This window comes from Papaver somniferum, chromosome 6, assembly GCF_003573695.1.
Source record: "Papaver somniferum cultivar HN1 chromosome 6, ASM357369v1, whole genome shotgun sequence".
Classification (NCBI taxonomy): domain Eukaryota; kingdom Viridiplantae; phylum Streptophyta; class Magnoliopsida; order Ranunculales; family Papaveraceae; genus Papaver; species Papaver somniferum.
In genome coordinates this window covers 162379205-162451293 of record NC_039363.1, presented here as the reverse complement: position 1 = coordinate 162451293, position 72089 = coordinate 162379205, and the positions used below count along the sequence as shown (strand labels likewise).

Genomic DNA, 72089 nt, shown 5'->3' with positions numbered 1-72089 from the left:
ACCAAACTTAGAGGTTGTTTCTAGACCCCTGGACTTCCAAAAATTACCTAATTTAGGATTAGAGTTGTGTGCTTCAAAATTTTTATTGGAGTACTTTGCATCTAAATACCCATAAGACTTTCTTATTCCTGATACAGTGCATAAGCCTATTGATAATTCCCTAGTCTTAATAGAATCCCCATATTTTGTTCTTTACGCACTTCCTTGTGCAGTAAAAACTTGGTTTAGGGGTAAATCTTGGTTTTTGATAGTTTCAGCGTCTCCGCGTTTTCATGACATAAGTGTGAAGCTGTCGTTTGTAAATATTGTATTTTGGGTCGATCCCCAAGTTTTCAGGTTATTAGTTTATGGGGATCCTTTTTGTACATCAGTAGGTGTATTTTTATTTAACTTTTATATTTTCGTTTACTTTTTTTTTGCATCTTATGGATTTTCCATCTTAAGTTTTGCATTGGATGACTCAATTACATTGAGGACAATGTAATGTTTAAGTGTGGGGGAGTGGTTAACGTTTGATGTTTCTTTTTCAGGAATTTCTTGCATATTATGACCAGTTGTGTAGCGGGTCTACAAAAAAAAATTATTATAGTTGTTAGGTTTATGACCAGCTGTGTAGCAGGTCTATTTTCATGTATTTTCTTATTATGACCAGTTATGTAGCGGGTCTACAAAATAAAAATAAAAATGAATGATCAGCTGTGTAGAGGGTCTATAAAAAATATATATATATTATGATTGTTACGGTTATGACCAGCTGTGTAGCGGGTCTTTTCTTTTTTTTTTCTTGCATGTTATGACCAGCTGTGTAGCGGGTCAGAAAAAAAAAGGAAAAAAAAAATATATGAACAGCTGTGTAGCGGGTCTCTCTCATATTATATGACCAGCTGTGTAGCGGGTCTTCTTCTGTTTTGCTCGAGGACTAGCAAAATGTAAGTGTGGGGGAATTTGATGAGCACGCAAGTGTGACACATTTTCACTCATAAATGCATTAGCTGGGAGTCTGGGACTCATTTTATCACTAATAAACTTGTTTGTATGTGTTTTTGGGCAATAAATACTTTTAGAAAAATCAGCTCGAAAAGTTGTTAAAGGCACCTCCGGAGGGAATTTGTTATTCGGACTCTCATTGTTGGTTAAGGGGCACCTCAATTATTAAGGGCACCTGCTTTACTATTCAGCACCCACTGCTATTCACACACCGGGTTTGGTTAAGGGTTGTCCATCTTCTTTCTCGTTTGAAACTGAAAAAGGCGGGAAACTTGGTTCATCGGAAAAAAAGATTTTAGGGTTTGCATTTGGAGACGATTCAAGAAGACTCAATGGCTGAATTTGTTTGGGAAGTTTTGACTGAGCTTAACAGGCCTGGTAACGAGTTTTGATTCGATTAGAATTGATTGGAATCACCGCTGGAAGAAAATATGGACTGTTATTCTCGGGTTTATCCCGGAAAAGTTTTGCTTGGATTTGTGTGGAGTTTAAGTCAGACTAAAGCACAAAAACCGGTTGGATTGGGCCTGTTAAACTCAAACAGGTCTGGTAAGTCCTTTAGATTCGAGAAAAGACGGGTTGAATACGTGGATTTCGTTATAACAGAAAATAGAAGACATTCACGGGTTTTCCAGCATTTACTGAGATTGGCGTGTGCGAGAATCAATATTTCAAGAGTTTTAAACGTCTTAGGAGGGTGTTTGGATGCTGCACAGTCGTGATGAAGTAAAACAGGGAAGTACTTGGTGTGATATTTTGGGAAGCAACGAGATATTCTGTTTTGAATTTGGAGAGCTTTTCTCGTGATTTTATTCAACAGATTGATTGGAAATGAGATATGTGATTTAACAGGGATGGTAAGTCTCCCAGATTCGCAAAAAGAGGGATAATTCACCAAGCTAGGAAAAACAAGGCATTCACGTACGGGAGAGATATTCGGGATTCTGTGGTAATATTTTGGAAAGATTGCGTATCTCTACAGCTGTTAACTCAATATTATGCGTGTTCCGGAATGTTTAGAGTGTGTCTGAAGCAATTGAACGCATGAAGGAGGAAAGAAAGGAAAGAAAATATCTCGAGGATATATTCTTTTACTGCCGAGTAATGGAAGAATTTTTGGAGTGATTGAGCAAGATTTCTTGTTGCTGCTGGATATATAAAGGGTGATGGTGTTTCTTAGAAAGGCATCAAGAGTTGGGGAGAAGAACAGAAGGTTGCAGAGCAGATTTCTCTGCTGCTGCAGAGAAGAAGAAAAAGAAGAACATTTGACGCCTACAGACTGTCGCAGAGAACTGTCGTTTATAAACAATACTCGTAACAGTCAGTTTGGCACACTTGTTTTAAATTTGAAACATCTCTTGTAACGATGACTTCTGTAACGCCAATACAGCGTTGCAGTTTCATTGTAATATTAGTTTTCTTTAATAAAAACACCATTTGAGCAATGAATTATCTTTTTGAGTGTGTTTTTATCATGAGAAGCTAAAACCCAACACTGGGTCGACGGAGGAAGCCGAAATTCACACATGGGTGAATTTGTATTATTTTCTATATGACTTTTGCACTTATTTTGAATTGATTTATGATTCGAATTAATTAGTTATTATTTTATTAGATGGGTCATGCTTGCTTAAATGTTTGATCTCCCATGCTTACGATTTATAACTAATGTCTTGAGGATCTACTTTGGCAAAACAAGAGTCGATGTTTTATTTATTTATTGAGCGATAATTGTTGAGAATAAATAATTGATCCCTATGATATGAATGCGGTGGAATCCCAGTCCCAGTAACTCTCTCTTTTATTACTTTTATTAAACCTTTAAATTAATCTTCACAAGTCTTAAAGTTCGAATCTTAATTACTACGACAACAAATCAAAAATTGTATCAGTAAGCATCTACCATAACTAAAGCATACTTCTTACCAGCAACAATGGGTTGTTGAATTGGTCCGAAGAGGTCCATATGAATTAAATCAAGTGGAGCTTTAGTGAGAATATCTCGAGATGATTTGTGGTGAACTTTCGTTTGCTTACCCTTTTGACAGGCACCACATACACCTTCAATCTTTTCATTGATTTTGGGAATTCCTCTAACAAGTTCTTTGTTAATGATCTTATTTAGAAGGCGATAATTGATGTGACCAAAACGCTCATGCCAAAGATATGTAGATTCCACCTTAGTCAAATTGCAAAGGTTGCTAAACTACGTATCAAGAAGATAACAGTTGTTTTTACCACGAGTTCTTTGAAAAATCACTTTCCCAGATTTGTCAACAATGTCACATCCATTCGCATTGAAGACAACTCGATGGCCCTTGTCGCAAATTTGACTAATAGAAAGAAGATTAGCAGTCATACCTTTAACGTATACCACATCATGGATTTCTGGAACACTGTATAGCTTGATCGTTCACTTTTTGCTGATGTGGCAACAACTTTCATCTCCGAATGTTACATGACCTCCTTCATAGTCAACAGACGAAACAAACCAAGTGAGATCACCTGTCATATGTCGACTGCATCCACTATCAAGAAACCATTGAAAGGGAGATGTGGATCTTAAAGCAAAGGCACCCATACTACTAGTACTTCTCAATTTAGAGTTTCCTGGTAGTGTTGTATGAACTTTTACAGAATCATACATTTGTTTAGCTTTCTTACAAAGATTACTTGCAACGTTAATACTCTTTTGAAAGGACATACAAGCTTGATGTATATGATCGGATGGATCACAACATGAGCCTATGCTTTGAAGATTGTCTGACTAGTTCCTTGTCATATCAGTTTTCTCAACATTCTGTCGTTGATTACTATCTGATTTATGACTTTTCTTGAAAGAGGGACAACTAAGATTTTTCAACTTCTCAAAGGGAGTATTTACAAATATCAAATCCTTAAGAATTAAAATTTCTACAACAAGACCATAGTTGATCCGGATTTTTTCATCCAACCCTTTTTAAAGAGACACCAGTTTGTCAGACCTTTTCTTGCGGTTGTTTTTTAAACCTGGTGAAGCGTCTATTGAGGTCTTTAATGCGTTTGCCTGCTCTGACTACCAATTGAAAAAGCGGGGGTCTAACAACACCACCCAATAATTCGATTAGCAATTTGTATGGACAAACTCCGAAATACTTTGCTAGAGAATCAACTAGACAGTCAGACTCAATCTAGGTCAAAGTATCTCAAGGAGTCAATATCTCTCACTTGTTTTGATTTACTCAAGCTAAAACAATAGCGAGTCTTTAATCAAACACAAGGAATAACTTGGACGGTACCAAAGACCAATATCCAAGGATCAATCAATATCAATTAACAACCAAAGGTTAGATTTCCAATTGATGATCTTAATGCACAACCAGTATTATTTCAATTATATAAAATATAATGCGGGAAAGAAATAACACATACACTAGAAGTTTTGTTAACGAGGAAACCGCAAATGCAGAAATACCCCGGGACCTAGTCCAGATTGAATACACATTGTATTAAGCCACTACAGACACTATCCTACTACAAGATAACTTCGGACTGGACTATAGTTGAACCCCAATCAGTCTCCCACTGATACAAGGTACAGTTGTACTCCTACGCCTCTGATCCCAGCAGGACACTGCGCACTTGATTCCCTTAGCTGAACTCACCCACAACTAAGAGTTGCTGCAACCCAAAATCGCAGACTTGATAATAAACAAATCTGTCTCACACAGAAAAGTCTATCAAAGGATAAATCTGTCTCCCACAAAAAATCCCTAGGTTTTGTTCCGTCTTAAGATATAAAATCAAGGTGAACAAGAACCAATTGATAATCCGGTCTTATATTCCCGAAGAACAGCCTAGATTAATCAATCACCTCTCAACAATCCTTCTTGACTACAAGCGGTTTGTCGAGGAATCACAAACAGTGAGACGAAGATGTTTGTGACTTCTTTATCTTGCCTATCGGAGTACTCTCACGATCTCAAGCCAATCAAAGATTGTACTCGTACGATAGAAGATGCAAGATCAGATCACAAAACTACGATAAAAGTAGTATCGGTGTGGCTTCGCAATCCCAATGAAGTCTTTAAGTCGTTAACCTGGTTTTAGAGAAGAAAACCAAAGGTTAAAGGAGAATCGACTCTAGCGAGCGCACTAGTATCACACAGACGTGTGGGGATTAGTTTTTCACAATGCTGGATGTCTTCTTTATATATCCTTCAAATCAGGGTTTTTCCTTAGTTACAAAGCAATCCATATTCACCGTTAGATGAAAACCTGATTTAGATTCAAGCTAATATTTCTCAACCGTTAGATCGAAAACTTAACTTATCACACACACTTGGGTAGACGTTTACTGGGTTTGTGAAAACCATGCCCAAACGTGTACATGTATGTTGGTTCAACATAGTAACCCAAAAGGTTAACCATACGAGCAATTCATATTAACCTAATTCTTCTTCACCATAACTAGTTCAATTACCTCAAATGAACTAGTTAGAGAGTTGTTCAATTGCTATGAGATCTTATGTAACTATACAAGACACAATTGAAACAAAGATGATTCGATTCGATGAATCGGATCATGAACTTTATAACCACGGTTTGCATAAAGCATTCCTTAGTAATTTAAGTTTCATGTTCAGAGCACATCTTTAGATCATAACCACTTAAGCTCACAAAAAAGTTCGCGGACTTAAGGCAACCGACAGAGTTTTCCAAACTCAGCAGAAAATCTCGGCAAAGAGACTTCCGCCAGTTCGTGGACTAGGTTCGCGGACTAAACACGCAAACGAGTTTTTGGAAAATCCCAGCAAAAACTCTCGGTAAGAGAACTTCCCTCAGTTCGCGGACTGAGTTCGTGGACTGGGTTCGCGGACTTGGTAAAGCCAATTCCTCCGGTTTCTCTCAATCAACAAAGTTCAAAAACTTCGGATTAAGGAATACATGGTTATGTAATCTAAACTCTCATTCCAATCATTGAGACATTCTCAGAGGACGTTATATATCCGTTATTCACAGACCGTTTCACGTCAGAGCAATTCTCAAAGTAATTGAAACTTTTCATCACTTTCGTCACTAGGTGAAGATAAACTTGATCAAAGCGAAACGCTTTACCAACACACGATTTCGAGAAAAAGATAAGTAGTGAATACTCAGCTCGAAATGTCAAATGTGTATGATCCAGTCTATATAGCATACAACTTTTTGTCTCATAAGAAGTAGGAGATAGAATAGATAGACTTTTGATTGATAGATAAGTTCAAGTCTCCACATACCTTTTTGTTGATGAAGTTCCACGGTTCCTTGTGTAGATCTTCGACGTTGTATGATGAATCTCCATGAAGTCCTTGAGCTCAACTACATTATTCTATCCTAGTCCGAGACTTAGCTATAATAGACTAGAAATCAAGACTCATAGTTTTGATCACTAACATTAACAAACATGCTTGATATAGCAACGCATGCGAGGTCGACCGAGCTATACTCGAACAGTCACTGCGACCACTAGCGCATTTATTGGATCAATCAGCATGCCTACTCAAGAATTACCAGGGTACCATTTTTTATATATACGTGTGTCATGTTCCACGGCAGAACCCTTAGTATTGACCGACATCACCTTCGTATATGCCAAACCCTAATTCTCACGCCACTGTTCCAATGGCAAACCATGCCAGCCACGTCTCCGCTCCAAGGCATGCCATCCATGCCAGCCGCACCAACGAGCCAATGGCAAGCCATGCCAGCCACGTCTCCGCGCCAAGCCATGCCAGCAGCACCACCGTGCCAATGGAAAACCATGCCAGCCACGTCTCCACGCCAATGCATGCCAACCATGCCAGCCGCACCACCGTCCAAGTTGCCACCGAACGCATGGCAACTTGCGGCCCAAAGCAAAACATCACGGTTTTACTAAAACCCTAATTTTGGCCGCGCCTACACTATGTCAAAGCCATGCCGGCCCTAAACCATGCCGCTGGCTGCCAAACGAGGGGTTGCAACAATCAACAACCACCCTTCCATCTGAGATGCATATCTCAGTCGTCCAAGTTCTCCACTGAACGCATGGCAACTTGCGGCCCAAATCCAAACATCACGGTTTGCACCAAACCCTAATTTTGGCCGCGCCTACACTATGCCAAAGCCATGCCGACCCTAAACCATGTCGATGGCTTCCAAACTAAGGGTTGCAACAATCAATGGCCACCCTTCCATCTGAGATGCAGATCTCAACCGTCCAAGTTCGCCGTCGATCGCATGGCAACTTGCGTCCCAAATCCAAACATCACGGTTTTACCAAAACCCTAATTTTGGCCGCGCCTACACTATGCCAAAGCCATGCCGGCCCTAAACCATGCTGCTGGCTGCCAAACGAGGGGTTTCAACAATCAACGGCCACCCTTCCATCTGAGATGCAGATCTCAGCCGTCCAATTCTCCACTGAACACATGGCAACTTGCGACCCAAAGCCAAACATCACGGTTTGCACCAAACCTTAATTTTGGTCGCGCCTACACTATGCCAAAGCCATGCCAGCCCTAAACCATGCCGCTGGCAAATGAAGGGTTACAATAATCAACGACCACCCTTCCATATAAGATGCAGATCTCATCCACCCAAGTTCGCCAATGAACGCATGGCAACTTGCGGCCCAAATCCAAACATCACGGTTTGCACCAAACCCTAATATTGGCCGCGCCTATACTATGCCGAAGCCATGTCGACCCTAAACCATGTCGCTGGCTGCCAAACGAAGGGTTGCAACAATCAACGACCCCCCTTCCATCTGAGATGCAGATCTCAGCCGTCCAAGTTGCCACCGAACGCATGGCAACTTGCGTCCCAAAGCCAAACATCACGTTTTTACCAAAACCCTAATTTTGGCCGCGCCTACACTATGCCAAAGCCATGCAGGCCCTAAATCATGCCGCTGGCTGCCAAACGAGGGGTTGCAATAATCAACGGCCACCCTTCCATCTTAGATGCGGATCTCAGCCGTCCAAGTTCGCCACCCAAGGCAAGCCAACCATGCCAGCCACACCATATGTGCCAATGGCATGCCGTGCAACCTTCCACGCCAAGGCATGCCAACCATGCCACATGTGCCAATGGAATGCCGTGCCAGCCACATCTCCGCGCCAATGGCATGTCGTTCCAGCCACATCTCCGCGTCAAAGCATGTTAACCATGCCGCATGTGCCAATGGCATGCCGTTCCAGCCACATCTCTGCACCTAGGCATGCCAACCATGCCGCATGTGCCAATGGCATGCTGTGCCAGCCACATATCCGCGTCAAGGCATGCCAACCATGCCACATGTTCCAATGGCATGCCGTTCAAGCCACATCTCCGCGCCAAGGCATGCCAACCATGCCAGTCGCACCATTGTGCCAAAACCATGACAGCCTTTCCTTCGTGCCGCTGGCTGCCAAAATGAAGGGTTGCAACAATCAACGACCATCCTTCCGCCTGAGATACAGATCTCATCCGTCCAAGGTCAGCAACTAACGCGTGGACACCTTTGCCCCAATGCCAAGCCCTAATTTTGGTCGCGCCCAAACTATGCCAAACCCCTAGTTCTTGGCCGCGCCTAAACTATGCCAAAATCCTAGCTTTGCCACGCCTAACCATGTCAAAGCTATGCCGTCCATGATTTCATGCCGCTGGCTACCAAACGAAGGGTTGCAATAATCAACGGCTACCCTTCCTCTCAAGATGCAAAATCTCGACCGTCGAAAGTCACCACCGAGCTGGAAAGTCTCCCAAGATCAACTTGCCAAACAGAAGCAACATGCTACATGTTTTCCACAGAAACACTCGAGACATCAACACATGTCACAAACTGAGGGATGCTCATTAGGGTATTGGTTTGGCGGTTTACAGCGTGCGGCGTACACTACGCCCGTTACAAGACAATGTCATAAGAATGAGGCTGTTAGTAAATACAGGAGAATGGTAAAACGCTTTCCTTCATTATGGAATATCAATTCCAGGAGTTACCGGTTACCACCTCCTCCCATTTACTCATCCGTTTCTATTTCTTATGAGACCAGATTACGTTTCACTTCGACTTGTATAAATAGGTCTTACCTATTTCCACCGAACAACAAGTTTTGGTCATGAGCATACAACACTCAGAAATCACTTGTTAGCTTTCCCATCTGTTAGCTTTCACTTTCTGATACAAGTCAAATAACTACTCGTCTAGAATCAACTATTCAGGTCTCAACACTCTCTTCGCTTCCCTCCCCAAAACCAACCCTTCACCTTCACTTTGTTACCGAAGAAAGCCTGGAACGGCCATTTCTTGGTTTAGGCCGGATTTGTACAGATTGATCTCTCAAATCTAAAGTACTCCCTTGCAGTACATTGTTTAGTGTTTAAGCTCGTTTCTCACCCACAACACATGAAATTGCCGAAACCAGCAGAAACTGTTTTCACCCTAATTGGTGACCACAGTGGAAGATTAATATCTCGATTACAATATCAATTTCCAATTCCCGATCTCATACTTCGACCCGTACATCAAGGCGGTAAAAGCAAACGATCCACTCAGGGATCGACGACTCAGTTACCGGATGGCCCGATTACCAGTCATGACACGGAAAGGGATGACTGGGGACTTCCCAGAGGTTATAAGCAAACGATTCGACCAGGGACCGACGACTCGGTTATCATGTGGCTCAGGGACGACTGAGGACTTTCCACGGTCACGGCGGCGTTTCCCACAAAACTCGGACTTGCACCCGGAAGATTCATTTTTCGTTAGGAGATCCGAAAAACCGAGTAAGTCTTGCCTAGATAAAATACATGGTCTACTACTTCAAATCTTCACGGAGATGATAAAAACCGATAGCCATACTGTTCCCATGTTTCATTTCGTGCTTTCTACTGTCGCACAACATTCACAATTCCATGGATTTCTTGGGGTACTTATACTACTTATAATCATAACCAAAACAACATTATTCTAAAAAAAATTCATTCCAAAGGAATAATCTAAAGCCCTCATAGATAACAGTTATCTATCAATTCAAATCAAACCATAAACCAGGCGCTTTGTTTGCTTTTCGAAAAAAAAGAAGAAGAGGAAAGCCAACCCCTTTAATAGGAATAACACTTTTGGAATTTGAATAAGGAAAGGATTTCGTATTTGAGATACGTATGGAAAGAGGCAACTGGGCCCGCAAGAACAAGCCTCACGGTGCCCAACGGTCCGCGCCACGCCAGGCCAACAGTCAGCGCCCACGCCAAGCCAGCGCCCGCACCAATCCAGCACCCACGCCAAGCCAGCGCCCATTCCAAGCCGATCCAGCGCTAACAACTTGCATCTTTCCGGCGCCAGCAGCTTGCATCCTTTCCAGCGCTAGCAGCTTGCGTACTTCCAGCGCCAGCAACTTGCATCTTTCCAGCGCTAACAGCTTGCATCCTTTCGGCGGTAACAGCTTGCACCCTTCCAGCGCAATCTTCTCTGCTCCACAACCATCCAAAGCAGAGCCATCCTCACCCTTTGAAACAGCGCCATGGATCCATCACGCCGTGATCAAAACCATGCCATCTCTGCACGATGCACCTACGATCACCAGAACCAGAGCCGCTTCCGCCACCCCAACGTTTCTTCAAGTATGACAGCTCCAACCGTCACCAGAGACGCTGCTACTCCATCATCAGGGAAATATACTGTAAGATCCAGAAGAAGCCGACCTCCTTTTACCACTGTTGATTTGATGAAAAGGCAAAAGGTTCTCGTAAGGCTCAAATAGACGTGTTTATAACTCAGGAAGAGATACCTATTTCCTCAATACACTGACGGAGCGGCCACCATAAGAGTCACGTCAACCCAAGAGGGAGCTGACAAAGAATACTTTTAATATCCGGCGCAGACACTTCAACAGGACGTGCGTTTATAGATGAAGAGGCTCGCGTTGCTCTTGAACGCCCAGTAGAAGGGAATCAACAACCCAATTTCATCACACGTAAAGATCAGGAACGACTTCTCCAAAATCAAAGCAAAGGGAATCATCAACCCTCCTGAGTTCACAGAGACCCTCTTCCCGTCAGGAGCTGCACGATTTTTGGGGACTTCTGTTACAGCATAGCTCGATCGAACTCGCATGCGTCGCTATATCAAGCATGTTTCTCAATGTTAGTGATCAAAACTATGAGTCTTGATTTCTAGCCTACATAGCTAAGTCTCGGACTAGGATTAGTGTAGTTGAGCCCAAGGACTTCATGGCGATTCATCATACAACGACGAAGATCTACTCAAGGAATCGTGGAACTTCATCAACAAAAAGGTATGTGGATACTTGAACTTATCTATCACTCAAAAGTCTATCTATTCTATCTCCTACTTCTTATGAGACAAAAAGTCGTATGTTATATAGACTGGATCATACACATTTGACATTTCGAGCTGAGTATTCACTACATATCTTTTTCTCGAAATCGTGTGTTGGTAAAGCGTTTCGCTTTGATCAAGTTTATCTTCACCTAGTGACGAAAGTCATAAAAAGTTTCAATTACTTTGAGAATTGCTCTGACGCAAAACGGTCTGTGAATAATGGCTATATAACGTCCTCTGAGAATGTCTCAATGAATGAAATGAGAGTTTAGATTACATAACCATGTATTCCTTAATCTGAAGTTTTCGAACTTTGTTGATTGAGAGAAACCGGAGGAATTGGCTTTGCCAAGTCCGCGAACTGACGAAAGTTCTCGACCGAGAATTTATGCTGGGATTTTCCAACAACTCGTTTGCATGTAAGTCCGCGAACCTAGTCCGCGAACTGGCGAAAGTCTCCTTGCCGATATTTTCTGCTGAGTTTGGAAAACTCCTCCGGTTGTATTAAGTACGCGAACTTGTTTGTGAGCTTAAGTGGTTATGATCTAAAGATGTGCTCTGAACATGAAACTTAAATTACTAAGGAATGTCTTATGCAAACCGTGGCTATAAAGTTCATGAGCCGATTCAATTGAATCGAATCATCTTTGTTTCAATTGTGTCTTGTGTAGTTACATAAGATCTCATAACAATTGAACAACTCTCCAACTAGTTATTTTGAGTCAATTGAACTAGTTATAGTGAAGAAGAACTAGGTTAATATGAATTGCTCATATGGTTAACCTTTTGGGTTACTATGTTGAACCAACATACACGTACACGTTTGGGCATGGTTTTCACAAACCCAGAAACGTCTACCCAAGTGTGTGTGACAAGCTAAGTTTTCGATCTAACGGTTGAGAAATATTATCTTGAATCTAAATCAGGTTTTCATCTAATGGTGAATATGGATTGCTTTGTAACTAAGGAAAAACCCTGATTTGAAGGATATATAAAGGAGACATCCAGCATTGTGAAAAACTAATCCCCACACGTCTGTGTGATACTAGTGCGCTCACTAGAGTCGATTCTCCTTTAACCTTTGGTTTTCTTCTCTAAAACCAGGTTAACTACTTAAAGACTTCATTGGGATTGCGAAGCCAGACCGATACTACTTTTATCGTAGTTGTGTGATATGATCTTGCATCTTATATCGTACGAGTACAATCTTTGATTGGCTTGAGATCGTGAGAGTTCTCTGATAGGAAATATAAAGAAGTCACAAACATCTTCGTCTCACTGTTTGTGATTCCTCGACAAACCACTTGTGTAGTCAAGAAGGATTGTTGAGAGGTGATTGATTAATCTAGGCTGTTCTTCGGGAATATAAGACCGGATTATCAATTGGTTCCTGTTCACCTTGATTTCATATCTTAAGATGGAACAAAACCTAGGGTTTATCTGTGGGATACATATTTATCCTTTGATAGACTTTTCTGTGTGAGACAGATTTGTTTATTATGAAGTCTGCGATTTTGGGTTGCAACAAATCTTGGTTGTGGGTGAGATCATCTAAGGGAATCAAGTGCGCAATATCCTGCTGGGATCAGAGGCGTAAGAGTACAATTATACCTTGGATCGGTGGGAGACTGATTTGGGTTCAACTATAGTCCAGTCCGAAATTAGCTTGGAGTAGCCTAGTGTCTGTAGCGGCTTAATACAATGTGTAACAACCTATGGTGGAAAGTTGCTATGCGCACATTTCTTCAGTCGCGTGACTTCCAATCATGGATCTATGTTGTGAATGGCTATGAAACTCCCGTTGTTATGGAAAGAGATGCATTTGTACCTAAAGAACTTTTTATGTATGATGCCACCGAGTTAATTGCTGCAAGGCAAAACTCCGACGGGCTGAACGCCATCTTAGATGCTATTACCCCAAATCATCGACATCATATGGTCTCATGCACTACATATAAAGAAGCTTGGGATACTTTGGAAAGCGTATTTGAAGGTAATCCCAGTGAAAAGGAAGCTAGGCTTCAAAACCTTAATTCCGAATGGGAAGACCTTTATATGGCAGAAGAAGAATCGTTTGACAATTTTTATCACAAACTGTCTGAAATTGTTAATGCATCATATGCATTGGGTGAGACCATTCCTGAAAAGGAAATTGTGATGAAAATCCTCCGATCGCTGCCATCCAGATACGAATCTAAAAGACATGCCATCGTTGAGGGAAATAACCTTAATACTCTTTCGCGAAACACACTTGTCGGAAAACTTAGGATTTTCGATCGCGAATACATGTCAAGAGATGACCATCAATTTTCTAGCAATCATGTCACTTCTCCTGATTGTAAGACATGTCGTCCTAAATTGACAAACGGGGAAAGTGAGAATTGCTTTATTTCTACGTTGTCTCTGTTTATACAGAAACTTAAGAAAATACTTAGACGTAGCAAAAGAAAGTATCATAAAGAAACTCTGGTAGTCAATGAAAAGGATAAGAATATCCAGAAAATCCGTGCTAAGGAAACTGGTCTTACGTGCTTTAAAAGTGTTCAAGTCACTTCGAAAGATCCAGAAACGGAGATAAGAGAGATAACTAAAGCATGGATGAATACTCTTGATTATTTTCCTGAGGAAATCTATGATTTCTCTCACAGTCTTTTTGCTGAAAATCATTCTCATGATTCCTTCATGACATGTCCATCTGTGTCTCATGAGTTGGGTCAACAAACCTCTCCCGATTTTGTGTTGAACTCCAGGAGTTTCTCGCAAAAGGATCTAACAAATCTCTCTGTTCATTTGAGTTTATCTAAGGATCATCTTAGCATGATAAATCAAAAACAGTCCTGCCTGGCTAACCGTTGTATGCTGAAAAAGAAAAGGAAGTCTACCTTTCATCAAAAGGTGTTTTCAAAAACGGTGCAGGATTTGCAAAGATCAGTAGTCAAATTTTTTAAAACTGTGATTAGAATGGATAGGAAAGTTCTTCATAAATCTCCTTTTCAAAAGAATAAGCAAAAACCTAGTGGAATGGATGGTTTCTCTCTTTGCGAAGATTATCCCAGTCCAACCTTGGATTGAAGACCTTATGCTCAGTAATCTTGTTGAAAAATGATTCTTGTGTTCTCTTCCTCTTATATAAGAATCATGTTATACAAGAGGACTGTAATATAATCTTGTTATTTTCTGTTTGTGCTTTTACCAGGTCTTGTTCGTGAACGGCTTCAGCTTTTTGGATAACCAACTTCTGTTAGGGTTTGGTAAAAAGGGTGTTTCTGGGAATTCTACATCTATATTCCTCTTTAAAGCTCTACCTCTTCAGCACTCTCATTTCATCTTCTCTATCATGTCCTCCTCTAGTCTTTCAAGTAAAGAAAGTGATGTACGGACAATTCTATTTCCTTCGAAGAAGATTGGTTTCGATTCTTCTGACAATGAGATGTGCTATGACAAACATGTCTCTTCTTCTGATGAGAACCCTACTATCTCTCAGTTTGATAAGATCTCTTCAACCATGAATCTCGTCTTGGAGCAAGTTCGTGCTCTGAAAAATGAACTTGAAGTTTCTTCCAAAAGACTTGAGGAGAAAATGTATAGTCTTGAATCAAGGATTGACCTAATCGAAGATGAGCTTGAAGAATATAGAGAATACGAGAAGAATATTCAAGGTAAGTGAAATGATGTTTAAGAGGTATAAATACCTAGTATGTCTTTCTTTTGGATTAGTTGGAAGAATAACTAGCATTTTCAATAGTGATGATTGTGACTACACATAGCTATTTTTGTTTTCATATTCTTATGTTATATTTTAGGTTTATTGGTATTAAATTATAAAAATATTTGGAGGATGATGTTATTGCAGTATTGATCGTTATGATTTTTGATATTGCAATTTGATTATGGGATATGTATTGTTTGCGTCCGTGAACTTGAAGGTCCAATATGCTGTCAAAAGTAAAGTCGTTCATGAATTGATATTCGTATTGATGAAAGGACGAATGGAATTTTGGCAATTACAAAAGTTATGCCTATGCAGTCATGTATTTGATGGAAAATAGGATAAAATCTTTTGTTTGACAAGGATAAAGTCTATTATGTCATTATGATGGAAAATAGAATAGATCCTTGTATGTTATCCACGGTATTGATCTTCATTGATCCATTTTGTTATGTTTTACCGTGAAGGCTCCATTGTGTGTCTTATGTTGAGCACCTTACAACTATGTCGAATAATATTGTCCTTCTTGGTTGTTCCATAAGATGCTATATGTTGAGCATTCTTGAACTAAATCAATCATCTTGATTGGTTATTTAGTTTTCTCCGGAAGTCTTCTTTTGTCGAGCAAATCTTATGACAATTAAATTGATTACTTTTGTGATTAGTTTGGTTGTTTATATTCCAATTAGATTAATTATGGGTTCTCTTATAATTAGTCTAGTTTATTTTTCATATATTCCACAATTTCTTGTGTTGAGTATATGAACGCTATACAAATCATGTTCTATTGGTTAATGTAGTCGTATATTCCGTAAGGTTTTCCTTATGTTGAGTATGTGAACGATTAAGTTAGTCATCTCCGTATGATTAATTTAATCGTAGCTCCGTAAGTTTATTTATGTTGAGCACTTTCAATTAAATTGATCACTTTTGTGGTTTGATTTAGTTGCGTATTCCAATTAAATTAATCATGGGTTTTCTTGTGATTAATTTGGTTGAGTTTTGGATATAGAAAATCATTTCTATGGTTTTTGGTGTCAATTAAAAAATCCTTCTTTTCTTTCGAAATTAAGGTCGCTCTTGTTGTTCTTTCGGGAATGACATCAAATGGGGGAGAGTTCTTTTGAACTTGTGCTTAAAGGTAATATCTTGCAGGGCGTGTGGCTGTGGAATTTTATAGGGGTTATCTTGTATCTTAAAACTCCTTGATGAATGCATTTAGCTTCGGCTTTATGATTGCATCTAAATTAAGTTGGTATGTATTTTTATTTTAGTCTATGAAAAGTCTCTTGTGGAAATTTCATTATGATCCCGTTCTTGTACCTTTGCCAATTTTATTGACAAAAAGGGGGAGAAGCATTGTAGTTCACACTACAAATACATATGGTTTTCGGATCATTGTGTAAGGGGGAGTGGTTTCCATGATCTAGATGTAGTATTGACTAAGGGGGAGTGATACATATCACCGTAGTATTATTGTTAAAGTCGTGATACAATTGGACTTTGATGTTACATAATAATACTATGACACTGAATAATAATGATCGAGAATCTCGATTTCTCTCATTGTTATAGCTACGGATCTTCAACAACGGTGATGCTAAACTTACAACCTTTCTGTGTGAGAAAGATTTGTTTATTATCAAGTTCGCGATTTTGGGTTGCAACAACTCTTGGTTGTGGGTGGGATCATCTAAGGGAATCAAGTGCGCAACATCCTGCTGGGATCAGGGCGTAGGAGTACAACTGTACCTTGGATCGGTAGGAGACTAATTGGGGTTCAACTATAGTCCAGTCCGAAGTTAGCTTGGAGTAGGCTAGTGTCTGTAGCGGCTTAATACAGTGTGTATTCAATCTGGACTAGGTCCCGGGGTTTTTCTGCATTTGCGGTTTCCTCGTTAACAAAACTTCTGGTGTTTGTGTTATTTCTTTTCGTCATTATATTTTATATAATTGAAATAATACAGGTTGTGCGTTCGTGATAATCAATTGGAAATCCAACCTTTGGTTTTTGATTGATATTGATTGATCCTTGGACATTGGTCTTTGGTACCGTCCAAGTTATTCCTTGTATTTGATAAAGACTCGTTATTGTTTTTAGCTTGAGTAAAAATAAAATCAAGAGAGAGATATTAACTCCTTGAGATACTTTTATCTAGATTGAGTCTGACTGTCTAGTTGATTCTCTAGCAAAGTATTTCGGAGTTAGTCCATACAGATTGCTAAGTGAAATATTGGGTGGTGTTGTTAGAACCCCTCTTTTTCAACTTCGCCCACAAAGTCGTGCAGTCTATGATGAAACAGTTATGTGAGATTCTATATTTCTCCAAGGCGTAGCGTCAAGACATATTTTCATCCCTCAACCGCATTGCATCAGAAAAGTAGGTGTTTCCATCCAGGGAAGCCGTTCCCAAACCCCAACCTCTCCTGGAGAGCACGATCGATAGATGGAACTGGGGACTCCTAGCCTCTGTTCACTTGAGGGATGTCGAGTTTGATACAACGCGGTCTCCGACTTCAACATGGTAATCGTCAAGGCTCTGATATTTGCAAGGCGCCGTTTTAACGTTCTCCAGCAGTGGCTCCGCTTCAACGTTCGCTTCAACAGTCGATCCGCTTCAACGTTCGCTCCAGTAGCCGCTCCGCTTCAGCGTTCTCTCTATAAGCTTATCCAGGATCCGAAGCTGAAGCTTCAGCGCTTGGATCCTTGAGTTTCAACGTCCTCTCCAAGAGCCGAAGCCGATTCAACACCACTCCTTCCTGCAAAGGGTCGTGCCACCACACTCCCCATGTCAAGGATCATGATCGTAGCCAACCAATATTCATAGTCATGTCCACCTTTTGATCCATCCCGCCAAGACTCGTGACCATGGTCAGTTTCCTCGCTTACGCATCCAGCCAATCCTTTTACTTCTGTGGATGCCCATACAATTCTATCCAACCTTTATTGTTCCCACGACAATATAGTCTCTTCTGATTACATCTGCTACCAAGAACTGTTGCCGCTCATTTGTTGATACCATCCAGAGCTTTACCGTAGCAGCAATCACTACAAAGATCTACACGGAATCCCTTCACTGTCAAATCTCAGAAGACACAGTCAACCAAAAGGCCATAGCCACAACAAGGTCATCTACTCTTCAAGGGTATAGCGCAAGAATATCATCACATATATGTCTAGAAGACGCCTTCAACACTTTATGAGGCCGCGGCGGATCCCAGGCCTGCTCATAGGAAAAAAACTTCAGAAACTAAAGAAAAATGCGACCTCCCGACGACCATCAAAGACTCATGAGATGACTCTAGAGACGCGGCTGAAACATTTTCTTGAAGAAACAGAGGGAGCCATGACAAACAACATAACTCTCTCATTCCTACCTCTTCGCTATCCAGAATATTTCGTCCATGTGCATCCCAGCAACACATCCAGAAGAGTACAATAAGCTTGTATCAAATCCCGTGGACATAGATTCAAGGCGATGCAATGAAAGTATGCTACACAAGGGGACTATCAGCACGGGACGCTTTCACTCCCCTCAACCTGGTTATTTCTGATTTCAACATCATCACTGTCGAAGTTTTACGAGCCGCATGAATTTCTCAACATGAAGCCGTACATGTGCATCGAAGACTCCAAAAGCACGTCGCAAAGATACATTCACGTATTCATCCATGCCATCAGATCTAACAGAAATATAACTGGGGAATGCTCAACGCATCACATTCCGTACTATAGTCCAAGATTCAGAAGCTGGTTCGAAGGGTGTCTCCTGGGGAAAAGTCCTTGAAGACTTGATAGCAGCACATCGGCAGTAGAATGTCTCCCAACTCATCTATTTCATCCTGTGGATTCGGAAGACTTCTACCATGCAATCATCCACGACATATCATCATCGCGACCAGAAGGCCCAGGCACTGAACAACCTAAAATCAAGGATGGACCGACAACGCAACCGCAATCTCCAAGATTAGCCCTGACATGATCATTGTCGAGCATATATTTCATCCATCCATCCATCCAAGAATGCAGGAGTTTTGGTAAATTTTAGAATCCACTGGAGAGACACTGCAGACGAAAGCACAGATCTAGACGAGCAACATAAGAGGGTCGATACCTCTTTTCATGCGGACGGAGTTTCTAGAGTTTGAACAGAGTGAAGATTCCTTCTTGATCCATGAATAGATGACTGGGCGCGACTATGCCACCTCGGGCCCGTAACATCCCACCTGAATTATTCCTAAATTTTACTTTCGGGTTGTGGAAATTCTTTTCCGATAGAAATGGAGGGGTGGACCGTCAAAATCCGAGTTCGTACCAGAATTCTACAACGATTCTAGTAAAGGGCGCTAATTAGGGTTTCAGCATGCCAAACCCTAATTAGACAAAGTTTCCATCATTCCACGGAACTGAAGCCGGTCGTCATCCTTCCAAGGAACTCAAGCTAGCTCCACTCCAAGCCGCGCAACGCCTGCTGCTCCACTCCAATCCGCGCAACGCCTGCTGTTCCACTCCAAGCCGCGCAACGCCTGCTGCTCCACTCCAAGCCGCGCAAGCGCCTCCATTCCAAGCCGACCAATGCTGACGGCTCCATTCCAAGCCGACTAATGCTAACGTCTCCAAGTTCAAGCCGACCAATGCTGACGGCTCGTTCCAAACCAATCCAATACTAGCGGCTTCCCTTCACGCCAAGCTTACGCTAACGGCTCCATTGCAAGCCGAACAACACTAACGGCTTCATTCCAAGACGATCCGATGCTAACAACTCCATTCCAAGACGCACAATGCCTACGAATCCTAGTCCAAGCCGACCAACGTCAACAAATCGCTAAGCCAACACCTCCGCGTTCCCTAGCCCAGCCAAGATGACGCGTGACCAAGCCAAGCCAAAAGTCTACATCACACCACTTCACGGTCTAGCCTGCAACAACACAAGAAGAATCTATCCAAGGCCACCAACACGAGAATCACGAACTCTCCTTACCTCTCGAAAAAGGTTAGTCGGGTCTTCTTGACCATATTTTCACGACTTGTCATTTTGATTTTGTCCTCGCCTGTCACCATCTTATGCTTACCTCGCAACAATGCTCCTGTTCCGAGCTAAGCAGGGGACTTAATGTTGATGGTGGTTTTTAGCTTAGGGTTAAAATCCTAAAACCATACATCTGACATGACGTCACTACGACCACTAGCGCATTTATTGAATCAATCAGCATGCCTACGTAAGAATTACCAGGGTACCTTTTTTTATATATACGTGTGTCATGTTCCACGGCAGAACCCTTAGTATTGACCGACATCACCTTCGTATATGCCAAACCCTAATTCTCACGCCACCGTGCCAATGGCAAACCATGCCAGCCACGTCTTCGCGCCAAGGCATGCCAGCCGCACCACCGTGCCAATGGAAAACCATGCCAACCACGTCTCCGCGCCAAGGCATGCCAGCCATGCCAGCCGCTCCACCGCGCCAATGGAAAACCATGTCAGCCACGTCTCCGCGCCAAGGCATGCCACCCATGCCAGCCGCACCATCGTTCCAATGGAAAACCATGCCAGCCACGTCTCCGCGTAAAGGCATGCCAACCATGCCAGCCTCACCACCGTGCCAATGGATAACCATGCCAGCTACGCCTCCATGATAAAGCCATGCCGACCCTAAACCATGCCGCTGGATGCCAAACGAAGGGTTGCAACAATCAACGACCACCCTTCCATCTGAGATGCATATCTCAGCCGTCTAAGTTCGCCACCGAACGCATGGCAACTTGCATCCCAAATACAAACATCACGGTTTTACCAAAACCCTAATTTTGACCTCGCCTACACTATGCCAAAGCCATGTCGGCCCTAAACAATGCCGCTGGATGCCAAACGAGGGGTTGCAACAATCAACGGCCACCCTTCCATCTGAGATGCAGATCTCAACCGTCCAAGTTCTCCACTGAACGTATGGAAACTTGCGTCCCAAAGCCAAACATCACGGTTTGCACCAAACCCTAATTTTGGTCGCGCCTATACTATGTCAAAGCCATGCCGGACCTAAACCATGCCACTGGCTGCCAAACGAAGGGTTGCAACTATCAACGGCCACCCTTCCATCTGAGATGCAGATCTCAGCCATCCAAGTTCGCCACCGAACACATGAAAACTTGCGTCCCAAAGCCAAACATCACGGTTTTACCAAAACCCTAATTTTGGTCGCGCCTACACTATGGCAAAGCCATGCCGACCCTAAACCATGCCCATGGCTGCCAAACGAGGGGTTGCAACAATAAACGGCCATCCTTCCATCTGAGATACATATCTCAACCGTCCAAGTTCGCCACTGAACGCATGGCAACTTGCGGCCCAAAGCCAAACATCACGGTTTGCACCAAACCCTAATTTTGGTCCCTCCTATACTATGCCAAAGCCATGCCGGCCCTAAACCATGTCGCTGGCTGCCAAACGAAGGGTTGCAACAATCAACAGCCACCCTTCCATCTGAGGTGCAGATCTCAGCCGTCCAAGTTCGCCACCGAACGCATGGCAACTTGCGTCCCAAAGCCAAACATCACGGTTTTACCAAAACCCTAATTTTGGTCGCGTCTACACTATGCCAAAGCCATGTCGTCCCTAAACCATGTCGTTAGATGCCAAACGAGGGGTTGCAACAATCAACGACCACCCTTCCATCTGAGATGCAGATCTCAGCCGTCCAAGTTCGCCACTGAACGCATGGAAACTTGCGGCCCAAAGCCAAACATCACGATTTGCACCAAACCCTAATTTTGGTCGCGCCTACACTATGCCAAATCCATGTCGGCCCTAAACCATGCTGCTGGCTGCCAAACGAAGGGTTGCAACAATCAACGGCCACCCTTCCATCTGAGATGCAGATCTCAGCCGTCCAAGTTCGCCACTGAACGCATGGCAACTTGCGGCCCAAACCCAAACATCACGGTTTGCACCAAGCCCTAATTTTGGCCGCGCCTACACTATGCCAAAGCCATGTCGCTGGCTGCCAAACGAAGGGTTGCAACAATCAACAGCCACCCTTCCATCTGAGGTGCAGATCTCAGCCGTCCAAGTTCGCCACCGAACTTATGGCAACTTGCGTCCCAAAGCCAAACATCACGGTTTTACCAAAACCCTAATTTTGGTTGCGCCTACACTATGTCAAAGCCATGCCGGCCCTAAACCATGTCGCTGGCTGCCAAACGAGGGGTTGCAAAAATCAACGACCACCCTTCCATCTGAGATGCAGATCTCAGCCGTCCAAGTTCTCCACTAAACGAATGGCCACTTGAGGCCCAAAGCCAAACATCACAGTTTGCACCAAACCCTAATTTTGGTCGCGCCTACACTTTGCCAAAGCCATGCTGGCCCTAAACCATGTCGCTGGATACCAAACGAAGGGTTGCAACAATCAACGGCCACCCTTCCATCTGAGATGCAGATCTCAGCCGTCCAAGTTCGCCACTGAACGCATGGCAACTTGCGGCCCAAAGCCAAACATCACGGTTTGCACCAAACCCTAATTTTGGCCGCACCTACACTATGCCAAAGCCATGCCGGCCCTAAACCATGTCGCTGGATGCCAAATGAAAGGTTGCAACAATCAACGGCCACCCTTCCATCTGAGGTGCAGATCTCAGCCGTCCAAGTTCGCCACCGAACGCATGGAAACTTGCGGCCCAAAGCCAAACATCGCAGTTTTACTAAAACCTTAATTTTGGCCGCGCCTACACTATGCCAAAGCCATGCCGGCCCTAAATCATGCCGCTGGCTGTAGGGATGTACATGGTTCGATTTTCATCGATTTTTGGCAAAACCAAAACCGAAACCGAAGTACTCGGTTTTCCAATATTAAAAACCAATGAAACCATATAGCTTATTCGGTTTCACTCGGTTGGGTTTCTACTCGGTTTCGTTAAAAACCAGACGGTTTTTGGTTAACCGAATGATTTATAAACAATCTTTTACTTTGGTCAGTTTCTCATATCCGACAAGCTAAATTTTCAATAATAAGTGTCAGCAAGACAAACTTCGACCTGCTACAAACATAGTTTTTAAGGCATGAGATTTAATATTAATACAAAGAACCGATGAAGTGAAGAGAGAAAACTGAGGGCGAGAACTGAGGAGAGAAGATGGAGGTAGGAAGATACATCCTTAGGGTAAAATATCTACTAACAAGTCTAAATCCACCGCTAATATTATTTCAATCCTACGGCCAGTAATAATCGGTTAACCATTGGGTTTTCGGTTCAGTTTTGGAATGAAACCTAAACCGAAACCGATTGTGTCGGTTATCTGGAACTGACAACCATGAATGGACCATTGGTATATGGTTTCGGTTCGGTTCATTTTAAATTCTTCGGTTTCGGTTCGGCTTCATAGTTCCGGTTCGGTTTTGTGCAGCCCTAGCTGGCTGCCAAACGAGGGGTTGCAACAATCAACGGCCACCCTTCCATTTGAGATGCGGATCTCAGCCGTCCAAGTTCGCCACCCAACCATGCCAGCCGCACCACATGTGCCAATGGCATGCCGTGCAACCTTCCACGCCAAGGCATGTTAACCATGCCACACATGCCAATGGCATGTCGTGCCAGCCACATCTTCGCGCCAAGGCATGCCAACCATGCCTTATGTGCCAATGGTATGCCGTGCCAGCCACATCTCTGTGTCAAGGCATGTCAACCATGCCGCATGTGCCAATGGCATGATGTGCCAGCCACATCTCCGCGTCAAGGCATGCCAACTATGCCACATGTGCCAATGGCATGTCGTGCTATCCACATCTCCGCGCCAAGGCATGCCAACCATGCCAGCCGCACTGTTGTTCCAAAACCATGCCAGCCTTTCCTTCGTGCCGTTGGCTTCCAAAAAAAAAGGTTGCAACAATCAACGACCATCCTTCCGTCTGAGATACAGATCTTAGCCGTCCAAGGTCACCAGCTAGCGCGTGGCAACCTTTGGCCCAACGCCAAGCCCTAATTTTGGCCGCGCCCAAACTATGCCAAAACCCTAGTTCTTGGTCGCGCCTAAACTATGCCAAAATCCTAGCTTGGCCACACCTAACCATGTCAAAGCCATGCCGTCCATGCTTTCATGCCGATGGATACCAAACGAAGGGTTGCAATAATCAACGGCTACCCTTCCTCTCAAGATGCAACATCTCGACCTTCGAGGGTCACCACCAAGCTGGCAAGTCTTCCAATCTCAACTTGCCAAACAGAAGCAACATGCTACATGTTTTCCACGAAAACACTCGAGACATCAAGCATGTCACAAACTGGGGTATGCTCATTAGTGTATTGGTTTGGAGGTTTACAGCGTGCGGCATACACTACGCCCGTTACAAGACAATGTCATAAGAATGAGGTGGTTATTAAATACAGGGAGTAATGGTGAAACGCTTTCCTTCATTTTGGAACATCAATTCCAGGCGTTATCGGCTACCACATCCTCCCATTTACTCATCTGTTTCTATTTCTTACGAGACCAGAGTACGTTTCACTTCGACTTGTATAAATAGGTCTTACCTATTTCCACTGAACAACAAGTTTTGGTCAGGAGCATACAACACTCAGAAATCACTTGTTAGCTTTCCCATATGTTAGCTTTCACTTTATGATACAAGTCAAATAACTACTCTTCCATAATCAACTATTCTGGTCTCAACACTCTCTTCGCTTCCCTCCCCAAAACCAACCCTTCTCCTTCACTTTGTGACCGAAGCAAGCTTGGAACGACCATTTCTTGGTTTAGGACGTATTTGTACATATTGATCTCTCGAATCTAAAGTACTCCCTTGCAGTACATCGTTTTGGGTTTAAGCTCGTTTCTCACCCACAACACACGAAATTACCGAAACCAGCAGAAACTGTTTTCACCCTCAAACACTATTGTATGGGGGGTACACAGTGGTTGGATCATATATGCATTTGGTTGTCAATTCTAATGTGGCGGATAAAATCATATATCTGGATGGGCCAATCATTAGTTCAAGTCACACACTCCCATAATCTATTTTCTCTTCGTAGAATCCACTTCAACTGTTCATATCAAATAAATAATAAAATATTATAGAGTTGAAGGTAAATATCCAAAAATAGGAGTTAGAGCACTGCTCAGTCGAACTCACAAGTGTTGCTATCTCAATATCGTTTGTCAAGTTTAGTTGATCAAAACACATATACTTGATTTCTAGGCTACTAATAGTTATGTCTCGGATTAGGATAGAAGTGTGTAGTTGAGCATTAGACTTCACGGCGTTCACCAATTGAAGAAGAAGATCTACTGAAGATCTTGGAGGAACTTCATCAACAAAAGGTACGTGGAGACTAAAACTTATCTATCACTCAGAAGTCTATTCTATTTTATCTTCTAAAGAGACTAAGTCGTATAGCTATATATACTTTTACATGATACACATTTCAAATTTCGATCCAAGTTTATCTCGTTTATATATTTCTCGAAATACGTGTTGGAAGCCTTTTAGCTTTAGCTAAACTTCATCATCTACTTGACAAGTTTAGTTGTAGACAATTTATTTGTTGGAAACTAAATATTAATTCAAGATGATCATGTGAAAATTACCTTGAACATCTTACATTATTTGTGTGAGACAATCATTTGATGTTAACTTGGGAAGTTTCGTATCGATCGATTAAATACTTGAAGCTAGTGGTATGTGTAAGATTACCATTGTTTTCTTCTAAGGATATGTTTCTTCATGCTCCTATAGCCGGTGATATTTACGTAGCACTCTCGAAAGGTATCATCTCCAAACTATTCTTTGTCACAAACTTTAATAGTTAAGTGAAAAGGCGGGGGTATAACAACCACATCCAATAATTCGTTCGGCAATCTGTATGGACTAAACTTCAATTTAATTCCGAGAGCACCAACTTAAAAGTGAGACTCAATCAAGAATTATTTCAAAGAGTTTTTTTATCTCTTTCTCAATACAATCAGCAAATCAAACAGATAGAAATCTGCGAGCCTGACTGATAAGAGAAATTACTTGGACGGTACCAAAGACCAATGCCCAAGTGTCAATCAAGTTCTATCCAATAATCAAGGTCGGATTTATCAATTGATCGAACTATGCACAACCTGTGATATTTCAATTATATAAACAAATATAATGCGAAAAAAAATACATACACCAGAAATTTTGTTAACGAGGAAACCGCAAATGAAGAAAAACCCAGGACCTAGTCCAGATTTGAACACCACACTGTATTAAGCCGCGACAAACTCTATCCTACTACAAGTTAACTTCGGACTGGAATGTAGTTGAGCTCTAACCAAGTCTCACACCAATTAAGGTACAGTCACGTTCCTTACGCCTCTAGAACCACGTCGGATTCTGCGCACTTGATTCCCTTAACTGATCTCACCTACAAGTAAGAGTTGCTATGACACAAAGTCGAAGACTTATAAATAAATCGGTCTCCCACAGATAAGCCTATTCTGGTTGATGTTTCCGTCTTAAGATAAATATCAAGGTGTATAGGAAACTCAACTAATAATACAGTCTTATACTCCCGAAGAGCCTCCTAGAAATATTAGTCACCTCACAATAACCTAACTGGTTAACAAAAGAAGTTATTTCGGAATCAAGAGAGTCTGAGACGAATAACTTTTGTGATTACTTTTTATATCTTACCTATGGGAGATAAATCTCGAGTATATCTAAGAGAAGATAAAACTCAATACGATAGAATAAGTAAGATAAGAATATGCAACGACAGAGAAAATAGTTGGATCTGGCTTCACAAATCCCAAATGAATTCTTCAAGTCGTTAACCTAATAATGGTTTTGGAAAACCTAGGTTAAAGGAGAATCGACTCTAGTTTGCAACTAGGACACAAGAAAGGGTCGGGATAAGGTTTTCCAGTTGCTAGAGTTCTCCATTATATAGTCTTTCAAATCAGGGTTGCTTACAATCAAACCTAAGATAGCTTAGTAACAAAGCGTTCAATATTCACCGTTAGATGAACTCCTGATTTAAGTTTCAAGCTAAGTATGCTTAGAAATTAAGCAATCAATCTCCACCGTTAGATGGTCTTAGCTTGTTACACATAAATGAAATATACTTATATTTAGATATGGGTTACCGTACCTAAACGTGTATATTGAGTTGGCTCAATAACAGTTATCCGAAGTTAGCCATGTGAATACTTTTGTCGTAGGCGTATTCATCTAACACTTCTAGATCAAAAATGAAGATCAATCAATCATGATAGATAATGAAATGAATCTAAATGTGTTTCAAATAGAGTTGTTCAATTGTTCACTATCTCATTTAAATTTATACGAACAAATCGAATAGAAATCGGTTTGATTCGTAATAGTATAAAGTACTTATACAAGAATCAATTCATGAACATTAAGCCATGGTTTGCAAAGTTAATTTGGATTCTCTAAATCATAAATGTTTTAGTTCATGAGTATGAGAAACACACATAACCGATTTTAGAACTTCACCACTATGTTCGCAAACTAGATACGCGAACAGCACCTCCGTACCTTCGCCTAATCAAGCCGTTCGCAAACCCAGTTAGCGAACAACTGTTCCGGACCCATCTCAGGTAAACCCGTTTGCATACTAGTACGTAAACAAGAGTTCCGGACCTTCTCAGGTAAACCTCTTCGCATACTAGGTACGCAAACAAGAGTTCCGGACCTGAATCATCACAATATAGTTCGTATACTAGGTATGCATACCGTGTTGTATCCAGACATGGGTAATTGTTCTAAACTACCATTTCAATTTTTGAAACATGCTTGGAAGGCGAAAATGGTAATCTCACACATACCATTAGCTTCAAGTACTTTTCTAGTGATCGAATGATCAATACGAAACTTTCCGAGCTAACATCAAATGACTGTCTCACATGAATCATATAAGATGTTCAAGGCAATTTTCACATGATCATCTTTTGACTTAATATTTAGTTTCCAACAAATAGATTTGTATCCAACTAAACTCGTCAAGAATGCGATGAACATAGCTAAAGCAAAAAGCTTCCAACACATATTTCGAGAAATAGATAAGCGAGATAAACTCGGCTCGAGATAGCAAATGTGTATGATGTAAAAGTCTATATAGCTATACGACTTAGTCTAATTAGAAGATAGAATAGACTTCTGAGTGATAGATAAGTTTTAGTCTCCACATACCTTTTGTTGATGAAGTTCCTCCAAGCTCCTCAATAGATTTTCTTCTTCAATTGGTGAACGCCGTGAAGTCTAAAGCTCAATTACACATTAATTCAATCCTAATCCGAAACATAGCTAAGTAGACTAAAAATCAAATATATAGTTCTGATCAACTAAACTTGAAAACAAGTTTGAGATAGCAACGCTTGCGAGTTCGACCGAGCAGAGCTCTAACATTAAGACATCTGTGTTAACTTCATCGAACCTAGTGTAGCACGGGTAATACACCAATTTTCATTATAGTTTTGTTTCGTGGAAAATTGCAAATGCTATGAGAAGTTAAATATGCCCAGTGAGTAGCAGGATACACACCAAATCAATAATCCTAAGAATGCATCGGGACAGACGGGACAAGGCCAAGCGAGCCACACCAAATCAAAAATCCTACGCATGTATTGGATGGGACGAGGCGAAGCTGAGTCACACCAAATTAAAAATCCTAAACGTGCATCGGGAGTCGGGACTGGACGAGGCGAAGCCGATCCAAACATACATTGAGACGAGGCGAGGCGAGGCGAAGCCGAACTAATCATGCATTGACACGGGGCGGGATAAGCCTCTCCACACCAAATAAAAATGCACGATCACGCGAGGCGAAGCCACATCACACCAAATCAAAAATATAAAAGTAAAAAAAACGATGGTACTATGGTAGATGGTTTTCGGGTCAGTAGTGCGTGCACAAAATCTAATTGTTTTAAATTCATAAATGAAATTAATGATTGCATCACAGTTGATGTAGTTTACATTAGTTTCTTGGAATTTTCATGCAATTGGATAATAAGCGTCCATTGCGATGCCACAGAGACCTTGTTTAGCATTAACATCTCTTTGTATCCTTACATATCCATTCTCACCCCAACTAGTACCCCAAGAATTCTTCACCAGCCAATACTTGATCTTTGTTCCACCGTGTGTACTTCCCCCGTATCCTACGGCCGTAACACCATGATCTAAGTGGGTTCCGCACTTGCCAGTAAAAACTCCACTCGAGTAAAATTGAAAGTCGAATCCGCCTGCATTAACGGTAACGGATACAGGTTGGTTTGCCACAGCATGAAGTAGAGCTTGCTCATTATTTGCTGGAACAGCTCTATAACTGGTGATTTTAGCTGCAATGGTAGTTGATTTCTTGAGGTTGCATGTACCATCAACTCCCTTGTACGGGTAATTAGCTTCAGTTGTTAGGCCTTTGTTTTTCACTATGAACTTGAACGCGCCATCCATCAGACCACCATTGCAGCCTTCATTTTCACTCCTGTCGCAATCAACAAGCTGTTGTTCTGATAGAGAAATCAAGCTTCCGTTTTGAGTTTATATATCCCTTCCATGGCTGCCACTGCTGAGAATGCCCAACAACAACCTGCATTTTGATAACATTAATCCATCAATATTATAGTTATATGCATAAGTACTTAATCACTTGATTCACTTACCACATTCTCCTTGGTCCTTGACACGGGTTACAGCACCTTTTGTCCTCCAATCCATACTAGGAGGAATAACAGTCAAGCTCTCATATTTGAATGATGATGATGGTAAGGATGTATTTCTTGATGAATATGACAACCTCTTATAACCATTACGAGAAGCTCGAAACTCTTGGTTTGTTAGATCTGCAAACCCATTCACGCTTAAATTGTAAGGTTTTGCATTTATTGCTGCGTACTTGTTAAACAAATTAATCCGTTTAACATTGTTCTTAAAAATCTTAAAACGTTTCTCCTTTTCATCTGCATTTGGATTTACGCGTCCATGACTAGCCATCCACTGCTCGTGTTTCTCCATCATGTATAAATCACGAAGAGTTCTAAATGCTGTGGTTTCGAACACCCCAACTCCCAAAATCATCAAAACAACGAAAGAAGTAGTATATTTGAATTTCATTATGGAACCCATGATCAAATTAAACAAGCTAGCTAGAAATATTGATGTTTGTTGCAAAACACTTGTGCGAGTAAATATAGTACGTCTTGAAATATTCAGCTATTTCGATGAAGAAATGTGGTCCTAAACGTACACGGGAAAGTACGTTGATTAGGACTAGTTCTTTTCAAGTGGTTTTGGTCTTGGTCTTCCAAGGAAATAGGAGTAACAAACAACTATCAGCGTTTAATCTTAAGGTTAGAAATTAAGTTGAGCTGATTCGCTTATTTTGGTAGTTTTTTATTTATTTAAACTGAAGCTTATTTTGGTAGGTTTTTTTTTTTTGGTAGTTAAACATGAATCACTAGAATTAGAATTTGATATTAGCAAGTTAAAGCAGTGGTGTAGCAGTAGCTAACTACCAATTGACTGATCACCGGAAAATACTTGAAATGTATAGCCTTCGGGGCATCAGGTATACTCCCTCTGTCCACCATAGATGAACTATTCGTTTTAAAATTTTGTTCCACCAATACAAGTCCCACTCCTTTTTGATTGATTATTATTAAACGGGTGAATATTTTTCTAAAAATTATCTTTTTAATTGATTATTGCTAGTATAATAAATATGTGTAGTTTCGATTTTTATATTTGTTCGGTAGGTGTTTTAAAATGTTTTTTGATGGAACAAAGTTTACGAATATTTGTAGTATAGTTTGAGAGATAATTCTAAATTTTACTAATTATTATTCATAAGAGTGTATACATATCTAATTGTAAAAAATAGTTAAAAATACTCTTCTCTTTTCATTTACTTAAGAATTGTGCAAACTTGAAATAGCTCACCTATTGTGTGGGACAGAAGGAGTATATGTATTTCAAAAACAAACTTATCACGACAAGTTATGCGAAGGTGATAAATTGTGGCAACCATTCTAGTGATCCGATTACAGTCATCTGCTAATATTTGATAACAAGCCTAGCTCTCCTTGTTGAGAATCCCAAATTGGGTTGCACTGGCGCGGATGTGGACACGAACAAATTCTCAAAAAGCTCGGACGTGGATATGTAGAAATTAGTGATATTTTCCACTAAAATGTATACATAATGATCATAATTTCTCAACAGTATATATGCAAAAAACAAATTTGTGTAACAACAAGCATATATGCCAATAAAATAGTACATATGCAAGAAAAATCAGGCATTTTTAGTAGACAATATCTAGTTTCCCCAACAACCATTTCATCATCTTGTAAAGAGCTGAACTTTCCATTTGTATAAGAACATCATTATCTGATTGAGGATTGCCAATATTAGGCACCGTTGGAGGAGGACAAATATCAAAAGGTTCTTGAATTTTAGTCACCTGAGACTTATCAATTGGTTTCTCAAAACTCCCAGCTGAAGAATCAGTGGGGTGTTCCATAGAAGAATTCTTCTTAAATCTACATTCAGATAATAAATGACCAACAAGCTTGCATTGAGAGCAAAATTTTGGGAGTTTATTAAGAACAATACTTTGTGAGAAACTACCATATTTAGTAATAATCCATAGCTTGTTTGGAATTGGTTTTGAAAGGTCTAATTCAACTAAAACATTTGCAGCATATCCACTTGAATACTTGATAGTATCGTCATCCACTTTAACAGGATTTCCAATTGCATCACAAATTGTGAATAATGTTTTTTCATCCCAGTATTCTAAACTCAAACCTGGTAAAGAAACCCAAACCAATGCATGAGAAGTTCTTTAATTTTCAGGCCTAAAGTTAGGAATCCAATTTCGAGTTCTTAATACCTGATCTTGAACATCCCACCTATAATTTCTGATGTAATTTTGATCTACTTCATTAGATAGCTTGATTATGAAAAAACCTTTACCCAACGGAATTAAATGGCAATCACCTGTTAACTTCCAATGATTTCTCAAAATACCCATTGCATCAACAAATTTAATTCGAAGAAAATCCAATCTACCTATCAATGAAATTTTCCAAGAATCATACTTGTTGTCATCCTTATCATCAATTAAAGTAATCGAAGGACATTTTTCAGATGGTTCTGAGATATTTACTACCTAGAACCACTTGCAGAAACTTCATGAGCCATTTCACTTTCCATTACTACTAGTAAAGACCCATTATTACCAGATAATTACTTTGAAGAAAGAACCAGATTCACCAGATAAATTTGAAGAAAAAACCTGATCACCTGATCCACCTGAAACTAACGAGAAATTAATGAAGAAAGATGAAGATCGAGAATTTTTTTGGAACTGAGTTAGTCGCCGATTTGCAGAGATCAACTCAGTCCCTATAACTATTAAAAAGAAGAAAAAAATGTGTTAGGGAGGTTGAAAAGTAACTCAACATTTTTTAGGACTTCAACTACCTTCTAGGTACATTTGTACATCTTCTCTTATACGATTTAGCTTCTTAATTAAGAAAATATCGTCTAAATGAATAAATATTCGTTTATCGATAAATGAATAAAATATTCGTTTATCGATAAATGAATAAAATATTCGTTTATCGATAAATAAATAACCCCGCTAAACGAATATTTTTTCTTGGTCCAAAGAGCATTCATTTATCGAGGTTAGACTGTAGTTGGAATAATTGTAACAGGGTAAAAGATCATATTGGGGGTATAAACAGTTCTCACAATAGCTTACAAAAGCGGTCAGGATTTGTTGAACCAAAGTCAACACCTTGAGAGAGTTCTTGCAAGACAATCTAATGGAGAAAAAACCGGTACCGTTTGCATCTGCATTCATCACTTAAAATCATAAGGTTTCTTCTACGCCGAGGATTATCTTTTCGTGGGCCCCTTGTAGAGATCTTTATTTAAGGGATCGGTCCTAGAATATCATTTCAACTATGAAACAAGTTTCGCAAGTCCATTCCCTTAAACTCATGTAGTTAAACACAGTTTTCTAAGCATGGAATCAAACCCGTAAGTTCAACACATTAACTGATAATGAATTACAAAATCATGTTATGTCGATTCTACGAAGTTCAAAAGATAAACGTTATACTTTGTAATCCAATATACCAAAGTTGTGTAAGTATATGCTTCTTGACACGTTGAACATAATAAAATGATCAAGTCACTTGTACTAGATATATATGAATATACTTTTTATGTTATATTTTTACTCTAAAAGACTTGAAAGAACTATAGATAGAAATAGAACAGGTCAAATTTGAATTACTAACCTCGATCAGAAGGATGATGTCTTCGTTGATGCTGATACGTCTTCAAGTTCTTCATAGTAACACGAGCAAGTTCCCATATTTCTATTGAGAGGAAGGCTAACCTAACAAAGTTGACTCTAATAATCTAATCAAGAATCTTCGAGTTTTGAAGCTAAAATATGACAACCGAACTTGACATACCAACGCTTGGTGGGTTCAACCAAGCAATGCTCATTAGAAGTAAAATTAGGGATTATTTTAGTTACAATCCTTATTTTACAGAACAAAATGATTTCCTTAGGTTTATATATGAATAGAGAAAGACTAATCAGTTTGCGTCTACATCGGTTCCCTTTCCAAATTAGGGTTTTTATTCTTAAAGCACTTAATTTTTTCACTTTTACTCTTCAATTACTTAATTATGTATCGTTTTTTACTTATTGATAAATTATCAAGATGGTGGGATGTTGGTTTTAAAAAAGCGGTATAACCCAATATTACGTTCGACAATCTGTATGGACTAACTCCAATACAATTCCGAGAGCACCAGCTTATCAAACGAGCTCAACCAAGAAATATATCAAAGAGTTATATCTCAATTTCTCAATACAATCTGCAATCGAACAGACCGAAATATGTGATCCCGATTGATATGAGAAATAACTTGGATGGTACCAAAGACCAATGCCCAAGTGTCAATCAATTACACTCCAACAAACAAGGTCGGATTTACCAATTGATTGATCTACGCACAACCTGTGATATTTCAATTATATAAACAAATATAATGCGGAAAAGAAATAACACAGACACCGGAAGTTTTGTTAACGAGGAAACCGCAAATGCAGAAAAACCCCTGGACCTAGTCCAGATTTGAACACCACGTTCTATCAAGCCGCTACAGACACTAGCCTACTACAAGTTAACTTTGGACTAGAATATAGTTGATCCCTAACCAAGTCTCACACCGATTAAGGTACAGTCGCGTTCCTTATGCCTATTGAACCACGCCGGGTTCTGCGCACTTGATTCCCTTAGCTGATCTCACCCACAACTAAGAGTTGCTACGACCCAAAGTCGAAGACTTATATGCAAATCTGTCTCCCACAGATAAGTCTATTCTGATAGATAAATTTGTCTCCTACATAAGTACCTATGAAGTTTTTGTTCAGTCTTTTGATAAATCAAGGTGAACAGGAACCAATTGATAATCCGGTCTTATATTCCCGAAAAACAGCCTAGAAATATCAGTCACCTCATAATAACTTAATTATATGGTAGTAGAAGAAGTTATTGTGGAATCACAAAGAATGAGACGAAGATCTTTGTGATTACTTTTTATATCTTACCTATCGAAGATAAATCTCGAGTAAATATTAGTGAAGATAGTACTCAATATGATAGAACAAGTAAGATCAGATCATGCAACTACAGATAAAATAGTTGGGTCTGGCTTCACGAATCCCAAATGAAGTCTTCAAGTCGTTAACCTATAATGGTTTTGTAAAAACCTAGGTCAAAGGAGAATCGACTCTAGTCGCAACAAGGACAAAGGAAAGTGCCTGGATTAGGTTTTCCAGTTGCTAGAGTTCTCCCTTATATAGTTTTTCAAATCAGGGTTTGCTTTCAATCAAAGCTAAGATATCTTAGTAACAAAGCATTCAATATTCACCGTTAGATGAAAACCTGATTTAAGATTCAAGCTAAGTCTGCTTAAAACCAAAGAAATATCTCTTTACCGTTAGATGGTCTTAGCTTGTTATACACAAACGAAATATATTGTCATTTAGATATGGGTAACCGTACCTACACGTGTAAATTGAGTTGGCTCAATAATAGTTAATCGAAGTTAGCCATATGAACACTTTTGTCTTAACCACATTCATCTAACACTTCTAGATCAACTATGATGATCAATCAACCATGAAATACAATCAAACGAATCTAATTGTGTTTCAAATAGAGTTGTTCAATTGTTCACTATTTCACAGAAATATATATATATATATGAGCCAATTGAATCAAAATCGGATTGATTCATGAGAATCAATTCATGAACATTAAGCCACGGTTTGTAAAGATTGCATTCCTTAATTCATAAATGTATTTATTTATGAGTATAAAAACATACTTAACCGATTTTAGAACTTTAACCACTAAGTTTGCAAACGGGTACGCAAATTATAGCTTCCGGACTTTTGTCTTGTCCAGCAGTTTGCAAACCGGTATACATACTGTTGTCCCGGACCTCAACTCAGGTAGAACCGTTCGCATACTGGTATCCAAACAAGGTTTCTGAACCCGAATCATACCACAACAGTTTGCATACTGGTATGCATATTGTGTTGTATCCAAATAAAGGTTAATTGTTCTAAACTCCCATTTCAATCATTGAAACATCCTTAGAAGACGACAATAGCTGTCTCACAAAAACTATTAGCTTATAAGTAATTTTCAAGTGATCGAATGATCAATACGAAACTTTCTGAGTCGACGATTGTCTCACACAAATCATGTAAGATGTTTCGAGGAAATTTTCACATGATTGTATTTTGACTTATTATTTAGTTTCCAACAAATAAACTGTTTCCAACTAAACTCGTCAAGAATATGATGACCGTAGTTAACGCAAAAAGCTTCCAACACATATTTCAAGAAATAGATAACCGAGTTCAACTCAGCTCGAAATATCAAATGTGTATAATATAAAAGTCTATATAGCTATATGACTTAGTCTCATTAGGAGATAGAATAGACTTCTAAGTGATAGATAAGCTTTGAAAAAGCGAGGGTCTAAAAACCACACCCAATATTCAATCTGTATGGACTAACTCCAATATATTTCCAAGAGAACCAACTAGACAGTCAGACTCAATCAAGGAAAATACATCCAAGAGTTATATCTCAATTTCTCAAATCAATCTGCAATCGAACAGATAGAAATTTGTGAGTCGGATTAATATGAGAAATAACTTGGATGGTACCAAAGACAAATTTCCAAGCGTCAATCAACAGCCAAAGGTTGGATTCACCAATTGACTGAACTACGCAAAACCTGTGATATTTCAATTATATAGAAAATATAATGCGGAAAAGAAATAACACAGACACCAGAAATTTGTTAACGAGGAAACCGCAAATGCAGAAAAACCCCGGGACCTAGTCCATATTTGAACACCACATTGTATTAAGCCGCTACAGACTCTAGCCTACTACAAGTTAACTTAGGACTGGAATGTAGTTGATCCCTAACCAAGTCTCACACCGATTAAGGTACAGTCGCGTTCCTTACGCCTCTGAATCCCAGCAGGACTCTACGCACTTGATTCCCTTATCTGATCTCATCCACAACTAAGATTTGCTACGACCCAAAGTCGAAGACTTGATAAACAAATCTGTCTCACACAGAAAAGTCTATTGAATAGATAAATATGTCTCCCACAGAATTATCTACGAGTTTTTGTTCCGTCTTTTGATAAATCAAGATGAACAGGAACCAATTGATACACCAGACTTATATTCCCGAAGAACAACCTAGTAGTATCAATCACCTCACAATGATCTTAACCTTATGGTAGCGGAACAAGATATTGTGGAATCACAAAAGATGAGATGAAGATGTTTGTGACTACTTTTTATCTTACTTATCGGAGATTAAATATCGAGAAAATATTAGAGAAGATAGTACTCAATTCGACAGAACAAAGTAAGATCAGAACACACAACTACAGAGAAAATTGTTGAATCTGGCTTCAGAATCCCAATGAAGTCTTTAAGTCGTTAACCTATAATGGATTTAGAAAAACCTAGGTTAAAGGAGAATCGAATCTAGTCGCAACTAGTATCACACATGAGGTGTGGGGATTAGGCTTCCCAGTTGCTAGAGTTCTCCCGTATATAGTCTTCAAATCAAGGTTTGCAATCAATCCTACCTTGGTCACAAAGCATTCAATATTCACCGTTAGATGAAAACTTGATTAGATTCAAGCTAATATCCTTCAACCGTTAGATTGAACTTAGCTTGTTATACACAAACGAAATGTGCCTTCATTTAGATATGGGTAACGTACCTAAACGTGTACACTTGGTTGGCTCAACAATAGTTAACCGAAGTTAGCCATATGAACACTTTCATATCAACCTTGTTCATTTTTATCACAACTAGTTCAAATGACTCAAATGAAACTAGTTATAGAGTTGTTCAATTTTTTGTATTCTCATAGAAGTATACAAGACACAATTGAAGCAAAATTGATTTTGATTCACTTGAATCAATTCATGAACATTATAGTCACGGTTTGCAAAAGATTGCATTCCTTATTGTATAAATGTATGTGTTCATGAATAAACCGATTTTAGAACGTAACCCACTCAAGTATGCAAACGAGTACGCATACTTAGAGTTTCGGGCGTGGTCTGTCTGCCAGTATTCGAAAGGGTACGCATATTATCGTTCACAACCGAACTCAATTGAATTGGTATACAAATGGGTACGCATACTGAATTCCTGGACTTGAACTGTTAAGCCAGTAAGCATACGGGTATGCATACTAAGTTCCCGAACTTCAACTGTTAAACTAGTACCATACGGGTATGCATACTATGGTTCCCGGACTTGGAGTAACTTGCAACAGTTAGCATACAAGTACACATACTTTTCTATATCCAATCAATGGTTAATTGTTCTAAACTCCGTTTTAATCATTGAAACATTCTTAGAAGACGAGATAGCTGTCACACAAACTATTAGCTTCAAAGAAATTTTCAAGTGATCAATAGATCAGTACGAAACATTCTGAGTCTACATCAAATGGTTGTCTCATACAAATCATGTAAGATGTTACAAGACGATTTTCACATGATTATCTTTTTACTTTCATCAAGAATAAAAGATGAACTTAGTTAAAGTGAAAGCTTACCAACAAATATTTCGAGAAATATGTAAGCGACTTAAACACAGCTCGAAATATCAAATGTGTATAAAGTAAAGTCTATATAACTATACAATTTTGTCTCAATAGGAGATATAATAGAAATAGACTTCTGAGTGATAGATGAGTTCAAGTCTCCGCATACCTTTGTTGATGAAGTTCCACAAGCTCCCCTTAGTAGTTCTCCGTCTTCAATCGATGAATGTCGTGAAGTCTAAAGCTCAACCACACATTCTATCCTAATCCGAGACATAGCTATAAGTACACTAGAAATCAAGACTTATAGTTTTGGCAACTAAACTTGACAAACAAGCTTGAGATAGCAACGCTTGCTAGTTCGACCGAGCAGTGCTCTAACAGTTTTATTCTCCATATACCTTTTGTTGATGAAGTTCCTCCAAGCTCTCCTCAGTAGATATTCGTCTTAAATCGATGAACGTCGTGAAGTCTAAAGATCAACTACACATTCTATCCTAATCCGAGACTTATCTATAAGTAGACTAGAAATCAAGACTTATAGTTTTGATCAACTAAACTTGACAAACAAGCTTGAGATAGAAATGCTTGCGAGTTCAACCGAGCAATGCTCTAACAATCTCCCCATTTGTCAATTTTAGTGACAAAACTATCAATACATATTGATTACAAAATAATTAAACTTTGTAGCTTTTCATCTAACATGTTTGATTTCCTTGGTTCTTCACCATTCCTTGAATTCTTCTCCACTCCAAATACTCCAGTGATTCTGAACGTGTTCAACTCAGCATCATTGTTGTTGAAGATCCGTAGCCAAACAATAAGAAAACATATGAAAAGCATTTGTTCTCAATCATTGTTATACAGTGTCATAGTATTGTTACACAATATCAAAGTCCAATTGTATCACAACTTTGACAATATTACTACGATGATATGTACCACTCCCCCTAAGTCAATACTTCCATCTCACAATGGAAACCACTCCCCCTTACATAATGATCCGTAAACCATATGTATGTAGTGTGAACTACCAAGTAATTCCCCCCCTTTTTGTCATAAAAATTTGCAATGGTAAGAAAATTGCGGGATCATAATGAAATTCTCAAAGAGATAATTCATGACTAAAAGAGAACATATCAACTTTGTTTCGATGATTTCACATAGTCGAAACTTAGTGTATTCATCAAGGAGTTTATAAAGATACAAGATAACTCCTACAATATTCCAAAACCGCACTCCCTACAAAGATTTGGCAATTAAGCACAAGTTTAATTAAGAACTCTCCCTCATAAAGTATCATTCCCGAAAGAACAACAAGAGCGACCTTACTTTTACAAGAAAAGAAGGATTTCTTTGGACATTAACAAATTATATGAAACATGAATTTGTATCCAGAAAACTCGAATAAATTAATCACAAGAAGACCTTATAGATTAATTTAGTCGAAAATGATCAACATAAGAAAGCTTACGGAGCCATACAGTACTTTCACATAGAAGTGGATCAGGGAAAGATCAATACTGCGGAATATTCAAAAGTTCATTCTATCTTTTATCAATATTTGCATAAAGACATAATAGACTTAACTTTTGACATATATGAGATAATCATAGTCCACGGACGTAAACACACATATCCCATAAAATATTTTTTGCAATATATAAAACCAATAAAGATTAATACTGCAAAATCATTTTCCAAATAACTTAGAAATTAAATAAATAAATCTAAAACATCGCAAGATGAAAATTGTTGGCAATGGCTATGTGTAATCACAATATTTTCTATTCTAAACCCTAGTTATCCTTCTTAAACACTAGAATAAATTCTCATAAGAAGTTTCCTAGATAATATAAGAAGTCCAGGCTTCTTTGATAACTTCATACCTTTCCATGACTCCATCATAAAATGTATTATCGATATCCTTGATCCTTTTGACCGTAGAAAATCCATGTTCATGAGTTAGAACATTCACCTTTCGGTCAACAATGCGAGCAAGTTGCCTGGCCTTGATGCAAGCTTCTTCTGGTTCCGTATCAGTACCTTTTGATTTTCAAGGATTTTGGTCTGACCATCAATGAGATGATTTATTTGCAGTTGTAGGTTTGAAAATTCGACCTTAGAATCATTCTGAAAATGAATTAAATCCTTGACAGATTCAGCAAACCACGAGTTGTACTTTTTTCCTACAATCATCTTTTTCAAGACAATTCTTGAACCGAACTGCATCCTTTGATGTCTTCTTCCATATCAAAATTTACTACTTCCTGAGATCTTGAAGAGTTTTCCACATTTTTTTTATAATAGGGATGGAGAAAAAAAAAACGAATACATATATATAAGTTTGTGAACAAGGGAAGGAGACCCTTGTTATGGAAACCCTAAAAACTCTTAAAGAAGTAGAAGAAGACACGGGCGTCCGTGGACCGGTTATAGAAAGTAAATGTATCAGAAGAAATCCAAAATAAGGATATATACTTTGTTTTCAGTTATCTCATATCTTTTCATAGCTTAATAATTTAGAGGATACGCTTCAAATTAGAGCACATGAAACTCAACAAGATGCATTAGTTACTAGGAGTCAAGATATGACTTAACATTCAAAAATAAAGAAAACTACTTTTTTCAAATACAAGATCAGATGATAACATACAACGAACTTGAGCATCCCGCAAATATCATCCTTGCATCTCTCAAGTTAGCTACAAGGATAAAATCACCTAGAATTAGGTAGCAAAGTGAGAAGTCCTCCCACTATGAATATTGAGAGATGAATTGTAAATACCATCTGAGTGTTTGTGCCTTGTATTCCTTACCTTTCTTCGGTTATATCTTATTTCAGAAGAATTAGACATAAACCTTTTAGAATATCCAACAAAAGGTTTTTTTTGAGGACTAAGTCTAGGACCTCTTGAGATCTGTGTCAGAGTATAAGTATTATGAGAATACCAACTCCTAGACTTAAACCTACCAGACTTATTCTCATAGACATTCCTGTAGAGAATTCTAGATGAGTAACCTTGTAAACATCTTTTATGAGAGTTCTGGTTTTTTGCAGGAGTGAAATCCATCGTAGATGTCGTCAGACAATTTACTCTGTCGAGAGTAAAAAGAAGTAGATTTTGAAGATCTGAAATCTGTTTCTTTCTAGCAAAACAACGTAGAGCATTATGATTTCTTTTTCCCGCAGAATGAACAGGTTCGTGGACAAGGAATATTGGAAGAAACCCTTTTCATAGCTACTTCGAAAATCCGCAAGTCACGCAAATGTTTCTTTTCTCCGTGCTAGGTAATACCGCATGAGTATTAGAGATAGGAACCTAAGAAGACTTACTCACTGAAACAGAGTTTTCCCTTTTCAAGGATTCACACTGTTCCTGGGCTAGAAACAGAGATGCAACTAGTTTCTCTTTTTTAACACGAAAGTTGTTCAATTCTGATGAATGAGTCTTGATTAAACGTTCTTCTCTGATTAAGTATTCTTTAACAATATCTTCAAGCATACTAATCTTTTCGCGTTGTAGAGTAGTTTCTTGAACAAAAGTTTCGATATTGTTAGAAAAAGACTCAACATTACTGTAGAGTTCTCGTTCTCTATCAAGAGACTTCTCAAGTTCATCAACAAGCTGGGAATATTTTTCCTCAAGCGATCTAATTTTAGAAACTTGAATATAAATAATCTCAGCAGATTTTTTTAAAGTTCTGGTGAGCTTCATTTCCGATTCTGACATAGTGTCAACTGTTACTTTAGAGGAAATGTTATCAGAATATGATAGAAAAAGTTTTCTACCTCGGGATTCGGAAGAATCAGCTAAGGAGTTATCCTTTGAGGTAAGCCCAAGACATTTGGCATAATCAAAAACTTTGGAGGAAATCTCTATGTGCATAAAAGCGAGATAAACCATATAAATCAGATTGCTACAAACACAGACTTATGAGCTATTAACGTGTTTTCCTGCTCTGATACCAACTGAAAAAACGGGGGTATAACAACCACACCCAATATTTCGTTCGGCAATCTGTATGGACTAACTCCAATATAAGAGCACCAGCTTATAAAGCGAGCTCAATAAAGAAATATATCAAAGAGTTATATCTCAATTTCTCAATACAATCTGCAATCGAACAGATATAAATATGTGAGCCCGATTGATATGAGAAATTACTTGGACGGTACCAAAGAACAATGCCCAAGTGTCAATCAATTACACTCTAACAAACAAGGTTGGATTTACAATTGATTGATCTACGCACAACCTGTGATATTTCAATATATAAACAAATATAATGCGGAAAAGAAATAACACAGACACCAGAAGTTTTGTTAACGAGGAAACCGCAAATGCATAAAAACCTCGGGACCTAGTCCATATTTGAGCACCACAGTGTATTAAGCCTCTACAGACACTAGCCTACTACAAGTTAATTTTGGACTGGAATGTAGTTGAGCCCTAACCAAGTCTCACACCAACTAAGGTATAGTCGCGTTCCTTACACCTCTTGAACCACGCCGGATTCTGCGCACTTGATTCCCTTAGCTGATCTCACCCACAACTAAGAGTTGCTACGACCCAAAGTCGAAGACTTATAAACAAATATGTCTCCCACATATAAGTCTTTTTTGATAGATAAATATGCCTCTTACAGAAGTACCTATGAAGTTTTTGTTCCGTCTTTTGATAAATCAAGGTGAACAAGAACCAATTGATAATCCGATCTTATATTCCCGAAGAACATCCTAAAAATATCAATCACCACACAATAACTTAACTATATGGTAGTAGAAGAAGTTATTGTGGAATCACAAAGAATGAGACGAAAATCTTTGTGATTACTTTTTATATCTTACCTATCGAGGATAAATATCGAGTTAATCATAGAGAAGATAGTACTCAATACGATAGAACAAGTAAGATCAGAACACGCAACCACATAGAAAATAGTTGGGTCTGGCTTTACGAATCCAAAATTAAGTTTTCAATTCGTTAACCTATAATGGTTTTGGGAAAACCTAGGTTAAAGGAGAATCGACTCCAGTCGCAACTAGGACACAGGAAATTACCGGGATTAGCTTTTCCTGTTGCTAGAGTTCTCCCTTATATAGTCTTTCAAATCAGGGTTTTCTTTCAATCAAAGCTAAGATAGCTTAGTAACAAAGCATTCAATATTCACCGTTAGATGAAAACATGATTTAAGATTCAAGCTAAGTCTTCCTTAAACCAAAGAAATATCTCTCCACCGTTAGATGGTATTAGCTTGTTACACACAAATGAAATATACTTTCATTTGGATATGGGTAACCGTACCTAAACATGTATATTGAGTTGGCTCAATAATAGTTAACCGAAGTTAGCCATATAAACACTTTTGTCTTAACCACATTCATCTAACACTTCTAGATCAACTATGATGATCAATCAACCATGAAAGATAATCAAACGAATATAATTATGTTTCAAATAGAGTTTTTCATTTGTTCACTATTTCACAGAAATATATATGAGCCAATTGAATCAAAATCGGATTGATTCATTAGAATCAATTTATGAAAATTAAGCCACAGTTTGCAAAGATTGCATTCCTTAATTCATAAATATATTTGTTCATGAGTATAAAAACATAATTAACCGATTTTAGAACTTTAACCACTATGTTTGCAAACGGGTACGCAAACTATAGCTTCCGGACTTTGGTCTTGTCCAGTAGTTTGCAAACCAGTATGCATACTGCTATATGGAACTTAACTCAGGTAGAATCGTTCGCATACTGGTATGCAAACTTGGTTCCCAGACTTTGACAGTTAAAACCGTTCGCATATTGGTATGCAAACAAGGTTTCCGCACCTAAATCATATCACAATAGTTTGCGTACTGGTATGCATACTGTGTTGTATCCAGACAAAGGTTAATTGTTCTAAACTCCCATTTCGATCATTGAAATATCCTTACAAGACGACAATAGCTGTCTCACACAAACTACTAACTTATAAGTAATTTTCAAGTGATCGAATGATCAATATGAAACTTTCCAAGTCGACATCAAATGATTGTCTCACACAAATCATGTAAGATGTTTCAAGGCGATTTTCATATGATCAACTTTTGACTTATTATTTAGTTTCCAACAAATAAATTGTTTCCAACTAAACTCGTCAAGAATATGATGAACGTAGCTAAAGCAAAAAGCTTCAAACACATATTTCGAGAAATAGATAATCGAGTTAAACTCAACTCGAAATATCAAATGTGTATAATATAAAAGTGTATATAGCTATACGACTTAGTCTCATTAGGAGATAGAATAAAATAGACTTCTGAGTGATAGAAAAGTTTTAATCTCCACATACTTTTTGTTGATGAAGTTCCTCCAAGCTCTCCTTATTAGATTTTCGTCTTCAATCGATGAACACCGTGAAGTCTAAATCTTAACTACACATTCTATCCTAATCCGAGAATATCTATAAGTAGACTAGAAATCAAGACTTATAGTTTTGATCAACTAAACTTGACAAACAAGCTAGAGATAGCAACGCTTGCGAGTTCAACCGAGCAATGCTCTAACAGATTTTTGTTTCAGACTCAAACAAGTTGAGTACATAAGTAGAAGTTTATATTTTCTTTTCTTTAGGTATTTATTTTATCTTTGATGGTAATGAACATATTTTATATTTGAACCAACCTCGTACTTAGTTAAATCAGACTTTTTTTATTCTTTTGTAAGTTTTATTCGATATAATTTCCAGTTTGAATGACTCTTATGGTATTTAATTTAGTTTGTCATATGAGAATTTTCTTGTTACATTTTTAGTTATGATCTTCGAGAACAGTTTGTGCTCCCATTAAACTTTTGTTCTGGATTCGCTATTGGGACCAAAATATATCAATCATAATATTTAACATTAGCATAACTTTAAATAAGAATTCTTTCAGCAAAAAATTAGTCTGTCTAGGATTTCACTCGGATTTAAACAACCTTGCTTAAATAATAACTTCACATTATTTATTCGCATTTTAATTTATCACGAACATTTGACATCTTCAATTAAGGAGGTAAAACTCTCCCTTAAAATTGATACCTTCCATTAAGACGGCAAAACCTATTCCTTAAAATTATTCACTTAACGTTCCCACTCACTTTTAAATAGTAATTATATTTTTTATTTTTTGTTCATTTTCTATTCTAATTTTTGTTCATTACTTAAAAGGTAGAATTAGCTCAAAAAGCACTTCCAATTAACTCAAGACTTGGGGCGCATAATTCAGACATAAACACAGAATGTCCTATGTGTAATACCCAAGAGCAAGAATCGTAACAACATCTTTTTCGCTTTTGCCCCTTTGCAAGAGCAATTTGGTTTGGTCTTTCTCTAGAAGCGGTGAACACTAGAATTACTTCGGATTCCACAAAAAATTGGATAAAAGAGTGGATCACTGACTAAGATTTCAATCAACTATCGGGTAAAATAGCTACTATATCCAGGTTCACTTGGAAGCACAAATGTTTGATAGTTTTTGAGAAAATAAACCCGAACCTGATTCACCTTATAAAGCAAATCAAAAAAATTCTAAACCAGAATACTCAGACAAGGGTCCAAAACTTAATGAAGATAGAAAGAAGAAATAACCCAAAGAGAAATGGTCTGACGTATCTTCAGATATGATAATATTTATTGATGCGGCTTTCAAAAAAGAAGATTTGACCATGGGATATGCTTTTTTACTTTACTCTGTCGACAGCGAGACATTTATGTATACTGAAGCTGGTCGGAGTGGGCCTCCTCAGCCTTTCATGCAGAATCAAAAACTTTACTAAATGCATCTTCATGGTTAAGTAAAAATATATTATCCACTGTTTCAATAGTAACGGACTGCAAAACTTTGGCAGAGATGATCAACAAGTCTTGCAAAGACTCTCTGTGGACTGCGGATAACACCATACAAGAAGTGATCTCAATTCTGAAGAAACTTCCGCAAGCCCAGGTAAAATATATAAACAGGAAATATAACTCTGCGGCGGACCACATAGCAAAAGAAGCCAGAATAAAGCATCTTCGGCACAGGTTCTCTCACATTCAGCACAGGATTCTAAAATATTGTATTATTTCCGATGTTTTTGATAGAAATGAGATTTTAAACATGTTGTTATTTATTGAATAATATAATTCTTGTTTTCATTAAAAAAAAAAAAATGAATCGCGAAAAATGCCCATCCCTGAAGTAGTGCAGGTGTATGAACATATATAGATTCCTCACCTGAACTATTTACTCCAAGATGCCGTCCACACTAAAACGCTTCCTGCTTCCTAATATCTTCATCTTCTTCTCGCTTATGATAAAAACATATAACATAGCTTAGACACTGTCACTGATTATGTTATTTTTGTGTCCTCATTTTCATTTTCTTTTATTATATTGATTTCCATTTATGTTTCCAAAAGCAAAAAATAGAATCAAAAGTCCATCTAGGGCTTTAGTCAACCGCATAAACATAGAAATGAATTGGACGAACAAAATGCAAAACCGTGGGTTTTCTTCTGCAGTGAAGAAACATCAAAAAGACGACGGTTTGCCTAATCAGACACTGTGTTAAAAACTGCTTCTGTGGTGGTCCCATCTTGGTAAACAAGGACCCTAGCATAAGTAAATCACAGCCGTTAATATAGTTGTTACAAGAATCTTCTGAGAATGGAATCTAATCTAACGGCTATAGAGTTAAAGTAGTTTAGAACTCAAACCGTTTCCTTAAACAAACAAATCCTAGAATATCTCCGCAATGAATAAACTTACAAGTAGAAGTTTTAATGTTATGTAAAATAAATAAATCAATCCTGTAATTTGAAAACACACGAAGAGAAATCCTAATCACTATAAATATACTACTACATTCTAATCTTTGTAATTGTAATCAAACTTTCTTTGGGTATTCAGAAAACGCTCTTCGTTTTCCTTTTTTTTTTTTTAATTCTTAAAACAAATCGATTTTATTTTATTTTTATTCTTTAATTAGAATACAAATTATTTTGTTTATTAGAATTGAATTTGATGGATAATAAGATCAAAGTGGAAGAAGATGTTGATAAACCAGATTGGAGATTAACGTTTTCGAGTGAATCTAGACAAAAAATTGTTGCAAAGGTGTAAGTTGATTAATCTTAATTTTTCTTGTTGATCTTTTTTGTTTTATAAAAGTAATGTGATGATCAATTTAGGCATATTTACATAGATATAAGCATGATAAAAAAAATATCTCTATACATTGTTGAACACGGCACGACGATTTATATAAATATAAACAATAAACTGGAATTCTTTACTTTGATAGTTAAAACCCTAATTTCATAATAATATATATACAGGCATACTTCTATATTTTTTTAAAGTTTTGCGTTTTATATCTGATTGGGGGAATAGCTTGAAGTTTGTGCTTTTATATTTGAGACTGTATTTGCTTGCTACATTACTATTATTATATGACTGATCAAAGCATGTCATTGAATTATAATTGTTTATTACTTTGGCAGAGAGGCATCTTTATGGAAGTGTATTTCCAATCCATCTCCGGATAAATTTCAAGAGATCAAGGATGCCGCTGCAAAATTTGAGGACAAGATGTTCAGTATTGCAAGCAGCACGGTATATTTACAATTCACTAGTTGTTTCTAACAAAAGATATCTTTTTTCGTGCACCATGAACATAAGATGGAATCAAATGCTTATCTGGGTTGTACCATGAACATATGTATCTATTATGTTTTGTTAGAGCACATTATTTTGTAGCCTCGATGTTAAGACACGCAAGAAATCTTTTGGAAGACGTTTAAGCTCAAGGGTTAAGTGTGTCTGGATTCTTATGTTAGTTAGTTCATTTCATCCATATAGGTGAATATATATATAGGTGAATATATACATGTACTTAACAAATAGAGCTTCAGGAAAATCTGCCTAGAATAACAGATGCATATATGGGCAATGAGTAATACAGAATAAGTTTTCTTGTCTCGGCTTGTTAGTTGAGCCAAGGAGCACTGTGCAGTCCATAGTGGTCGTACATCTCCAAGTTTGTTTCCAATCGGTTTTTAGTTACTACCCTATAAATGGTTGCAGAAATTTTGCTGATTATACACCCAAAATATCCTCTATGTATCTCCTTTCTAAGAGTAGTAAGTTAATACTTCTTTAAGCATTATAATTTTACATGCATGGATTTATTGTTGTTGTCAAGGATCTTATTTATCCTTCACTTTACATCCAAATGTTTTTGGCGTTACAGGAAGATTATGACCGTAGAATAACGACAAAGATGCTCAAAGTGAACAAGACCACCCCGACTGGAGAAGCTAGTTCTTTACCATCAAACTCATCTTGCAGTAGCCAAATTACTGATTTGGGTAAGAAGAGAAGTTATTATGCATATAATTTGTGCCTCTGGCTCTGGAAATGTGCATTGTGCTTGATGTTTCCTTCCTATTTCTTACAGCTTCTCACAGCGTGCAATCTCAAGTAAGAAACCAGTCAAAGTCGTCACCAGTTCCCATGGCTAATCAATCTCAACCCACACAACAGAGGCTGTTATTAAATAATATGGAAAATTCCATGTCTTCTCCAGGAATCCAGAATTCTGGGAATTTGGTGTCTCTTCCTTTAGTAACATGTCTAACTGATAACCCAGTGGCTAATAGTCTAGGGCAAAGCTGTGAGATGCAGATCACTCCAGGAATGTCACAAACACAAAATACATTTTCAAGTTCACAGAGACAGGTTCATGAAAGGCAACATTTGCAACAGGTTGTTGCCCAACAGCATCTGCAGTCCCAAAATCAAAATCAGTTTGTATTTCAGCAGCAGTTTCAACATCCGGGTATGATGAAACATAGAGGAAATATTCAAACTCATTCAATGCACCCACACGATCCACAACAGCAGCAGCATAATCTAATGCAGCCAATTCAGACGTCATCAAGTCAACAGCAAACACAATCTCCAATGGTACAATCGGCTACACAAACTGGGGTCGTACAAAACCAACAATCTTCTGCTCTTCAGCAACATTCACAGTCAGTTCAATGGCAACAGCAATTGCAACGTTCTTTACACGAACAACAAGCTTCAATGGCTCAACCAATCATGGTCTCATCTCAGCAGAAACAACAGCTAATTGGGAAACAAACTGATGAAAGGAACTTTCAACATAATCAGCCTTTTGGGCAGCCAAACAGTACAATGGAACTGCAGAAACAACAACGACAGAAGTGGCTTGGACAGCAAACTAATTCTTCAAGTATGCAACATCAACAGCAGGTAGGCCATCATGCAGTGCTTTAGTTTTGGTTGTGCAACTCGATTTTAAAAGTCAGAACACCTTGAAAAGGAAAAACTGGAATACCGAATGAGTGGCAAAATTTTCATGCACATTGATAATGGAATTCCCACAGAAGAATAGCACTTTTGTGTGATTCAATCTCAAAATTAACATTATGGACTAAACCACTCTACTGGGTGGTTTTCTCATGCCTTTGGGCATCTGAGCTTGATTGTTTTAGTGTTCTGTCTAATCTACATTTTTTCTTATTTCTTAAATATAATCATGATGCTTACCTAAAAAATTTCAACAGGTAATGTCTCAGCAAAACGACATCTCAAGGTTTCATCAGCAGACGTTGGGGCTGCAGGGAAATGTATCTGGACTAAAGCAGCAGCAGCAATTTGGAAACCAATCCGGTGTCTCAAATATGCAGACCCATCAGCAGTCGATGCACAGCTTGCATCAGGCTAAATCTGCAACACATCAGCAATCACAACAAACATCTTCGATGTTGTTATCGTCGCCAGGGAAGCAAGCACAATCTTCGAGACAGCAACTAATGGTTCAGAGTCAACAACAAAAACAAATGCAACAACAACTGGCATTGGAAAACAAGTCAAACTCATTTCAAAGAGGAGCGCTTCAACATCAGAATTCTACTGAATGGCAAAGGCAATTACTTCAATTACAACAAGGTAGTCCTGAGCCCTCATCAAGTATGTTATCTATACCTAAGAATTAAGAAAGTTTTTTTGTTTTGTTTGTTTGTTCTGAAGTTAAAACTTAGATAATGTGAGAATGGGGCCCATTTCTCTGATATCTGACATAGCGTGGGCCCTTAATTATGGGATGGTTATGTATGAGTAGTTTCTATTGTTAAGAGTGTGTAATGGTTCTTGTTTGTATAAACTCTCTTTAACAACTTCACATAAGTGGCAGTAGGGACTGCCATTTCAAGGGAAGGAAAAAATTTACTTCCTCCATTTTCTGGCTTTGACTTCTCTTACCATTTTCTTGTTGTTTCTCTTACAACTTACTTTTTTTTTTTCCTTTTCATGTTGTGTTTCTCTTGGATAGCATCAACAGATACAATGGGTTTAAGAGGATATTCAAGCGTCAGTGGTGATGTGCAAGATGAAGTCCTTAACAAGGTATTCTACTTGATCACATTTTAATTCTTAAATCATATATTTTATTTTCTGATAGGTGATTTGTGATTCTAAAATATCTTGGCATAAGCAACTGTAAAGAGATCTTCAAGACCATGGAAATTCCGGCATCCAAATATTGAATTTACATAAACAAAATTTTCCTTTGCAGGTTAAATTCATGATGGAAACATACCTTCCTCAGTTGAATGAAATAATTCACCGGATCAATATTAAACTTCAGCAGGTACTTAATTTCTTTCTTAAATTTACTCCTCTCTCCTTTACTTGAATCTTCTTCTTCTTTTCATTTTCGCGGTTCTCTTATTTTTACAGGCGAAGCCTGAAGAGATTGATATTCTCAAAGGTACAAAGAGTAGGGGAGAAATGTCAACATTTCTTGCGGATTGCCACTATTGGTTCTCGTCAATTGTCTCTGGAAAAGCTGATTCCTTACGAGAAACAGATTCTTACTTTTATCAGTATGCCAAACATTAGAAAGTTCTTCAATTACCCAGTCAACAGTTGTCGCAATCACAAATGACTCAATTGAAGCATCAACACAACAACCAATGATCAACAAATCACAGATGCAACCAAGACCTTGAGAACCACAGGCAGCAACAATGCATCAAAATGCTGTGGCAACCATGCACCAGCATGGCTCAATGTCTTTGTCAAACCAAGTGGGAATTTCATCAAATCATCATCCTTCAAACATGATAAATTCACTTCAGCATAATCCTGCTCTCGAGTTAGGTCATGGAAACTGTCTTAGCTCATCGCAGCAAGGTGGTGCTTCTGTTGGAGGACCTATGCAGAAAAGTATAATTAATGTATCTCACACGGCGGCAAATACCTTGTCCCAGAATAATATGAGTTTATTACCGTCAAACAGATCCAGCATCAGCAATCGAGACAACAGCAGGATCATAAACATGACAAGTCAACAACACCAGCGTCAGTTAATGCACCAATCAGAGCAACACATGCTTAAGAACCAACAATTACAACGGCAACAAAAGTTACAGCCTACACATTCATTGCCACTGCCACAACATCATACACAGATGAGTGAAATAGGCGAAACAAAGGTCAGATCAAACATATTAGGAACAACAATTCAGCAGCATCTTACACCAAGTCAAGATGCAGCAATGTACAATCATCGACAGATTAAAGCGGGGCCAGTCATGTTTCTTCTTCGCCTCAATTACTTCAAGCTGGGTCCCCTCAAATATCTCAGAATTCTTCGTCATTGATAGACCATCAGAATATGCTATCATCATTGCCAAAATTAGGAACACCTTTGCAATCGGTAAATTCACCTTCAGTTTGCCTTTCTCCTTCTACACCTGTGTCTTCATCTCCCTTACCGGGGAAACCGAAAAGCAGACGCTGCTGTATCTTCACTTTCAAATGCTGGCAACATTGGACAGGCACCAGCACAGGTTTCATCATTACAGCAAATAGCACAGTCTATTGCTATTGGCACCCCAGGGATATCAGCGTCTCCTTGCTTGAGGATTATATTAATGTAGAAGGCAATCAGGACGCTGGTACTGCACCTATAATCATACCTGAGAAGCCAGTATTAACACCTACAGAACGACTATTAAAAGCGGTTAGTTAGTCATAATCCTAGAGTCTTGATTAGTTATATGTTTTTTTTTTTGTATAATCATGGGACTGGTAATTTTTCAGGTGAAGTCAATTTCATCTAAAGCATTGAGTGCCTCGGTGGACGACATTGGTTTGGCAGTCAGTATGGTCGATGGATTTGCAGGATCACGACCTGGGGAAGGAGCTAGATACTCTGTTCCTGAAGACTTAGTGGCTATGGCAGGGATGCATGTTAAAGCTATGAACTTTGATCTAATGACGACAGTTCGTTAAAAAAGAAACTGAAACGGTGCTATTCAACTGAAAGCTCTAAAAATGCTATGCCATCGGATTATACTGAAATGATAGCTCCAAGAAGGTAAATGGTTCCGAGACATCTGAACAACTAAGATCAACTGCAACATCTGGAATCAAGAGATCAAGACTTGAGGTATGTTACTCTGAAATTCTGTTGTCTGCCTCACTAGCGAGAAAATTGTTACATAGTCAATGGGTACTCTCGGTTGCAGATGGGTCGTGCCCTTCAGGAAGAAATCAGTGAGATAAACTATAGGCTAATCAATACAGTATTGGACATCAGCAGTGAAGATATGAATCTGACGTCAGCCGTAGGTGATGATGTTGAAGGAAGGATTGTCAATTGTACATTCCACCCAATAGGCAGTTCAGCTGAAATGGTGAATATCACGCTTTCTTACTTCAAATCATATAATAAACTCGAAAAACGTATAACATGGACGATTTTCTTTTACTGTTTTTGCAGTTTCCTGTTCTACCTATACGGTTCCTAGTCTCTGCAAATTATCCCTACTGCTCCCCTACGTTAATAGATAAGTTGTCTGGCAATCAGAGGTAAGATTCTTCCATATTCTCAGCATGAGGTTTTATTGCATAATAAGATTCTTCCATATTCTCAGCATGACATTTTATTGCATAACAAAGATAACATATCCTTAGTGTTCACTCTTGTAATCTCACCCACTCTCTTGTAATCTTACCCACTCTCATCATTTGATTTCGACACTCATCCATATATTTGTACGAAAATAAATCAAGATTCAATATGTTGGTGATCTAAATTTAACTGCGATATACAAACTTTACTTCCTAGAGAGAATTCCGTTGGAATTAACATAAGGGTTCCTACATTTGTTTTGACAGTAACGAGTACGAAAATCTACTGACAAAAGCAACAACAAAGTTCAATACATCCCTCCGCTGCATGTCCGAACCAATTTCACTCAAAGAGATGGCTAAGAGTTGGGATTCTTGTGCCAATGCAGTTTTTCTTGAGTATGCCCGGCAGAATGGAGGAGGAAGCTTTAGCTCTAGATACGGTACTTGGGAAAAATGTGTTGATGCTGTTTGATTCACTGGAATGTTGGAAGTGATTGGGGATAATAGATACAGATCGTTAGCAATGTCGCTGCATTTGCTGTTGTTTACCCCGACATATCAGTTCTTTAGTACAATCATTTGTATAATCAATAATCCTGTGAAAGAATGTAAAATGAGTTATACAGATTTATACAAGGAGAAGACAACAAGTGTAATTCTTATCTGTAAATTCCTTGTCATTGTGGCAATTTATTCAGCTGCGCCAATTTTGATATATTGCCGAATTTGAAAAGTAAAGAATAATGTATCATTTTGATCTTGTTCTCTTAATTAAGAAGAATTGTGCTCAGATCAGTATACAAATAATTCTTCTTTGTAAAAGCGTTTAATCTGTTTGTTTCAAATCCTGAAATGTTTTCAAATGCAATCTTTAATGAATGGGTACTATAGGGGAGGTTGGGTATGAACGTCGTTCATCGCATAAAATGGCGTATGACCAGGACAGGAGCCATTAATTTTTATTTATTACTCCCTCCGTTCTTTTTTAATAGGCCGGTCTATATAAATAAAAGAAAATAGGGTATTTTAATTTTTTGGGACTATTTTTTTCTTAACTTCTTTTATGACAAGTGTCATGTGGACCATTTCACTTTATTTCTTTTGTTAATAAGTGTCAAGAGTTTCCGTTCACTTTATTGACTATTATAAATAATGATGATAAATACTAATGAATATACGTGTATAGAAACCAAACAGAAAACCTGAGACCCAAATCCCTCGTCCCTCCCGCCTATATGAAGCAACATCCAAAAAGAAAATAGGTTTCTTTCCTTCAAAATTATACTAGTTTTCAACAGACAACCAGGAAACTCAGTTGTAATCTACATATCTCCATTTTAGGTGTGCATCGCATCCATCATTGCTCAATGTAAGTGATACGATCGATCCAATTCTTCATTTATATTTTCTCAGGTTGTTACCGTCTTTGATTACATTGATCGATTAAATGTTGATTCCATTTTGCTTAATCCGTAATGTCTGATCTATTTTTGTTGGAATTTCTATCGAGTCATTTTCCATTCGGGAATCGCAAATCTAGCTAGATCTCTTTTTCTGATTGTTATCTCCTAAACCTAATCAATCTGTAGTGTTATACATACCTAGTACCCTAAATCAGATCCCATCAGGTTTGTTCATTTTAACCTATGTATCATAGTACCTCAAGTGTCCTAAGCCTATAAACTATGTATTGCATTTCTTGTTTTGTTTGTATATTTTTCTAGAGTTTTCTTAGCAAAACACAGAAGGATGTGATATAATTTGATTAAGAACCTTCTTTTCAGAAAGAAAAAAGAAATCATGGAAATTGACCATGTGAAGACCCACAGGCAAAAGATTTATAGAAAGAAAAAGAAGAAGAAGGGAAGAAGAGAGGATAGAATCAGTAGATTACCTGATGCTCTACTTCAACATATCCTGTCATTTCTTCCAACAAAATGTACTGTGTGCACCAGTGTTTTATCTAAAAGATGAATATCTGGACCGGTGTTCCTGTTCTCAGTTTTCTTGATTGGCCATGTTTTGCTCCGGAAGAGAAGCGTCTCTTGGAGGTTGAAAGATTGCTGAGTTTTATGGATAAAAGGTTACGTACTATTCATCATGATAATATGCCAAATCTACAGAAGTTCTATCTTCACCTTTCTGAATTCATTTCCTATGAATCTCCTGTTAATGCATGGATCACTACTTTAGTAAGTTGCAAACTTGAGGAGCTCACACTTGTTGCTTTTATAGGCGAAGTCTCTCTTTTTCCCCCTAGTTTTTTTATATCCAAATCATTGACTACACTGGACTTAAAAATGTACATTGAATTCAAACCCCTCCTGGATTAGTTTATCTTCCACAGCTCAAGATCCTTCGCTTAACGTATATCAAATTTACCGATATGGATTTGACTTTGAAATTCTTTTCTGGCTGCCCTGTCTTGGAGCAGTTGAGTTTAGACAAATGCAGTTGGGGTGATATGGTTGTATCTATATTATTTCCTGTCTTGAAGTGCTTATCCATTACTAATTACAGTGGTACACCTCATTTAGAAGGTTCTAGGGTTAAGATTCATGCTCCAAATCTAGTTTCCCTCAATTATGTTGAAACTGTAAATAAGACTTCTGATTTGACTAGCTGTTCATCACTAGCTGATTCAAATATTCACTTTCCATATTTGTACCAATATTTTCCTGAAAGAAGGGGACAAGTTTGTTCTAGAACAGCTAAGCTTCTTGCTGGGCTTTCTAATGTCAAGCTTCTTAAATTGTCAGGCGAAACATTTGAGGTATACTATCTTATTATCCTACTATAATGAATGTAAAATACTTTTTGCCCTAACTTCTTAACACTCAAGTGCTTCCTCTTATTCTGCATGATCACAGGCTCTTTCCTTCGCGGATGAACGTTTAGCCAATTTATGCTCATTTAACAATTTGATCCATCTGGAAGTGTCTTCAGCTATGCGTTGTTCGACTTTAAGAGCATTATTTGACCTTCTGCTGACCTCGCGTAATCTAAAGTCACTTGTCTTTGCTGAGGTAAGTCTTTATACTCCTAAAACCGTCAACTTGCCTACCTAATCATGTTTTTATTCAGTTGAAAAGAGTAAGCACGTAAAACAAATTAAAATTACAAAGTCATGTCTCTGTAAAAGGAAGTCACAATTTGGAACGGGAATCTTTCAACTTGTAACAATAGAGCCACAACTTAAAGAATTTTATTATGCATCTTCAAATCATTACCAAAAGATGTTTTTCATTGTTTGTATCACTAAATTCAGCTTATGTTTTGCAGGACTTTAACGGAACCTCACCCTTTCATCTGGATGTCGATGATGACAGTGATAGTCTGATACAAAGTTTAATGGGTCAGTGTCTGTTGCTTCACCTCGAATCAGTTGAGTTCAAGAAATTTAATGGGCACCCGAGGGAGCTGGACGTTGTAAAATTATTCTTAAGGAATGCAGTAGTTCTGAAGAGGTTGTTTGTCGAAGATTCTTCATGTTCGCGGAATAAGAAGAATGTTATCCAGCAGCTGCAAAACATTCCCAGAGGTTCCAAAAACTGTGTAGTTAGGTTCTCAACTTCAAGCTGTGTTTCGTACCTTTATAAATGATTCTTGTGTCCCACCTTTTCTTTCTTTTTTTTTTTTTTTTTTTTTTTTTTTTGTTATCAGAAAAATTGTGTCCGGTTTAGATACTTCTTTTTGGATGCTCTTTAATTTTATAACAGTTCAGTAATATTCTCTTAGGTCTGTGTGTTTTTTGTGAACATCACTTAGGAGCTTGTGATTATTCTCATAGGATTCTAGAAAGAGCAGGATTTTATGACCTATTCTCAGGATACAAGTTCACCTGGAATAATCACAGGAAAGGAGCCCAAATATTCAGAAAAGATTAGACAGAGTAGTCCAAAATGCTGAATGGAATCTGCAATTCTCAAATGCTAATCTATCCTATCTAGTGGCGATTGGCTCTGACAATTGTTCTATTATGCTTTCATTAGATAAGGAATTTTCTAATGTAAACTGAGTTTTTAAGTTTTATGACACCTGGCAAAAAGAAGCTTCTTGTGTGCAAGTAATTAAAGAATCTTGGAATCATTCTTATGCTTAAGATCAGACAAATTTCTTAGTAGTAAACCTTAAAACACTATAATTAATCTTTTGAGCTGGAAAAAGAATGTGTTTGACCTTCTGAAAAGGAGAGGGTACCAATTCGGCAATTAAGTAAGTTAAAGAAAAGACCCTTGAAGAAGATTGTATATAGAGTTTTTCTCTTTCTCTTTCACAATTAATATGTATAAACCAAAAGTTCGTGTACCTGATCGGATAGAAGAGTTCTTGGACGATCTTAAAAATCAATATTCAAGATCAGTCTAGTCGTATCCGAATTAAGTGGATCAGAATCTTAACAAGTATGAAACTTGCATTCTATCTCTCAAGATATGAACTCAACAAAAACGACTCTTGTTTTGATCTCAAGTGATGAAGACTTGAACTATCTAGATTGATTCACGTACTACTTGTGCTAATCGTGTTATAAAGATAAATAATATAATGCGGAAACGAAAATATATAAGACACCAGAAATTTTGTTAACGAGGAAAAATGCACCCGTAGAAAAATCCGGGGACCTCATCCAATTTTGAACACCACACTGTATTAAACCGCTACATACATTAACCTACTATCAGAATTCAGACTGGAATGTAGTTGAGAATGAATTAACTCCAAGCAATTCAGCTGCATTCATGTTCCCTATGTCCCTTGAACCTCGTAAGATCCGACACGCTTACTTCTTTTAGTTGACGTCCTTTACAGCCTAAGAGTTCCTTAATACCAATCTGCCTCTAACAGACAAGCCTATTTGATTTCCCTTTTGATATGTTTCAATCTTGGTTTGGATATCTATTTTCCAAAGTCCAGCAAACCTCACGAATCCGGAACACTACACTCAGTTGGCTGAGAATCCTGGATTCCGATCGTAAATCCAAAATTTCCAGAGATTTAATACCCCAAAAAATTCTAACTTATATTGATGGTGTTCATCATCTGATTTAAGAGCATCTACAATGTGTATGCTAATATTTATAATGAACCAAAAAAATTATTTGGTATATTTACCATATTGACACCACCAATACATGAAACAGGGGTACCAAGTACACCACCAACTTTTTCGTTTGTAACCCTAAACTTAATACAATTGCAAGTAGACCAACTGAATGATTCTTGACAATATGTATGTAGAGTTTATATCTCTAACATCTTCCCAATCAGTATGTATATAGACAAGAGTCCGTGAACCTGATTGTTCAGAAGAGTACTTAGACGATCTCAAAAATCAATATCCAAGATCAATCTAGTCGTATCCAAAAAACCCAATCGGAATTCTGCCAAGTAATTAAACTTGTTATCTATCTTTCAAGATACGAATTCTAAAAGAAACAAGTCTCGTAATCGATCACAATTATATGGACGTATCTACTAAGATTGAATGTACAACTTGCGTAAATCCAATTATGAAAATAAACAATATAATGCGGAAAAGGAAAAACACAAGACAATTGCAAGTAGACCAACTGAATGATTCTTGACAATATGTATGTAGAGTTTATATCTCTAACATCTTCTCAATCAGTATGTATATAGACAAGAGTCCGTGAACCTGATTGTTCAGAAGAGTACTTAGACCAACTGCAAGTAGACCAACCGAATGATTCTTGACAATATGTATGTAGAGTTTATATCTCTAACATCTTCTCAATCAGTACGCATAGACAAGAGTTCATGAACCTGATTGTTCAGAAGAGTACTTAGACGATCTCAAAAATAAATATCCAAGATCAATCTAGTCGTATCCAAAAAAACCCAATCGGAATTCTGCCAAGTAATTAAACTTGTTATCTATCTTTCGCGATACGAGGAAAACACAATAACAGAAAAAGTCCTAGAACACCAAACCGTATTAAGCCGCTACAGACACCAACCTACTATTAGATTACTGATTGGAATATCGTTGAGAATGAATCCAACCTCCAAGCGATTAAGTTACGATCACACTCCTTATGTCTCTTGAACCTAGTAAGGTTCTACACAATTTATTTCCTTAGTCGACGTCCTTTACATCCTAAGAGTTGCTTCAACCGAAGTGAAGACTTTTGATAACAATCTGCATATAATAGATATGCCTATTTGATTTCTGTTTAGATCAAGGTGAGGAACTCTGTTTGCAATAGACAATGCTAGCAAACCTCACAAATCTGTAACTTACGACTCCCTAAGAGCATACTAGATTCTTAACCACCTCTCAAGAACAATCTTCAAAATATCAGTTAAGATCAGTTTTCAGATATCTATCTTGAGGAATCACAAATTCTGAGATGAAGAAAATTTTACGATTACTATCTATCTTGCCTGAAATATATTACAAAAACCCCGATAACAGAAAATCAAGATCAGGATTTACGAATTATTAAGGTAAAGATAGTCACGAATTTCCAAAGCGGAGTCTTCTAGTCGTACACCTAATTATGTTTCTTAGAGGAAACATAGGTCTATAGAGGACGACACTAGAATCAACTAGGACAAAAAGTGTCAGGGATTGATTTTCCCAGTTGAAAGAGCATCTCTATTTATAGTTTTCAAGGACCAGGGGTTGCTTAGAATTCAAGCTAAGATAACTTGAGAATCAAGCAAACACTTTTAGGTATTGAAAAGACAATATAAGAGTTTTTACTAGGAAACAATTCTGGAACCGTGTATAATGACGCATAATGACTGTTCGGTTTAGCAAGTATGCCAAAGAACTAAAATCAATTTAAACACCTATAAGAATTTAATCATGGTGCACAACTAAGAATTTAATCTTGATGCACACATATAAGTTTTTGAGTGATCAATGAAGTCTTAGTGTTTGAAAGAGTTCTAGCAGTGCTAAACATATTTAAAAAAACAAGTCTTTGAGCATCTGCTAAAATCTATTGGGACAGTTGGTACAATGGTTCGTGAAACATTAGAGTTGTTCACGAGTCAGGGTGCAACGGTTCGTGAACCGGGTTCGCCAACCATTTAAGACTACCGAACTCAGTTGACCACGGTTCGTGAACCGGTTTCGCAACTGCTAGCCTATAATACCAGCTTTCAGAATTTAGTTCACAGCAGTTCGTGAACTGTCCCCAACTGAACTAAGGGTTTGTGAACTAGTTCTCCAAACTTCCTGTTAGAGCATTGCTTGGTCAAACTCGCATGTGTTGTTATCTCAAGCATGTTTGTCAATGTTTGTGATCAAAACTATAAGTCTTAATTTCTAGCCTATTTGTAGATGTCTCGGACTAAGACATAGATAGTGCGGTTGAGATTAAATATCTCGACGTTCATCTCTTGAAGATGAAGAACTACTAAGGGGAGCTTCTGGAACTTCTTCGACAAAAGGTATGTGGAGACTGGAACTTATCTATCACTTGGAAATTTTATTTCTACTATCTCCTATATTGAGACATAAGTCGTGTTACGATATAGTTTTCTCTATACACATTTGAGGTTTCGAGCTGAGTATATCTCGCTTACATATTTCTCGAAATATGTGTTGGTAAGCCTTCTCTTCGACCAAGTTCATCTTATATCATGAGAAAATTATCGAGTAACATCTTACATGGTTTATGTGATTGTAGATGGGGAAAAACGATTTGCTGGTTTTTAAGGAATTGAGGAGACGACCGTACGGAGGAGACTCCTCGAACCGAGTGAAATGTTAAACCTTACACAGATGCACCGCTGCAAAGGGGGTACTTTAGATTCGAGAGATCAATCTGTTGTACTCCGGCCTAAATCAAGACAATGACTGTTCCAGAGTAAATTCGGTCACAAGAGAGGATGGGTTGATCTGTAGGAGAGAAGCTGAGAAATGTGTGAAACCAATGGTAATCAAAGATTGTGGGTGTGTGAAATCTGAATACGATAATCTCTGAGTGATTGAAATTGCTCAATTGAGAGTAGTTGCTCAATTGATGAGTTGATGATCTCGTGTTGTCAGTTTGACGTGAGATTGATGATACTGATGATTCCGATGATTCAATCATGATTCAGAGACTTATTTATATTGCTGGAATTGTAGACACCATGATTCCATGAAGTGTGACAGTTGATGGAATCAAGGAGTGGGGAAGTGGAGATCGTGTTTGAAACCAGTTGCTCAACGTGTGGAGACTTGGTCGATTTTCCACCCACTACCTCGTGAATTCCTTCAGATGATTGCACGACTTTCTCACATTCCATCGTGTGTTTGAACACACGTGCGGTAGACCACCAGACTAAAACCCTAAGTGATATCCCCCAAGTGACACCATTGACGTCTCGTGGTTTGTTATTCAATTGATGGCTTCGTGGTTTGATGGGACGACGATTCCATGTAGTTGTTGAGTTGAACATGATGTTCTGAAACTCATGAGTTGAACATGTCATGAAACAGAGGTATAGTTCTTACGATGAAGTGAGCAAGTATTGCTCATTCGATGGACCGTTGAATATTGATTTTTGAACCAATATCCCTTGGTTTGAGAAAATATTTATCGTCTGAGCAAGTGTTTCTCATGTGATGAATTGTTGAATATTTGATCTTCTGAGCATGTGTTGCTCATCTGATGGATTATTGGCAGCGTACCAAAAATATTAATTAGAATACTGGTCGTTGAACCGAGTATAATTAATAAAATTAATGACCATGAGGTCGTCGTAAAATTATTAAGGTTGGAATCTGGAATGATGATCCTTGGATTCAGAAACCCTAATTTGATCAATTGATGATCAATTCATGGTTCGTAAAAATTTCAACCATGGGACGAAGGAGGGAGCGACTACATGGGATCGTGGATCAACCATGTAGTGTCCATATGCTCACGTGAGCAAATACGAAGAACTCCTGAAGAGTTGACGATTTTTTGGTGGAAGAATGATTAAATGCTGGCTTAATCATTTATTCAAAATGCTCGTCTGGGCCTTAGGCGAGAAAACCTAATTAATTATGATGAGGCGAGGGATCGACCATGGAGTCATGAAACCGGCCCTGGGTCGTCACGTGACCGCCTGACGATCACTTCATGAAAATCCAAAGCGTTTGGAAGAGTTTTGGACCTAATACGAGAAATTGTGCAAATTAGGACAAAACTGTGAAAATTGATGGGACCGGCTCCCGTGAGCCAAAGAGTCAATCTTAATCGGTCAAGATAACGTGCTCATGTCCCCAAGGCGTCCGCGTCTTAGTCCTGAAAATTTTGATATTTTCTGGCGTGCAATTGAGCATCCATTCGAGAAAATATGCCAAAATTAGGGTTTCGACGAAACTAAGGAAAACACCATGAAATGATGAAAAATAATTATAAAATAAGGAATGAGGAGGCGTGGGACCGCCGTGGTCAAGGCATGGTCGGCCGGTCGTGACCACGGTCCCGTGGTGCCTTTTCCTTAATTTTATAATATTTTGATGATTTTATGAAAAATTCATGAATTTTGAGAAATTTGATGAATTTAGGGAGTTTCCATGATTTGAACGAGTTTTCATGAGTTCAGGGAAGCAAAAAATATTAAAATAATAAAAACAAGGGCGTGTGGAACCATGGAGGCGCGGCCGGCCGGCTAGGGCCCGGTCCCACGAGTTTCCCTAATTTTTTAATATTTTTAGGTATTTTGATGATTTGAGGGAATTTTTCCTAATTTGAGAGAAATAACATAAAATCAAGGAATTTGATGAATTCAAGGAAAAATAGGATAAATAATAATAAAATAATAAAGCAAAGGGCGTGTGGAACCGGCTAGGGCATGGTCGGCCGGCTAATGGCCCCAGTCCCACAAGTTTTTCATAATTTTATTTTATTTATTATTATATGATGATTTGTGCAAAATACCATGAAATCAAGGAGTTTTTCATGAAATTAGAGAAATAATAATAATATTAATAATAATAAAATAATAAGGAACTGTGGGGTGTGGGGCCGATTGGGACCAAGGCATGGCCGGTTGGCCAATGGTCGTGCCCCACACTCCTTTCCTTAATTTTATATTATTTTTTATGGATTTATGGATGTACCATGAAACCGAGGAGTTTCCTCGAGACGAAGGAGATTTGATAAAATGAGAGAATTTTCATCAAATCATGGAAAATAATAAAAATGCATTAAAATATAAAAATGGCGTGGGATTGACCACGACACGGTCGGTCGGTCGTGTGTACGTGCTCCCATCACCCTGGTCAATATTTTTAATTATTTATTATTTTCTTCTCTATTTTGCATAGGTTCATCGTTTCGTTGTATTTTTGAAATACTCGTTCGTGCGGTGACTATTAGTGTATCGTCGTTGAATACACCTTCACCATTTGAATCGGGGCTTACTTAGAGGTAGCTCAGGCGCCCGGTTGTTGATTATTTATTACTAATTGTGGAATTCGATGGAGAATAATTCACAAAATTGAGCAATAAGATGTTTATTATTAATTCATAAGATCAGCTGAGGATTCGACTACGAATTCTGAACAATAAAGTGAGCATTACCATTCCATGGGATCGTAGATTCGACTGGCACCTTCACGCCAGCAGGAGAAAATTCCCGCGCTGCCGACCGCCACCTGCCGTCGCCGTTGCGGCCGATTTCCGGCCAACCGACCAGGTGCGTTTTTTTTTTTTTTTTGTTTGCTGATGTTGACCTTCATGAGTTCATGTTCATGATGAATTATATACATGTGTGTATATTAGTGTGAGTTTTATGAAAAACCCTCGTTTTTGAAAACGTATGTTCGTTCGATCGTTAGTTTTGAAAACTAACTATAATCCCTGATTTAGGAGAGATTTTTTTTTAGTATATGAACCTAGGTCAGTGATAAAACTTAGTTATGAGCTTTCATGTGTACCAAGGTTCTATCATAAAAGAAGTGAATTTTCATGAAATCGGAATAATCCTTCGTTTTAAAGACAAATAACGATGACACGAAGGAAAAATGTATGATGAACTTGTGTCCAGTGATAAAATTTTGCTTATGATTTCATGTAAATACAAAACTTTATCATATGTATGAGATGTGAGCTTTCACAATATTTTTGAAATAAACCTTCGTTTTAAAGACAAATAACGACGATACGAAAAAAATATTTTTTTATATATATGCAGCCGTGACATATATTGTGAAAATATGATGTATATTTTTTTTCATGATTAGATAAAATCCTTGAGAATTTATGTAGCAAGTTGCATTAATTGTTGTTTTTTGAAAAATCAAACGTGGGTTTTGAGGAACCTTCGAAGATAGACAATATATTTATGATGAAATATTTTATTGTTGAACTTCATAGGTCAGTTGTGTGAATGTTCACATTATGAAAATTGTGTCCGTGATTTTATGAAAAATCAGTTTCGAAATTAATAAAGTTTCGTTCGTTTTTGCAGTTTTCGAAGAGACGAACGATTTTGAGGTGTTAACTCTACCGTTACTATCACTATTGTTAGTGGAAGTACAAAAGGTAAGAGTTAAGAGTTACCATTTTTGCCGTATTTCCTTGATTCGTGTCTGGACAGCATACTGAAGTAGAATGTAATGTGGACTTTGCAGTTGTTTTAGCAAAATGACCAATTCCCAGCCAACGATACTTCAAGGGACGAATCGCATACTGATGATGACATCTCCAGGGATGATGCATGCATGGACGAGACCTCCATTGGTGAAGAAGAGGAGGATGCCACTGGCGTGAAGAACATTCGAATATAGACGACGCATTCTTTGAGGAGGATCCAAAAGGAGCTGAAGCATATCTCAATCCCCAGTATATCGTCTTCTGATCAACCCTAGGACTGTGACTCAGAAAATTGGTGACCCCGAAGATGGTAATACGGCTTTGTCTCGAACGAGGGCTTTTCCTTGCATCGACCATAGAGTTTAAGCTTTCTCGACGCCCTTTGGAAAAAATTCTGGATGGGCGAGGCATATGTTGGGTTTCCCTCATGTCAGGGCTATGCTCAACCAGGCAAGTGACGAGAGCTATTCAAGCTTCTGGAGACTTGTCTATTATCATGATGTGAAAAGTATCGTGGCTTTGCTGGCTCGTTGGTGTGTTCCCACTCACACCTTCATATGTAGATGGGGAGAATTTACTGTTACCTTAGAAGATGTGGCTGCTTTGATGCATCTCCCGATTACAGGTAATTTCTCTGGAGGTCTTTCGGATGAGGAAAAAGTGGTTTTTGACACTCTGACAGCTGCGATGGAAGAAGTGAACAAGGCGTCTGGTAGTAAAGGTTGTTATGCCCATTGGTTGACACGTTGGTGGCCAAGAGATGAAGTTTCTGATAGTCCCATCACCGGTATGTTACCTATTGCCGCTTTCTTATGCTTATGGTTATCCAGAGACATATTCGAAGACAGTGGACATTTGTTGAAGCCTTTCGTAATCCCTTTTGCTATTAAGATGGCTCAAGGTGAGCAACTCCCAATAGGTAGCTTATTCCTGGGTTCCTTGTATTCTAACTTAGACTCCTTGGTGTTAGATTCCAGCGTGTCGAATGGCTTCATGAAGATTGAGTGTTATGTTAACACGATGTTTCTTCAAGCTTTGATGTGGAGAACACTTCAAGAATTATGCGCCTATCCCACGTAATATCCTGCAAGGACCAAATACTGATGCCCGTCACATCTTCGCCGAGAAAGATAATGCCCGAATCATGCGTTGGTCTACAAAGCAGCCTCGGTCTAAAGCACGCCTCATTGATGTGTTGGATGAAGAATCGGAGTTCGACTTTCGTCCGTGGGTGTCGGTTCCTGATTATGTTTCTCAACCAACGACTTTCAATACTGGAGAGAGCACGACTCTGAAATCTGGTGCTAACCCGAATGATGGTGAGAGATCCTTCATGTTGAGCTGTACTCCTGGTCACTTGTTATCCGTTATGCATGGAGAGTGGGCCGTAGAAGAATACAACATTGATAGGGCGGCTCGACAAATGGGTATGGATCAATGTGTTCCAACTACCCGGAGAAGGAAACCATCAGTTGATCAGCTTGCGTCTCGTTTAGATCACACTCACGTGGAAGGGAGTAGTTACTGGTTTCCTGGTTCTGATAGATTTGCATATGTAACCCCAGGTTATATAGAATTCTGGCATCAACAATTTGAGAGGTTGCATGAATTCGTGACAGTTAGTCAGCCTCCAGTGAAGATTCCTGTCTGCTGAGATGATCTCTGGTCGACCAAGACTGAAGTACCTTTCTGGTGATAAACGAAAATTATCTCCAGGATGTTCTCAAGTAAGATTCTCCACATGTCTTTTATGAAACCATGGTAACTGTATTCTGATCATGTTATTGAATTCTTTACAGGACGGTCGTAGCGTAAGACCTCGAATCCATGCAGATTTTTCAGATATTGGAGAAGTTGTTCACGGGGAGAAGGAAGGAACAAAAGTTATAAGCTGTTACCTAATACCACCGTGAAGTCCCCAGTTCGTTCTTTGGTGAGTTCCCAATATTTCTCACCGTGACTTTCATTGCTATTAACATTAGAATCATGAAGCCAATGTTGTTAATTTTGTTGCAGAATTTTACTCCATCAAGTCTTGAAGGTCTTCAATTTTCTGCTACTGAACAAGCAATCGCTGATTTGAGTGACGAAGAAACTGTAAGTATTTCTTCACATGTTCAAATGTGGTGCTTCATAGATGAAAATATTGATTGTAAAGGACGTGTACAGGAGGATGTCGTCATGGAGATGGAGAATTCTGGAACTCAATCATCCTCTGGGAATGGGAATGGAGGTAATTCCCAAGATTCGGAGCCGGATGGAAGTGATGTTCCTCTTGTCGTTGATGTGGACAATTCCAACCCCTTGGACACTTTGGAGACTCCTCAAGTAAGTATATCCTGTATATTCTTCATAGAAGTATAAAAGTGCTGACTTGTGAATGAATGAATGAGAACCCATGTGAATATATGAAAACTTAGTCGAATTTCGTCGTCAGAAAATTCAGAACCCAGCTTTTTAGTAAAACGCTGTAGAATCTTCGTCCGGAGTCGGATTTTGATGATCTGCATGTGCAAATTCAAGCCCGGAAAATTTCCAAGCTTTACAAAATTTTTTAAGTTTTGAGCACGTTCAGAGCCTGAAAAAGGCGAAATAGTAAACTTCCAGGAGACTTCCAGAACTTTTTCAGATTGCGCATCACTTGATATTTTGGCCACATCTCTCGTTCATCGGATTGTCATGAAATTTTGACATGTCATAGAGGACATCCATACGAAGAGAATGGATATGACCCATCCTCAGATTCCTTGTAGATTGCTCCCAGTTCGTCTCTTAGTACAGGGCAGAGTTCAGTTTCTTCAGACGGACTCATCGTAAAATGTGTTTTCATGACTTTCATGTTATTTGCTCGTGCCTTGAATGTAGTATGATGAACTTTGATGATATTGCCTTGCGGGTATACTGTGTTTCATAATCTCCTTTGGCTTCGTGACTCTAACCTCATGTAATCTTCGTATTAGGTGCTAAATACCGAAGTTGAGGATACTGGAGCCAATGATGATAACTCTAACCCTTCCGAAGTTATTGATGAAGACAACCATCCCTGCACTTCGAGGCCATGAGAAGGTCGCTGCTGATGTTATGGAAAACCAGATGGTTGTTGCCTCAGTGATAGAAGAAACCGAGATAGCAGCGGAGAATACCGAAGGAACTGTTGCTTTGGTCGTGGAAGCCGCTCCAGTGACTGAGAACCGTATAATAGTGTATGAATATCCAACTGCAGGGGTTGCTTTCGATCCTCCCTTTAACACTTCACTCCCGTATCATGAACTGGTCGGTGGATTCAGCGTTCCCATTGGATATGCACGCTTGTACGAGACGATATGGAAGAAGTTTGGCCACATGATCGTTGACAGGAACCCTGGGCGTGCTTATGCTTTAACCATGCAAGTAGGCGTTATCTTGCGTGTCGTGAGTGATATGCATACGAGACCCAGGAATACCGTGACTCCAGATATACTCTTTGATTGGGAGTTTAACTTGGAGAATTCAGAAAGACTTGGCCTCAACGTGAAATGGCTTCGTAAGCAAATAAACGTTATCAAGGATTCATGTGAGAAGAACATACCCTTTCCCAATGATGCTGTGAAGGAGAAGGAGGACAAGATGCCAAGCTGACCGAGGAGTTGAACAAGGAGAGGGCGGCTTTGCAAATCTTGAAGGATGCTGATGAGCGAAAGCCTTTTCTTGCTGATCTCTTGAACTTCTGAACTTCTGAGAGATGTGAGGTTTATACTTGGGTTTTGATATTTAGATGGTTTTGGATTGACTGATGGTTAAGGATTTTCTTGTAGATTTGATAGAGATTTTCTTTTACGAAATATGAACTGAATTTTGATAAATTGCTGAATTCAAATACTGATTGCAAGTATTGCAAATGTTTTGGAGGAATTGAAATACAAATGAAAGAAAATCCTAAATGTTAAATCCAAACGCCATGAATGCTTCGAACGCCCAATACCTTAAATGTCCAATAATTTCAGATAAACGCCTTGAGCCAATTTTCGTGAATTACTGGTAGGGTTCTGCCATCTGTGTTGATCAATTTGTAGTATCCTCCGGCCACGGACTTAGCGACCATGAATGGTCCTTCCCAATTGGAGTTCCTTGTAGAATGAAGACCGCGCTGAACTGCTTTGAGAACCAGGTCCCCTTCATGAAACTTGTTAGGCTTGGTCGATCGTGCCTTGAATATCTTCCGCTGATTCGGAATTCCCTGTTTGACGGAATTCCACGATTGTGGCACATATGGACACTCGCGCGGAAGAGAGTATCCAGCATAGTGTTGATCATGCTTAGCCAGTCTTCAGCAATAAACCTCTCGATGGAGTGACCGATTTGAAGAAGTTCTGAACCCAACCATTGAGTGTAATATTGCTGAGGTGAAGTTACCCACTCGTAGCTTTTGATGACTGCTAAATTGTTCATGGGGAGAAGTCCCTGGACCATAGTAGCGTATTTGAACATTGGTAATATTGGAGCATGAGGAGGAATAAGACTTGCCTGAGCTCGAAACCTTCTGACAAAGGTGTGCGGATTTTCTCCAAGTTCCTGCGTAAGCCCATCAGAGTTTTTACTTCTTCCAGATGCTCAAACGTGGTGTGTCCTCTGCTTCGTCTTCCGACTCGGAATCCTTGTCGATGACAGGATGTGTTGAAGGCATCGTTATCCTTCCGGCATGAATCCAAGTTCTTCCAAGGACCATGTCGTACCAGGGTCTTCCCGGATTATGAAAAACTTGGCCTCAGTGCAGATCAATCTTTCCGTAACTTTGAGAGTGATGAAGCCGTATGCGTCTCTGGAGATTCCTTCGTGGTCCCTAATTGCTATGGGAGCGTGGGTGGCTTCCTGTCGAGTAATACCCAGCTCTGAGAGTTTTCAAAGGGATGATGTTGACAGCGGTACCAACATCGACGAACGCCCTTTTGAACTCATTTCCTTTAATGTGCACTGTGGTGAGCAGTCCCCAGTCATACATTTCTTTTGGTGGCTGAAGGTTCGGTGGTGGTTTCTTGGATCAGCAGACGTTTTCCGGACACGATGTGGTTCAGTGCAGCAAACATGTCTTTCCTTTGAGCTTTCGAAAGATACAACAACTCGCAGACATGTTCGATCAGAGATTGACCGCTTCCTTGACAGGAGGTTCAGAGATGGTAAAAGTTCTGACTGGGAGGGGTTTTTGTGCACTCCCTCAGTCCCCAGGTTGAGCTCTCCTGATTCGACCTTTTCTTGAATATGCGCTTCAAAATTTTGCAATCACTTGTGGGATGGCTGACGTATCTATGGAAACGGCAATACCGAGGATTTTCCATGGCCTCTTCAGTTGGTTCCTTCTTGACATAAGGTAATTTGATTGCACCATCTTGAATCCAGGCATCGAGTAGTTCATTAACTTCTTCCATTGAACAGGGAAAATCAGGTGCTTCTGGATCTTCCGTATGCTGAGGAGGGATTTTCGAATTCTCCTTCTTGTGTGCCTTTGAAGGGGTGGAGGAAGTCTGCTTGTGCTGTGGTTCTGCTTTTCGCTTACTCCCTTCGCGACAGCATTTGTTGAAGGTTGCAGGTTGTACTGCTTGTTGATCAAACGCCTGCTTCCTCGAGTGTCTTTTGAATCCTCAGTCTTTGTAGACTTTGCTCTTTCCAAAAGAGCGGGTGCAGTGGTTGCCGACCTCTTCGCAGCTTCGTGAAGCTCTGAGAAAGTCTGGAATCGAAGGTTTTCTAGCAAGGCCCTGTAGACCGGGAGCATGCCATTGATGCACAAGTCCACCAGTTGTTGCTCCGTGACGTTTGGGTCATGACAATCCAGGGCTTGGACTCTGAACCTTTTCACATAATCATTGGGATTTTCACTGACCCTCTGAAACATCCTTCCAAGGTCGGAGAGGGTGACTTGTTCTGACACGAAGAAGTATTTCCTGTAGAATGCGTTAACCATTTCTCCCCAATTGTTGATAGTCCCTGGTGCGATGTTGTTATACCAGGTGTATGCTTGCCTTTCAGAGATTTTGAGAATTCCTTGAGACGAACGACATGATTATGTTCATGTTCTCCCAGGGATTCGAGAAAACGAGAGACATGTTCCCTAGCATTGCCAGTTCCATCATATAAGGTGAAGGTTGGAGAAACGTAACCTTTGGGGAGTGGAATCCTCTGCGTAGCGGCAGGATAAGGAGGTTGATGACGATGGACATGCGATGTTTTGTCTTTTCCACGGTTCTCCAAAGGTGCTCCAGATCCTCGCGAGTGATGAAATTCGATGATCCCTTCGCTGATGAGTTGTCTGCAGCAGTTTTGTGGACTTCGTCGTCTTCTACTGTATGGATTGGAATTACTTCAGGATCGTCGTCTGAGGATTTCTCCTTCTCCTTTCCCTTCTCTTGAGTCTTCTCTGACATCTTGTCAGTAAGAGTTTTGAGATAATTACACACCTCCTTCTGTGTAGCAGCCATGTCAGTCTGATTCTTTGCAAGAGTCTCCTGCGCTTTGATAAGATCAGCAATGGTAGGTGGTGGATCTCCTCTGACTTCTTCAGGGTGTCGTCCATACAGTGGATGACCTTCGGCGTGAGGAGGAGTAATGTCACCACCATCAGTGTTGGAGGTCGGAATTGTCTCCGGGATATTCTGATTGTTGTTGTTGCTAGTGCTAGCACGGTTTGTGTTAGGATTCGTAACTGAACCTGACCTGAGATCAACCATCTTGTGAAATTGTTAGATTGCAACCGAGAGAATGATCTCCCACTGTGGTCGCCAATTTTTTGATGGGGAAAAACGATTTGCTGGTTTTTAAGGAATTGAGGAGACGACCGTACGGAGGAGACTCCTCGAACCGATCAAAATGTTAAACCTTACACAGATACGCCGCTGCAAAAGGGGGTGCTTTAGATTCGAGAGATCAATCTGTAGTACTCCAGCCTAAATCAAGGCAATGACCGTTCCAGAGTAAATTCGGTCACAAGAGAGGATGGGTTGATCTGTAGGAGAGAAGCTGAGAAATGTGTGAACCCAATGGTAATCAAAGATTGTGGGTGTGTGAAATCTGAATAGGATAAGCTCTGAGTGATTGAAATTTCTCAATTGAGAGTAGTTGCTCAATTGATGAGTTGATGATCTCGTGTTTTCAGTTTTACGTGAGATTGATGATACTGATGATGTCGATGATTCAATCATGATTCAGAGACTTATTTATATTGCTGGAATTGTAGACACCATGATTCCATGAAGTGTGACAGTTGATGGAATCAAGGAGTGGGGAAGTGGAGATCGTGTTTGAAACCAGTTGCTCAACGTGTGGAGACTTGGTCGATTTTCCACCCACTACCTCGTGAATTCCTTCAACTGATTGCACGACTTGCT

General features: G+C 38.9%; 3 protein-coding genes and 1 pseudogene across 3 annotated transcripts; 3 read left to right on the top strand and 1 right to left on the bottom strand.

The window, feature by feature from the left end:
• Positions 1-28984: 28984 nt before the first annotated feature.
• Positions 28985-30154, bottom strand: LOC113286359 (annotated as a pseudogene).
• A 16868-nt stretch (positions 30155-47022) lies between these two features.
• LOC113291728 (mediator of RNA polymerase II transcription subunit 15a-like) lies at positions 47023-51163 on the top strand. The gene is made up of 8 exons (XM_026541225.1): positions 47023-47352; positions 47737-47848; positions 48486-48603; positions 48693-49513; positions 49828-50233; positions 50595-50668; positions 50838-50912; positions 51002-51163. Exons 1-8 carry the CDS (start codon positions 47258-47260, stop codon positions 51161-51163), a joined length of 1863 nt encoding a protein of 620 aa, XP_026397010.1. The 5' UTR covers positions 47023-47257.
• Positions 51164-52637: 1474 nt separating this feature from the next.
• On the top strand, positions 52638-53956 carry LOC113286358 (mediator of RNA polymerase II transcription subunit 15a-like). The gene is made up of 4 exons (XM_026534998.1): positions 52638-52718; positions 52798-52965; positions 53052-53140; positions 53450-53956. Exons 2-4 carry the CDS (start codon positions 52798-52800, stop codon positions 53655-53657), a joined length of 465 nt encoding a protein of 154 aa, XP_026390783.1. The 5' UTR covers positions 52638-52718; the 3' UTR covers positions 53658-53956.
• A 425-nt stretch (positions 53957-54381) lies between these two features.
• On the top strand, positions 54382-56822 carry LOC113289956 (F-box/LRR-repeat protein At3g59210-like). Its single transcript, XM_026539404.1, has 4 exons — positions 54382-54554; positions 54970-55958; positions 56056-56211; positions 56468-56822. Exons 2-4 carry the CDS (start codon positions 55572-55574, stop codon positions 56786-56788), a joined length of 864 nt encoding a protein of 287 aa, XP_026395189.1. The 5' UTR covers positions 54382-54554; positions 54970-55571; the 3' UTR covers positions 56789-56822.
• Positions 56823-72089: the final 15267 nt, after the last annotated feature.

What these genes read in the sequence shown, in the direction of transcription:
- LOC113291728 (XM_026541225.1), top strand. Translation starts at nt 47,258, where the DNA reads ATGGATAATAAGATCAAAGTGGAAGAAGATGTTGATAAACCAGATTGG. An exon ending in TAGCCAAATTACTGATTTGG is followed by an intron (nt 48,604 to 48,692) that starts GTAAGAAGAGAA and finishes TATTTCTTACAG; the next exon opens with CTTCTCACAGCGTGCAATCT. An exon ending in GTATGCAACATCAACAGCAG is followed by an intron (nt 49,514 to 49,827) that starts GTAGGCCATCAT and finishes AAATTTCAACAG; the next exon opens with GTAATGTCTCAGCAAAACGA.
- LOC113286358 (XM_026534998.1), top strand. Translation starts at nt 52,798, where the DNA reads ATGGGTCGTGCCCTTCAGGAAGAAATCAGTGAGATAAACTATAGGCTA. An exon ending in TAGGCAGTTCAGCTGAAATG is followed by an intron (nt 52,966 to 53,051) that starts GTGAATATCACG and finishes CTGTTTTTGCAG; the next exon opens with TTTCCTGTTCTACCTATACG. An exon ending in AAGTTGTCTGGCAATCAGAG is followed by an intron (nt 53,141 to 53,449) that starts GTAAGATTCTTC and finishes TTGTTTTGACAG; the next exon opens with TAACGAGTACGAAAATCTAC.
- LOC113289956 (XM_026539404.1), top strand. Translation starts at nt 55,572, where the DNA reads ATGGATTTGACTTTGAAATTCTTTTCTGGCTGCCCTGTCTTGGAGCAG. An exon ending in TGTCAGGCGAAACATTTGAG is followed by an intron (nt 55,959 to 56,055) that starts GTATACTATCTT and finishes GCATGATCACAG; the next exon opens with GCTCTTTCCTTCGCGGATGA. An exon ending in AGTCACTTGTCTTTGCTGAG is followed by an intron (nt 56,212 to 56,467) that starts GTAAGTCTTTAT and finishes TATGTTTTGCAG; the next exon opens with GACTTTAACGGAACCTCACC.